General features: G+C 36.0%; 3 protein-coding genes across 3 annotated transcripts; 1 reads left to right on the plus strand and 2 right to left on the minus strand.

The window, feature by feature from the left end:
• Positions 1-1,151: 1,151 nt before the first annotated feature.
• Positions 1,152-4,424, minus strand: rpp25a (ribonuclease P and MRP subunit p25, a). Its single transcript, XM_052120252.1, has 2 exons — positions 4,367-4,424; positions 1,152-2,097 (listed from the first exon to the last, which is right to left on the minus strand). Exon 2 carries the CDS (start codon positions 1,995-1,997, stop codon positions 1,299-1,301), a length of 699 nt encoding a protein of 232 aa, XP_051976212.1. The 5' UTR covers positions 1,998-2,097; positions 4,367-4,424; the 3' UTR covers positions 1,152-1,298.
• A 5,814-nt stretch (positions 4,425-10,238) lies between these two features.
• On the minus strand, positions 10,239-24,913 carry parp6b (poly (ADP-ribose) polymerase family, member 6b). The gene is given in 23 exon segments (XM_052119939.1): positions 10,239-11,080; positions 11,172-11,256; positions 11,836-11,899; positions 12,158-12,237; positions 13,104-13,173; positions 13,292-13,364; positions 17,664-17,776; positions 17,871-17,919; positions 18,287-18,354; positions 18,454-18,519; positions 18,621-18,746; positions 18,984-19,076; positions 19,170-19,265; positions 20,589-20,720; positions 20,927-21,065; positions 21,222-21,371; positions 21,469-21,535; positions 21,719-21,809; positions 21,925-21,985; positions 22,211-22,305; positions 23,307-23,384; positions 24,188-24,373; positions 24,812-24,913. Coding segments are annotated over 22 exon segments (1,905 nt in total). The 5' UTR covers positions 24,200-24,373; positions 24,812-24,913; the 3' UTR covers positions 10,239-10,983.
• A 12,498-nt stretch (positions 24,914-37,411) lies between these two features.
• pkmb (pyruvate kinase M1/2b) lies at positions 37,412-50,375 on the plus strand. The gene is made up of 11 exons (XM_052119865.1): positions 37,412-37,466; positions 38,407-38,576; positions 39,582-39,673; positions 42,052-42,183; positions 42,342-42,528; positions 43,081-43,351; positions 43,941-44,091; positions 44,177-44,329; positions 46,211-46,377; positions 48,054-48,235; positions 49,726-50,375. Exons 2-11 carry the CDS (start codon positions 38,435-38,437, stop codon positions 49,830-49,832), a joined length of 1,584 nt encoding a protein of 527 aa, XP_051975825.1. The 5' UTR covers positions 37,412-37,466; positions 38,407-38,434; the 3' UTR covers positions 49,833-50,375.
• The last annotated feature ends 4,708 nt before the right edge of the window (positions 50,376-55,083 follow it).

The raw sequence follows: 55,083 nt of genomic DNA on the forward strand, positions 1-55,083 counted from the left end.
GTTACTTTTCTTGCACCTTGAATACAAGAGAGTGTACACAACTTAATAATTATAACCTATATAGTTTTCAAATACATTTTTCAAAGTATGTTTTTTAATAAATATCATACATTTGTGAGTCAAGAAGGTAGTTGTGTTTTGAGTAATTTTGTGCACGAATTCTTTAATTTTTATTAAATCTGGTCCATAAAATGAGCGTCAGATCATTGGCCCACATACAAAAACTTAATAGAAGAAACAATCATATTAATGATGAAGTATTGGGAATAATAACCTAATTTATTGAAAAGATAAAGGTAAAAGAATATGTAGTTGTGTTAGTAGTTTATTGTATTAACTAACTACAATAAAGCAACATTTATTTCTCCTGATTTCTTTGTTTCAAAGACAGTTTGCTCTCACCAGAAGGAGGCAGTATTGCATACGAACTCTGAAACTGGTCATCTAAACTGAAATTTGAGCCGATACAAATCTTTAGTAAGTTAACATGGAGCAGATAAGATAAAAGTAAGTGAGAGAGACACAGCAGTCAATAAATCCTTATTAGATTTCATATTATGGATGCAACTTAAATACAGAGTATCATGAGGTAATATTAACATTTTGCCCCGATAGAGGACAGGGCGGGAATTTTCTCTTGAACTAGTTTTGTATGCCCTCGCAATAAATGTACCATGGTTTTAATTTAGTAAACAAATTTTAACCTCAATATTCGTAGTAAAGAAATAATATCACTGGAAATGGAAACTATGATAATAAAAAAACATAATTATGGTTTTACTACAAATACCATGGTATATGTGTAGTAAAACCATAGTAACAACAAGAATTAGCATGGTTAATCTATGGTAAAACAATAACAAAACATGGTTAGCCTACAACAGTCATGGTTACTACAAAATGAATATAGAAAATTATTTCAGCCAAAAACTACTGTAGTCTACAGTATTACTATAGTAAAACCAGTTATGTGTAAAACCATAATAACTGAAAAAATTATTATTTTTATTAGCATAGATTTCATTTTCCAGTATTATCACTATGGTTTCACTATGGATATCACAGTAAAAATATGGTTACTGTAGTAAAACTATTATGAGTTATTGCAAGGGAATGCAAATCTATTTCAGGACAAAAATCCCGCTCTTTCCTTTAAGGAGCTCTGTACTATTAACTTCACATTTGTTGCAAAATAACAGTATATGACAGCTAAGCCTTTAGCATGTTATTTAAATCAATTTATACACAAAATATACATATAAATGAATTCCTCCCTCTTATATTATCTTTTTATCGCTCTATTCCAGAGTTGGAAATTTGTCCTGCCCCACAGCAGCTCTTTTTAGACTGGGCAGAATCACAGAGGGGCCAGGACTCATTGGTCTTTTTTCTGGGTTTCCAGACATCTGTGGTCCATCATCTCCTTTCCTTTCCTCTAAACGAGAGCCTATCTTTGCAGGAGGCTGGTAGCCCAGCTCCTGAGGGTCCAGCGGTTCTTTAGACAGAAGAATGCAGATGGATGGAACAGTTCTGTGTATCGTCATCTGAACCTGGCCACCCTCCTGGCTCTCCCACACCTCAGTCACTGTCCTGTATTGGACTTTTGACACCTGGTGTAAGCCCCGCACTTTACGTTTCATTATCTCCGCACAGGTGATGGTTTTAGTGACAGCCCGTCCCATCCCACTGAACAGAACCTGTGATGTCGCTGTCTCATGTCCATCCCCTTGCAAACGAGACATGGCGAAACCCAAAAGGTTCCTGATCTTGCTCCCCTCCTTTACACGCATTTCCAGAATCCCAGATCCCAGTCCTGGGATTGGCCATGGGCTGGGCTCTCCAGTGGAACAGACCTTCCTGTATCCACTTTGTTTTGGTTTGTTAGAAGATTCAGAGGGGTTTGTGGCATTGAATTCAGAGTGTTGGATATAAGAGGCAGAAGTGGTACATTTAGACTGATTATTTGCATCATGAAGGTCTGTGTTTGGCATAGGCATATTCACAGGTGGTTTTTTTTTATCTTCTTGAAGCAGAATTTAGTATCACTTAAGAATTTCTTCAGGAGCTCTTATGAGGGTATCCACGGTAATGGAAAATCTGGAATTAATAGGACATTTTAAAACAGTGATTACTTGGAAATAGAGATTAAAAAAATAATGGAAATTATAAGTCGATATAAAATTATAAAATAATTTTTTTAATTGTGCAAAAAAATTGCACAGCTGTGAAGGAAACAAAATTATCTTAACTCTGGTGTATTTTGGGGCTGCCATCTACAATTTTTAACCCTCATATTTAAAAGCTGATGATTCGCACATACTGTGGACTAATTGCAAAAAAATTGGTCTCATTTTTCAGAAATCCCCACAAATAATAAAAAAGACTCTAATTATTTCTAAAATATTAATAAATAATGTTGTATATGTTTATTAACTTATGATAAAGTTCTTTTTTTTTAAAACGTGTAATTCTGGTTCTGTTCACTCTACCTCACTTTGAAAAGTCTTATTACATTACCTCACTGTACACTTGCAAGTACTTGCATTTTTTCTCTCTATCACGTTCAATCACAATATACAGATCTAAAATGTGGTAGCTCTCTGATGCATTTTAGCCCTACAAGGTGTGCTCGTCCATAGACATTCAGTCTAATTTTAAGTTCATGCACCACCCCCAATGTTTCATTGAATATCTCGTCCTCTGAGTGGACTATAAGCTCAATCTAAGTGTCATTAGAAAGCTGAGATCATATATGAAATATAAAATGTTATCATCAATAGTTAAAACACATTTTTCTAATTATTTGTTTAGCATGCTTTTCCTGCTGGACCTCATATTTTGTTCTGGACATCTAAGATATAACATTGGATTATTCACACAAGCAAGATCACAAGAGAAGTAAAAAAAATGGCTCATTTGTCTAAGGTAAAAGAAGATATAATTTCTTTTAGCTATTTGTCTATTTTTAGCTATTACAGCAGCAGTGATTGGAGCATAAAAGAGGTGTTTGTATTTGCTGTCTTACAGAAATCATATTTAACTTTGTGATTCTTTTGAAAATATTTCGAACTGTGGTATTAGAATAACAAAATAAAATGTACAATTGAATTTCTGAGAATGAGAGCTTTCATTTGAGATATGACTTGTCCATTTGCTGCTATGGGAAGGACTTTTATTTGCATATGAATATTTCTACTCCATTAACTCTAGGGTGCGCTAATTTGCCACAAGAATGTTTTGAGGCCTTATTTAGCTATTTTATGTAACATAAAATACATAGAGTTATGTATATGGAGACTTTATCGTTTTAAGTGTAAACTCTTTTCTCGATGTAGTGCCCCCTTTGGAGTTTAAGAGGTTAACTGTTAATTTTCTTCTTATGCCCAGTGCTCTGAACAGAATGACAGGCTGTGAAATACTCTGTGGACATTGACATGAAGAAAATAACAAATCTGTTCTTTAAATCGAGCTAATTCATCAAAGAAAAAAGTGCTGAGTGTCAGCAAATTCTCAGTCCCAGTGCCTTTAAAGCATATTTCAGTCTCCATGAGACGGGAACTGTAACCACAAAGCAAAAAAGATGATGAATTCAGATACGGTACCTTCTTTTTTAGCCGACATGCTCAGATTGTTCTCAATGGAATATTAATTGATTGATTTGTTATTCAAACTTTACAATAAAGTTGTATTTGTTAATATCAGTTAATGCAATAGTTAACATGAACTTACACTGAATAATACTTTTACAGTATTTCTTAATCTTGGTAAATATTAGTTTCTACACATACCATCCATTTTATATGAAAAGTTATATATGTTAACATTAGTTAATTACTATTTTAATAATTTAAGGACTATTCTGGGTTAAATTCAAGCTCAATCAACAGCATTTGTGGTAAAATGTTGATTACCACAATTGTTTAAATTAAAAAGTAAAAAAGCAATAAGGTTGAGGTTACAGTGAGGTACTTACACGTTTTTGTGGTAATCAACAATATGCCACAAATGCTGTTGATTGAGCTTAATTTGTACTGAATTCTGAATATTCCTTTAACATGAACCAAGATTAATAAATGCTATAAAAATATGTGTTCATTATCCATGATACATAATGCACAGACTAATGTTAACTGGTACTCTAGAACCTCATTGTAAAGAGTAACTAAATATTCTATTCAAATGTTTCAACATGCCGTTTCTGGAATTAACCGAGGAAAAAAAATATCTAAATATATAATTACAAAAAAAGAAAAGAAAAACAACACAAAAAAAAAAAAAAAATACAGAAAGCAAGCATGCAAAGCAAAAGTTTATGAAATGTATTTAGTTCGAGGAGCTGATAAAGCCCTTTCAGTGATGTATTTACCTTTAGTTCCTTGTATTCTCACTACACTTCCAATGGATTCTGAAGTTCTCAAGTTCACTGCATGTCACACTTGATGCTTGATTATATTCCGAGACCTGTCGTATATTTACTCTTAAGTGGTGAATGCCACACTCCAAAATGCACTAAAGACACAATCTGAGTGGTTGAGAGGTAGAGGGAGGGGGACGAGGGGCAAAGGACCTCTTAAAGGAACAGCCACTATTTTCCTCCAACTAAGTGCTCGGTGTAATAATAATTACATCCTAGCTAGTGCTTTACTGTGTTCCCATTTAAATGTTCAGTGCTAATGGGGTCCTGTCAATCAGAGTGTCTGTGACTGTGGCTGATTAAAATGCGTGACTGATTAAGGCTGAAAGTTCAAAAACAGATCCTCCCAAGCATGACAGCACAATGCAGCCAGTAAACAATTATCTAAATAAACACAGCTGATTTAAGCCAGGCATCTGTTTTAAAATGTGCTTTTGGGGCAAATAATTAAGTTTAGCTATCACATTTACATGTAAAAACTGTTTAAGTTGAAACATGTTATGAGAAGGCACATAAACCAACTTTCATGAAACTTCCATTTGCAAAACAAAAATGCATGATGAACATTATTGTCCAAAGGTGCCTGTTTTGTAAGTTCAATTTCAGCATTCTCTCCCACTATGGCTGCTGTATGCTCTCGAAGTGTTAGAGCCCTGAGGCTATGATTTCAATCTGAGAAGAGGGCCACACAGTTCTGCTTGACAAAATACACAGTCTGTATCCTGAAGGGGAGCATCCAACATTCTAGAGACTGGGTTGACAGAAGGCAAGGCAGGCTTTCTGTTCTATGAGACGAAACGTGGAAGAAATAAGAAGCTAAATCACTGAACATATTCTTAAAGGGTTAGTTCACTCAAAAATTAACATTCGGTCGTAATTTACTCAGCCTCTATGTCAATACAAACCCATATAACAAACTGAGATACTTTGAGGAATGTTGACACTGCTCTTGCCCATTCAATGAAAGTGGATGGTGACTGAGCTTTTCATTATCTAGAATCCTAATATTTCACACAGGAAATTGTCATGTTGTTTCCAAATATTCATGCACCAACCTGAACTGGAACCAACCCCCATAAGACATTTTTACATTAATTCAAATGTGTTCACCTTTCCCCTTAGCTCTACTGATATTATGCTGTGCAAGCAATCACCAAGATACGGGTTCTGGTCCCATGGAAATCAGGAAGTAATGGCCTTCACATAAACAATGGTCAACGCGATTCATTTCATTGCATTTTTGCTCTAAAATGACATTTTTACTACACTGGCGGTTAGGTTTAGCATCCCAAGACCCAAGCGTGACTGCAATGTGCATTTTCCATTCCCCTTTTTGATTTGTAACTAGTAGCCCCTAATAAACAGGGATTTTATTTCTCTTTTATAGACCAAATAGTTTTCCTAAAAATCTATGTCCACATACTGTATATGGAAAGTGGGACTAAGTTGTGAAATTTTTAATTATACCAGCAATAGAAAGTCAGATTTTTTAAAATACATTTGTTTATTAGTTTATTACTGTTTCCCAGAGTGTTGGTTATTCTTTTTTTTTTTTTGAGGCATTACAGACATTGCATCATAAATTAGCAAAAGGAATTCTAATTCGAAGTAATGGCCAGCATTATCCAATCACTACTAACCATGTTAAAATAAAATTATCATAAATTCTGAATGTACTGACTATCATTGTCCCATGTCTGTCAAAAATGTTGAGTGGTCCAAACATCATCTGCAGCCTGAAACTGAACTCTTGACCGCATGTTAGCAGTGAATACACTTGGCTGCATAGGAAAGCTATAGGATGCTCCCTTGCTCCCTATTTAGCAAATTACTTAAATTACTCTAGTGTGCTGTCTGTCTGCACTGGTCTCAGAACAGTTTGAAAGGCAACATTTTCCAGCTTTTGGATGCATCCATTAATTCTCAATGTGATAATGCACAGGCTGATTTCAGGAAAATGAGCCTATAGTCCAGGTACATTGTGTTTAACAGCGTGCCATTTGCGATAAATCGAAGACATTTGAAAGTTGGCATATCGGATGAAACTAGAGACTCTATTCTTTGGATTCAAACAGGTTTTAATGTACAAATGTAATGAGGTTTCTGACCAGATTTTGTTTTGTTGCCATTTCTCCCATAGACCAACTCAGCTGAGATCAGTGCCATGTTGTTTTTTTGTCACATGACTCAGTGCGTCGAATGTTACATATATATAGTCTCTAGCGAAGCTGAAACGTAATGTCCACGCATGTGTACTCAGGGTTTGAGGAGGTAAGGGTAGTCTCAGTTTCAGACAGCAAGACCAAGGACCACCTACAGTCCGCAAACTAACTATCTGACACACATAGACAAAATTGGAAAATGCTCTCTCAAACCCCTCAGCGCAAATATGATTGGCTGGTTTAATGAAACTTCCGAGTAAAAGCACACAGGACTTTTCATCAGTCTGGAGACTCACGTGCCATTGTACAAATAATATCTTTCCCCATGAAAGGTCTTTAATTATTGAATGATATATCTCTGATAACCCCGCCCCTAAACAGAACGTGATGCCTTAACCAACTGTGATTGATTGCTTTTCCTGTCTAACTGGGCAGTTCTTGGCCAATGTAAACTGCTATACTGTAGATACCAGACCTTTGTCATTTTAGTCAAAGGTCTAGCTACGTGAGACAAAGTTTAGGGTTGGGATATGAGTTACGGTGAAGGGTTTATAAAATATCGAAAATACAACTCGCTTTTGGACATTTCGCCCAGAGACTGGAGCTCACACGAGCCAATACCTTTAAGAACACCTCCAACTTCGGCCACTGGGGGCAGTGGTTTCAAAATGTGGTAAGCACACATCGATTTCAGCAGCAGAACCTTCAACCTTGTGTTTCTGAAATTCATAGTGCAATCAGTCTGTGTTTCACAGAAGAAATGTAGTCACACAGGTTTGGAACCTGGATCTCTTTAAAATGATCTATCTGAATTGTGCCTGGATTATCCTTTCAGTGAGAACTTTAGAGACAGTTTGTTATATGACCAGCTATGCTGGTAAAACTTGGCCGTTCAAGTACATTGCCAGCCAGACAGTCTTATTTTAGAAGGCTCCCAGAACAGATAAAAGGAACATGTTGACAATTACTGTTTCAATTACTTTATCAATCTCCAAAGACGACACGTGCTCACAGCCGTTATCTGAGCAAAAACAGAAAGCCAGCCGCAGGGCCTCACTGCTGGATTTCTTTGGAAGTCTTACTAATTTAATTAAAGGGAAATTAGGTCTCAAAGAGGAGCACTGCAGATTGCAACACCCACAGGGAAATGAAGTCAGAATTGAGTTTGTTTAATGGTGCGAACAGACTGAGTGGGGCTTCAGTGAGAACTTTGGTTCTCTTACAAAGGCACATAACGAAAAGGGATGAATGAATTTTATTAGAATTCTGCAATGTGTTGGACAGTATAGAAGTACAGAATGTGTGGCAGACAAGTGTGTTTCAAAAACAAGTAAAATCAAGTTTCTCTGTCACTGTAGCGAGAAATATGCAAGCTTGAGAACTGCCTGGGTAATTTTCTCGCTGATGAAAAATTGGAAAAGTGCTCCTTCATGCCTCACTTCCATTTAGGAACTGTTATCCCTTACGGCGAGCAGTCCAAGTGGCCTTTGAACAAATTTTGCTGATCGTATCGGAACTACTGAAGGTTGATTTTATGTGTTCAGCCGTGATCTGCACTTGTAAAACATTTGTCAGGGTCAAAGCTTTCAAATGTTTCTAGGGAAAGATAATAGCCACACTCGTTGAAGGATCCTTTGTAATAGATAAGGGAATAGAAGCACTAACAGGATACAAAGGGGATCATTCAAAACACTGTTGAAACATTGTTGTGATTTGGTTGTGCCACCTCAGTGGTGATATCTTCCTTAATATGATTTCTGGAAAGATGTGATCCGTGATCCATTAGTTTTTGGAAATATCCACTTTGAAATAATAGAATGTTCTTAATAATAATGTACCTTTATTTTATCAAAATTGTGACATTATCACCCACTTCCCCCATAACTACCTGTCCTCAGCTGTCAACACCATCGTTTTCCAACTTTAGTGTCAATACATTCATTAATTGAGTTGAATGCTAGATTTGTCAATATTTATGACAATTTTTGTATCTGGCCCATATTGAATAATATAAAGGAAGATATGATTAACATTTTACTTTTCCTAAATTTGCTCTCTTCCTAAAAGCAAACTGATTTATTTGAACAACATGTTAGAGTAAATGAAGTGGTGTGCTCATTATCACACAAGGCAGTTCTGTTAATTCTGAAGGTCAAAACAACATAGAAAAAGTGGCAATTATGTCATAAGTGGATAATTATGACAAATTACGGCAGATTTAAAGGGATAGTTCACCAAAAAAATTTAATTCATCACTTACTCACCCTCATGCCTTCCCAGATGTGTATGACTTTATTTCTTCTGCAGAACACAAACAAAGATTTTTAGAGGAATATTTCAGATCTGTTGGTCCATACAATGCACGTGAATGGTGGCCAGAACTTTGAAAGTCCAAATAGCATGTGAAGGCAGCATAAAAGTGATCCATTTGACTCCAGTGGTTTAATCCATATCTTCAGAAGCGATATGATAGGTGTGCGTGAGAAACAGATAAAAATGTAAGTACATTTTCTTCTCCCTGCCCAGTACGTGGCGATATACACAAAGAACGCAAATCGCCAGAAACAAAAGAAGAAGAACGTGAAAGTGAAAGTTAAGATTGATAGTAAAAAATGACCTATTATTGACCTGTTTTTCACCCACACCTATTATATCGCTTCTGAAGATATGGATTTAACCACTGGAGTCTTATGGATTACGTTTATGCTGCCTTTTTTGTGCATTTTGGAACTTCACTTTCAAGCTTCAAAATGTTGGTACCCATTCACTTGCATTGTGAGGAACTATTGCTTTAACCTAAATATGCTTCATGTGGTAACAACTTTATCAAAAGATTAAATTCAAATTAAAAAATATTATTTAACATCAATGAATCAACTATATTCAGTAACACATTTTTAAAGGTTAGATACTTTAGATCAAGTACAAAGTAGAACCATCCTGTAACAATTGCATGTTACCACATTTCATCATTTATGGTGAAGGCAAAACGAAATTGTAACCCATCATGGCACATTAATACATATTTGTATGTATAAAAATTATATATAATATAATTTTAATGTTAACTAAGTAAATTCATATGTAATGCAACAACAACCCGCATATTTTTTGCTTAATCATTTATGTACTTAAAAATGGCTTTTAAATGTAATGCTAAACAGGGAAAGAATCCAATATGAAGCACAACCTGACAAGGGAGTAAGAAGAAAATATTTTGATCTGACAGAGGGGGTGGGGGTTCAGAGCAGATGTAGGTCTCATGTGGATGAAGTGCACTGAATGATAATGTGTTTCTGCTTCAGATGAGAACAGACCCACAAGCTAAACTGAGACGTTTAAATGTCCTTAGGGACATGATAACATATTATATACATTTTCTTTAGGGGTTGAGACAGATAACAGTGAAATAACACATACACAAGGGCCGTAACCACCATAGACATTGAAAAAAAAAATTCTGATCAATCAATGTGGGGTTTTCAATGACAGATTCTTATAATTTGGCCTTTGGTCCCCACTAGTCTTGAATATTGGATTTCACCCTTGACAAGCACACACACAGACCCATGGCATGCACATTAATACACTATAACAGTCACTCCCTTTCTTCTTTTACAATAAAAACACATTAGTCACATGCTGTAAATTTATTGAAAAAAGTGCTGATTTACAAATGTGGGCTACATTAAACTGCAACGTTGCCTCTGCTTCAGATATACATTACATAAATGAGAGTTAAAGACAGAATCGTAAATGTCTTCGTGTTCTTGTATCACCAATAACATAATTTCTGTGTCATTTATTGGCAGCTGTAAACTCTCTTAGAGTGCACAAGAGCACTATGTCCACCTCTTGTTAACTTTCATGTTATAAGGTTTCAATCCATTACAGATGACTGACATCACAACATTCTCATGAAAATAAAAAGCATACTAATGTGATGTGTGTGGACAGGCTGCATTACACTAGAGTATACAGACAACAGGCAGGGATTGATAACGCTGAATGTTGAATCATCCATAACTGCAGATGTAAACGCATCGTTTTTTCCTGATGCGTAGCTTGGGAAATAGTGCCCCCCAATGGACATAAACGGCAATGAGACATTTCTCCAATTACAGCGTCTGTAAAATTAGCGCTAATTCAATAACAGCACTTTCCATGACGTAGAAAACGTAAAACTGCAAACATAACATAAATAACGACTAAATGAGAAATAAGTTAATAAAATGTTTATAAAAAAATTTACACAACTTTTATTTTCTCACTTCTTTCCATGTAGACAAACATGACAGGAGGCTAACACACTCAAAATACTTTGTTAGAGGTAATGCCATCCCTTTATCCAGTTTATATGCTTCTTTCTTAAAATGTTTCAAAGTATCACACTAGTGAACAGGTCAGTCAGGTCGACTGCCCCCCAATCGTCCGCAATATCTCTTTCTGTATCTGGACGGCCTGTGTGTTGATATTAGCATCTCCTACCTGACCATCTTCATACCTGTGTGAGACACAATAGATAACAGGGTACAATTACACATTGTGGATATTTGTAATGGGATGAGTAATACTAAAGCATCTTAAATACTCACACGAAAAAGAACCGTGTGCAGACGTGATCAGAAATCGGGCAAACCCAAATATTACCATGTTTCTGGAGATCTTTGGATGTTATTACTGTTGAAAGAAATAGAAAATAGAATTAATATGAAACTTAAATAGTACAAGGAATAGTTCACCCAATAAATTCTGTCATTTTTTATTCGACTCAATGTCAAGCTCCAAAAAGCACCTTTAAAGTAGTCAATAAAATGTATGCGCTGCATTCAAAGTCTTCTGACCCCATATGATAACTTTATGTGAAAAACAGATGAAATTGTTTTGTTATTTGCTGAAAATACCCTCCACTGTAGCTCTCAAATCTCATATACTCTTGTATACATTCAAAATACTGTAGCTTGTTTGTATGGCTTGGCTTAATGTGGACATATTTTATGGTACTTTATATGTTTTTGGCCATTTTTGGAACTCAACAGCCCATCCCCATTCACTTTCATTTAGTTGAAAAAGAGCAGCCAGGACGTTCTGCTAAATTTCCTTTTACAAAGGTTTAGAATGACATGAGGGTGAGGAAATCATGACTGAATTTAAATTTTTGGGTGAACTACTCATTTAGTAGTGAAACAAGTAAAACAAAAGGTAACTGCTATTTTAATTTGGCTGTCATAATTCGAATCAGGTATTATTAATTCGTACCCTCACACAGAGCAACACAGTTCAGATTCCGACTCTGAAGAAACCGTGATTGTGTGGGCCGACACTGCAAATAAAATAAAATAAAAATATGCATTCAGCAGAGGTGAATAAAAAAAATAAAAAAAAGAGCTCTGAAATTGTATATAGCTGTCAAACTATTAGTGTCACAGCAGTCACAAATGCCTGCAAATATCTATGATAGCCTCAATATACCTCTGACTTGATTCCACCTATAATCTTTCCAACCAAGGATTGACTTACCTGCTCAAAGTAACTACATGGAATGAATCTATATAAGGCCAATGTCAGATAGAGTTAATACCTGTAAGACAGTGTTGACCCGGTTGTAGCGTTGTACTAATTCCTCTTTAGTAGGCATATGGTGCTGTCCCTTTCCCATTCCTGCACACAAACACTGTCAGTCAGCAGAGAGAACACCAATATATGGCTCTAATATATCATCAAACACTACACATACACCTTATCATATTATCAACAACAAGCACTACAGTAAAACATTAGAAATGCTTAATGTCAAAGTCCCTTCTTCAAGACTCATTTTGTAGTCCCTTACAAACAGTACTGTGGGGGTACCATAAGTGCAGTAATGCTATCAGATGTTAATACCATGGTACTTTGATCCTTACTGTACCATTCATTTTACTAATCGATTCATTTAACATAGCATTTATATAGTTATTCTAAGATAATGTCCCCCAAAAATATTATATATTCTCAAAAACATGACATTATCTTAGTACAATGTCCACAAAAACATGGTAATACCATGATACTTTGATCTATACCATCCATAAATGGTTACCATATTCATTTACATGGAATTTATAGGCATTCCAATGTAATGTTCCCCTAAAAACATGGTATTTCCACGGTACATGCTCAAAAGAATATTAATACTATTGTACTTTGTTATATGGTGTACTATGATACTGAATTATTGCCATATTCATACAACAGGGTATTTACATGCTATTCCAAATTAATGTCCAAAAAAAGACATCGCATTACCATGGTATATGTTCCAAAACATGGTACAATCATGGTAACATGTACACAAAACACACGATAATACCATAGTACTTTGATATCTACCATGATAGTGAATGAATATGGTTTTGTAATAGTACATGCACTAAAAGCATTGTATTATTATGGTATCATGGCCAGTAAAACAAACATTTGTAATAACATGGTAGACTTTTTTAAATACGGTTTTGTACTTTGTAGATGTGCCCAAACGTTCCTACCTGAGTACCCAAATGAGATGCTGGAAATGGGGCTGAGGTAGATGCCCTTCCCATAGGCCGCCCCATGAAGCTTATTTCAAAGAGAACAGAAATAAACCTTGGCTTAGATACACAATATACTAAACAAGAAAACTGTATATGTGAAAAACACATGATAAATTCACCATTTAGAATAAATGCAGAGGTACCTGCAGTTTTGTGTAGGAGGCATTGACAAGTCCATTTCGTAGAATAGAGTGCCAGTTTTCTATATGAGAACCACTGAGAAAGATAGACCTTGATTAGCCATACAATTATTAGAAGATTGACCTTGTCATGACTACAGTGATATAAGCAGTGGCGGGCCATGCATTTAAAGTCTAGGCCTTCAGTGTGATTCATGCCATTCACAATGAATAAGACACACTATGCCTTTGGGCATCATACATTATGTTGTAGCTAATTAATAATACCAATTTACATTTTAAAAACATAGGTTAAACCAAACTTCTTGGATAAGGGGACATTAAAAAAAAGATGATCGATTGACTCAGGATTGTTTTTACAAAAATTACCATTCAAATCATCATTACCAAATTTAGATGTGTTATCGTTAGTAGGGTATATTTTATGTACATTTTTTAGGTGTATTTCTCTAACTTTGTTGGGGATACAAAATGTATATGCTAAGAGCCATGCTTTTTTCCAATTAATAGTGAATTCCAAAAAATTTCCCCTGGGGGTGATTCATTTCCTTGAGAGAAAAACCATTTCTTATAATTGTATTACGTAATATAAAGGACTCTACCAGGAAAAGATAAATCTCTTTGAAACCAATTGTTAAATCTTAGTTTTGCTTCTTTAAGTCTACGTAAAAAATAAATGTCTTGCCTTACAGAGTTTTTCTTAGAAATATGGATGCCAAGGTACTTCACACTATCTTTAAGGGGTATGCTATTCATTGAGGTTTCTAGGGTATCATATAAACAAAGGATTTCACATTTAGGAATATTTAATTTTAGGTCAGATGCATCTGAAAAAGCATTAATAATTTTTGAGACATTTGAGTTGTTATTATGTCCATAAACATTGCATATAATACATCTCGTATGATCTATGTTTAAGATTATTATAATCCATCTTTCTACACCAGAATAAACTGTTAATACTATATCTCATATACATTTATTGAAGAGAACTGCGACCCCTGCTGCATAGTTTGTGCCATGACAGAAAAATGCAGAATCACCCCATTGAGATTGACAAAACTTTGACTCAGTGTCACAAGAATGCATTTCTTGAAGAATAAAAAAAGAATATATATATATATTATTTGAGCCTCCTAGTAAAAAGAAAAGTGCCTTCCTATTATCAATATCCCTTAGACCACTGGCATTAAGAGAAATAAACTGTAGTTTCCCAAAATTGTCATCCAAAAAAAAGAACAATAAGAACCAAAGAATGTAAACTTCCAAAGCTAGTTAAAGTGCAGAACAAATTGACCCATCTGGATCTTACACATGCAACAAGATATCAACAGAATTCTTACAAAACTGTAATATGAAACCTTAGAGTTTTAGAATTATCGACAGACAACTTCAACTGTAAATATCAGCGTGTGTCCATATTCTCTCAGTATGTACTAAGCGTCAATATGAACCCTTTTACCTTCGATGTAAGCAAAGGCACCACTGAATAATGTTTTTTTGCCTTCTTATCTGGCTTTCATACCCAAAGGCCACGCTTTGGCCCGAGCCGCTCTTTTGTCTGGTGACAGGTGTTTAAGCGTAAATGGGCTTCCTCAAGGAATTTTGAACCTCTTGCATCTCTCCAGATGATATCACGAAAGTAACGCATGCTGAACTGGATGATTATAACATCTTTTCTCTTTCCAATTCTTTGCACCGAGTCCACCACCTCTGGTATTTTTCAGCAATCTTCGGGGAGATCTTGCCAAGAAATTTGATGACCAGATCCCGGGTGTTCTCCTGTTGATCTTTCTCCTCCATCCCGTGCAGCCTAAGCCCCCATCTTCGTCGATAGATATTCGCCTCCAAAAGTTGAAGTTTCAGTTCATTGTTTTCTTCTTTCAGGCCTACGGTGTTCTTTTCTAGAGCAACAATCCTCTCGTTGTGATTCACGTTATCTTTAAGCTGTTTCTCCATTGTATCACTTAAAGTAATGGCTTGATCTGTATTTCTCACAGTTGTCTTCATAGCTATAACCTTTTCAAATATTACTTCACATTTTGTGGAGAGAGACTGGATAGCGGCAAGAATCTTGTTTAGGTCGGTATCGGGGGATATCACATTCCCCTCTTTGGTGCTGTGCTCTTAGCTGGAGTGCAAGGTAGAGACCTCAGCAAAGAACACTCTGTATCTATGGTGTCTACATTTGCAGTGGTTAAATCTGTTAGCAATGCATCATTATGTTGTGGAGCAAAGAGTTGTGATGGAACAACACTTCAGTTTTTGTCCATGTTGACCACCTCAGAGTGATGTTTTGCTTTGCATTTGCCCATATTAACTAATTTCCAAACAAAATTGGTATCAGTCACCAGGATTAAATGTCATTGATATAAAATAAATAAAAAACGTTCTCGTCATCAAAATTTCGCACTCTTCACTTTCAAATTACGTTACGTAAAACGTGATTGCATCACTCAAGGCCAGCTAGAAGGCCTCGACCAGGACATATCCTAAAGATCACACCCACTAAGAACAAATAAATAAATCTGATTGGCTGATGAATCTGGCAAACTGACTTTAGTTGCCCATTCATTTGCACTTTTGAGGGATTCTGTGTAAATTCTAAAGGCCTGAGGGGGTGGAGCTCAAATTCATGCGCTGCGTCGGCTAATGAGCTAGGCATTGGGCATGTGATTGGTGAAACAGTTGTCACATTTCACTTGTAAGCATCAAGGAATAATTTCTGACTGGATAAACTTTTCATTTGTCTCTATTTGTTTGTAGATTAATTAAGAGTGGAAAGCAATTAAAAATACATAGGCAAAAAACATGATTGAGAATGAAAGGATGAAAAATATGTATTTATTTGGCATGTTAGGTCAGCAGAGAAGGCTTTGCTGGCCCTGAGAATTTGCCACTGAATATAAGACACACGATAAACATATGGAAATGCTCATAGCCCTTCTGGAAAGGCCAGTTTACAATTTCCAATGCTAGTCAAGGCTGGTTTATGCTGTTTAAAGGTGCTGGTCTAGCTGTTGAATGAGCTAGCCATGCTGTTCAGCAGCAAAACTGGTGAACCTGGTAAAACAGCATCCTCTCTGTGGTGTCTGTTGATTGAATAAGGAAGTCCTGCTTGTTAAGATCCCATGAAATAGCTTGATGAGCACAGTGTTAAGCATTTCCTATTGAAACAGGAAGTTTGGGCAGGCCAAACAGAAGAGCTTGTCCCTGTAGTTTTTTAAATAGCCAATAGACCTTATTCACGGTAGCACCATCTTTGATTTTTAATGGGAATGACAACAAGGCTGTGTGGGATAGACTTATCATCTCTTCAATGGCACCCATGGCATAAAGCCATAAAAAGCTCCTAGATCCCATCTAAGTTTACACAAATCATGTCAGGAGATTTTTTTAAAAATTTTGTCTACTGAATATTCTTGAAAATATGTTTTTTCAATGTTTTATCCACGGAACGATCCAAAACACTTTAAACTGCAGAACAACCAATTGAAGAGACTGTACATCAATTCCTTACAGCCTCGTTGTCATTCCCGTCAAAAATGGTGCTGCTGTGAATAAAGTCTATAGGCTTTAGTTATGTGTCATTGTAGAGAGCATTTGATTGGACAAATTATATTATTGTATTATTTTTGGTACATTTTTTCAGAAATATAACTGAAATTTAAATGTATATATCTGCTAAAAGCTAATTTTGTTGATGTTTAGGACTACACTAGCACATAGACAATTAAAGGAATATTTCTGGGTTCAATTCAAGTTAAGCTCAATCGACAGCATTTGTGACAATATGTAGATTAACAAAAATAAATAAATAAATACAATTTCGACTCGTCCCTTTTTTCTTAAAAAAGCAAAAGTGGTGCAAGGTACAATAATGCACTTACAATGGAAGAGAAAGGGGCCCATTTTTGGAGGGTTTAAAGGCAGAAATGTTAAGCTTATAATCTTATAAAAGCACTTGCATTAAATCTTCTGCTAAAACTCCTGTATTATTTGAGCTGTAAATTTGTTTAAATTATCATCTTATGGTTTTAGGGGTTTGGCAAGTTTGGGGGGGCGGCATCCGATTGGGTGCACCCCCCATTTCACCTGTGCCCAGAAACGGCGCTGCGTCTTGTGGCTATACTTTTGAAACAGTGAGATTTTTTTAATGTTTACGGATTTGCCCCATTGACTTCCATTGTAATTGCCTCTCTGTCACCCATATTTGTTGCTTTTTTTTTTAAGTAAAGGAGGGCCAAGTCAAAATTTATGTTAGTGGTATTTAACATTATGCCACAAACGCAATCGACTGAGCTTGTATTGAACCTAGAATATTCTTTTAAATACGATGGCAAGCTAAAACAATGCGATGAGTGGAAAAACTCACTGAAAAGCAAAAGTGCTGCCATGGAGTTTCCTGGCGGTGCGGAATCAGGCCTCTTTAGTGGGAGGACTGCTGAGTAGCAGGAACTGATGGGAGGTGTGCATGAACTTGAGTTGCTGTTAGTACAGAAAGAATAAGTGAAACAAAGAAAAAAAATAGACATTAAGCCACACATGTTATTTCACAGCTAATGAGATCATACTCCCTTACCCTACTCGAGGGGAGTTTGACAATGTGAGACCTGTTGCTGGATATAATCCTGTGAAGAAAATAACAATTTCAAAAGCAGAGATAAAGGGTCAATATTTTGACAGGAAAATGAAGAAAATATTGGGATGAAAGCAATCATAATCTGCTTAAAAAGGCAGCATTTATTTGGCAAATTAAATGATCTTGCACATAAATAGCTGTAATTTAGTTTTAACATGACATATACAATTTAGATTTTTAGAATTCTCTCACCCAGAATTATTCAGATTATTTTTGCTACTGTACATTGAAGACTTCTATATGTAAATAATATCCTTAGAATATGTGTACATAGTACATCAAACCCTTTTCATATTTAAAAGAGCAAGGAAAGTTCAATTTTACATAATAATAATAGTCCAATGTTTCTAACTCACCACTGCAGTAGAGGATGTGCAAGTGGGTCCATTTTATCCATCTGTTTCTTTATTTCGACATAAGGGCCCTGTAAAATGTCAATGATGATGTTACTCATTTCTTTTACCAGGACTACTATAAAATCCAATTATTCTATTTAATTGCTGCTATTCTCCAAATTGCTCACTTGTGAAATTTCACGAATTGATGTGATGCTGTCCAAAGCTCTCTGTAGCCGCTCATAACTTCTTTTCTAACAGAAAGAATGGAAAAACTTGACAATCAGAGGTTAGAAAGATGAAACCTGATGAAACAAGATAGAAACATGAAAGTAATCTCATTAAATTAATTTACCTTTGGGTTGAAGGCCAAAGTCTTGGGGTCATGAGGGTCAACGACAGAGGGGTAGGGGTCAAAGATGATGCTTTTACGAGCAGATTCAAGAGCAGCACGACACATTGCCACCAGCAGGTCCACTAACTGTACAAAAACCATCTATCTTAGTCACTTCCAATTGGATGAGACTTATATGCTTGTGTGTATACGTACTTATCTATAGCCAAAATTGTCCCCAAAAGAGAGCCAAATCTGGCAAAACTTTTTGTGGACATCCTCATTTGAAGAAAAAAAAAAAAGAAAAACGATTCATATACAAATGAATTGTTTATTGTTCTAAAAATGTAACGATTCCTTGAAGGGTTAGGGTAGTGGTGCTACCTCAGCTCCTGTGGCAACATCCTCCGCAGCCCCTGACATCACACCCAGAGTGTTGAAGGAGAACACACACAGCTCTCTCGTACAAACAGCTGGCTGAAAACACACACGCACAGAATAGAAGCTGTGATGATAATAATATGAACATAACAGTATAAATTAAAGGAGTTTCCCCAGTTTTGGCTGTACCTTGAGCATGGAGCCATTTTGAAAGACATGCTGTTCATCACAGACCAAACAATAATCATTCAGAGTGGGGATTCTCTGTTCTGAGTACTTCATAACCTGGAGGAAAAAGAAGAAAGAAGGAAGGAGAATAAGAAAAAAAATCCAAAGCTAGATTTGCACTTCAATTAAAAACATTTAAGTATGCCAAAAGTCATAAGCGCAAAGTCAATGGGCATGAAGTTTTGGTATTTTCGTGCAAGTATGCACTAAGTCTAGGTGCAAGGGTTTGGCAAAATTGGGCACACAAAGCACTAATGGGCTGGGTCAAGTGAATTTTTATTCAGAGGTTTTTCTCCAGTTATTTTAGCGTCTGCATCCTATTATATAGTCCATTCCAGCTTCATGGTTGGGATGGTGTTCTTCACCCTTTTTCCTCCAAACATATCAATGGTCATTATGGCCAAACAGTAAAATTTTTGTTTCATTAGACCAGAGGACATTTCTCCAAAAATAAAATCTTTGTCCCCATGAGCACTTGCAAAGTGTAGTCTGGCTTTTGTATGGCAGTTTTGGAGCAGTGGCCTCTTCCTTGCTGAGCAGCCTTTCAGGTTATGTTAATATGGGACTTGTTTTACTGTGGATATAGATACTTGTCTACATGTTTCCTCCAGCATCTTCACAAGGACCATTGCTGTTGTTCTGGATTGATTTGCACTTTTCGCACCAAACTACGTTCATCACTAGGAGACAGAATGCGTTTCCTTCCTGAGCGGTATGATGGCTGCATTGTCCCAAGGTGTTTATACTACATAATACTAATACATGATGTACTATTGTTTGTTCAGATGAACGTGGTACCTTAAACCGTTTGGAAATTGCTCCCAAGGATAAACCAGACACGTGGAGGTCCACAATTAGTTTTTCTGAGGTCTTGGCTGATTTCTTTTGATTTTCCCATGATGTAAAGCAGAGGCACTGAGTTTGAAGGTAGGCCTTAAAATACATCCACAGGTACACCTCCTACCAGAAGCTAATTGGCTAATTGTCTAAAGGCTTGATATAGTTTTCTGGAATTTTCAAAGCTGCTTAAAAGCACAGTTAACTTAGTGTATGTAAACTTCTGACCCACTGGAATTGTGATATAGTCAATTAAAAGTGACAACAATCTGTGTGTAGCAATTGTTGGAAACATTACTCGTGTCATGCACAAAGTAGGTGTCCTAAACGATATATTCTTCATATTGTCATTATATTACACAAATTATTAACAAGTTGAAACCTAAAAATGAAGGAGAATTACACTGGCACGCAAATTGCACATAGAATTTGCGCTCTCACGAAAATTGGACAGAATGTTGAGCACGGTTCTAGCGCATAGCGATGCGCTTTGCGCACTCATGAAAATAGAGCCCTAAGAAAATGATTACAACTGAGGTTTACCTGTACAAGGAAGCCATACTCCAGGGTTGGGGTGCTCTTGCAGTGGATGAGAGCTTGTGAGGAGAAGAACAGCTGGATGAGCTGTCTGGTTGTGATGTGCACGGTGGATTTTGAGCCCGGGACAGACACACTCTGCTAAAACAGCACTGCATCAATCACTCAGCTCTAAGGCAATGCCAGTCATGTTTAGACCTGCATGGGCTTGTACAGGCCTTTGTCAAAAGTAAATGGTAAAAACATTAACCTTAGTCAAGGTTAACTGATGTTCGACTGTTTTAATGTGATGCAAACTTATTATAATGACATCTGCAAATTTAGACCAGTATATCTGGACACACCTGTCCGATCGGGCTGGGGGTGTGCAGCTCTCCTTTGGTACAGGACACAGAGCGACTCATCAAACGGGTCACTCTCATTTCCTGGCCATTTGACCTTCCCCTCATCCCAGGACCCTGGATCAGAGGAACACTGGAGCACCTGGGAAACAGAGTCCATACTTCATGTCTTCATCAATATTTCATATAAAGATGGTCCTGTGCCAAATGTAAAGAATTAATTTAACAAATATCCTGACAAACCAAGTTTTTTGCAAACCAAAAGGAACATTCATGCTGTAGAAGTTTTGGACCTTACTTGGTTATTGGTGAGAAGATGCTGAGTCCAGCTCGAAACTTCTTGATGGTTCCTCCAGCTTTGAACCAACTGTGTCTCTTCCTCTGTTGTGCATTCAAGAACTCGTTACTGAGATGCTTCCATTGATTTGATATAAACGTGCAGATAATTCTGAGGGAAAAGTCAATGTTAGCTGGTGAAATGATTCTTGCTGTGATTGATATATTGGCATATCTCAAAGAAAACAGAACAGAATAGAATAGCTTACCTTTTAAGCTGTACACCAAGACTGAAGCCATCTTTACAAGTTGGTTGGAATACCTCCACTGTTGGTTCTGAAAGGGGTTAAGATGCATATTTATCAAATTTGTAGGTGTTATGTTATGCAGAGCTGCATCTCATCCATAAAATAACACTTCATTGACAATTACATTAGTGTCTTACATTGCCTTACATGCATACACAGTCAACCTCCCACATTCTTAATTTATGCCATCCAATAATTATTTATTGCTCACCTGGTCCATCCAAATACTGGGACAGTGAGAACCGAAGGCGTAAAATGATTGGCTCTGTTCTGTTGACCTTCCATGCTGAGGCCACTTCCTCCTACAGAATGATAACATACATAACATCAAAAGCATTATGATAATAAAATACAGAATACATATGAACATTTCTTCCAGAATATAATTTAGGTAAACGTTATTTTGTCATAACTCACTTCCAGGAAACTGATATTAATGTGTAGGTCGACATCCACATCATCAATGGTCTCATACTCCCTGAAATAAAAATCAGTTTACATTGATAAAATATTATGTGATAGACTTACAATGGAGGTAATTAATATGTAGTAATATTGCAATAAATCAATAATTACATGAACAATGACCACAAACACAAATGTAAGCTTAATTTCTTTTTTTCACTGTTTTTATATTATTTAATGATGCTTTTAGGAGCTTCATGGGTCGAAAATTTAGATTTTGAGTGTGATAATGGAGTACCTTACAGAAACAGCACTTTCAGAATAGATGTCTTTCACTGCGCCAACATCTATGTCCAGCTGAGGGTGTCGACTCAGGTCAGTGGCATAATGACTCTGCAGAAAACATCAAAAATAGCATAAACTATAATCAGGCTGCACCATTGTCTGAATCTATATAGTAGCTCAATCAAGCAAAGGGACATCCTAAATCATTCACTCATTTGTTATTCATTAAATAAAGACAAATAGCCTCTGTTTGGCGGTGAGATCTAAAGTAGTTACAGGTAATCTTAAAAAGAAAAAAAAAAATATTAGCCATCTGCCTCTCCTCGTAATAGGTTCTGCCACCCTTAAACCTACATTAATCCACTGAAAACCCCTTTGGTGACCCCACTGCCTTAATACATTAAGTAACTATTATCCTATTATAGAAACTTCCACATGTAGATATGTAGATGTGGAATTTAATCATGAATCTTAACATAAATGAATTAAGTTGGCTTCAAAGTAAGTGTTTAAAGGGTGTTTAAAGTAAATAATTTGATGTAAAATTACTATTGATTATCACACAACCTCTTCATATACAGTTCTACAGAGCTATTTAAACATCCGAAAAACAGAAGTTCTGAAAAAGTAATTGGCTGCAATCGTCCATCCTTTGCTGAACTCTATATTCAGATCTGATATTCAGAACAACACCACTCTATGATAATACAAATCTGCTCTCCTGTTGTACTATACTCTCTACCTTATTTTTAACTTCATACAGTATTGTAAATACATGGATAATTAGGTATAGATACTTGCAATAAGTACATTTAAATACCTCTGTTAGGATATGTGACATATAAACTTGAAGCAAATGTATAAAGTATACATTGTAGGTTATAGGTAAATGTATTTATACAGTATAATGTAGTGTAATGTGTATATTGTATTGCATTATGTATATGTAATGTGTACACAATACACATCTCATTGTATTTACTGTAACTGTGATTATTGTTGCAGGTTGAGCAGATATCCAACCTGACCAAATACAATTTCGGTACTTTGCATACAGTATACTTGCGTATAAACGAGATTCTGATTTTGAAAATATTTGTAACAATAACCTGGACGCTGTAGAAGAATTCCTCACTATCGCTGTCCCCATCTGAGTCCTCATCAGTCCAGAATTGCTCACCGACGCTCTAAAACACAAATAATAATTGCCAATCACACTTGCAATTTTCTCTGTGATCCACTAATTCATTACACCATCCCCCATTCATTAGATACTGAGTAGTCCTTATCATTCAGTCTCTAATCTACTCAGCGAGGTGACTGTGTCAGTAGAACAGCCTACATGTATATCTCAAAACATCAACTTGGAATACACTACACTGTCCATTAAGACACCTTATTTGCTTGCGTTGCATTGCAAAGCAACAAACAATGGGTCAATCAAACGTTAAAGGGACAGTTTACTCAAAAATACAAATTCTGTCATCAGAGTTCACTCACCCGTCTTGTTCCAAGCATTTATGACTTTCTTTTCTACATGGAACATAAAAGGAAGTTTATCAGAATGTCTGCACTGCTCTTTTCAATACAGTGAATGTGGATGGTGACCAGGGGGTGAAAAGCTCCAAAAAGGACAAAAAAGTATGTATAAATCATCTTAAAAGTCGTCCATACAATGCTATATTCCAAGTCTTTTGAAACCAACTATAGCTTTGAAAGAGGAAAGGAGAAAAATGTAAGTTGTAATTCGCTGCAAATCTGTTTTGACGGCCACAGTCACCATTCACTTTCATTGTATGGAAAAGAGCAGCTTGGACATTCTGCTATAAATAAATCCTTTTGTGTTCCATGGAATAAAGAAAGTAATACAGGTTTCAAAAACATGAGGGTGAGTAAATGATGAGAGAAATTTCATTTTTGGGTGAACTATTCCTTTAACAGCACAATAGTTCATGAACAGGTTATGGTTAGTAAAGTATGACTGCCATACCATGCTGTTCATAGATACTGTTCTCTTGCTCGAGAATTGTCACTGCCACATTCATCCATTCCAGCTTGGTGTGGTTTGGGAAAAATAGGCAGATTTGTTATGAAATTCAAGACCAGTTGAACAAAGCTGACAGAAATGCTGCGCTCATTTTCTGGGGTCCATTAGAAAAGTCATCTCCATTGAAACCTGTGACAACATAATGCAAGAGCGGCAATTCATTAACTGTCCACTTAACAGTTCATATGTGAACCCATACATTGATTCAGCACGTGTGCCGCATGTTGATACTTTTCTTTCAAAAACACTTTAGATTTACTAATTGCATGTGTGTTTGTGTTTGCATGTGCATAGTGCATTTTAATTGTTGATTGTGTTAAAAATAAGTTAATAATACTATTTAACCTGGTTAAAATTTTGACACTATAGACAACCATTGTTCTCTGTTTTTAACATATATGTCTATTGTTAATTATACTGTACACCTCTTGGATGTTCTGATGCATGTTCTCTTTAAAAAAATTGTTTTACGTAATGTGATTACTCTAAATAATACAGTAGAAAACTAGATATATAATAGGTAGATATGCTTTAGTTTCGCACAATAAGAGGAAATTCTAGTCTTACCTCCTGAAGACAAGGCAGATGCTTTAAATGAGGTCTGTGATACCCTACACCAAGAAGCATACATACAAATGAGTCAACAGACCAATGGAGTCATAATTAGAAATGGGTACCCTTATTGTTTCTCATCTGGCTTTGAAAGTGGATCTCACGGGTTGCTTTTCGCTCTCTCCACTGTCTGCTTTCTCCCTGACAACACACAACAGCTCGGGCATGCTCAGTGTGTATTGTCCGGGTCCTGAGACCGGCAGCTGACAGCTAGTGTGCTCATAGCAGGAGGGGAGGAGGGGTTGAGGAGAGATGGCATGCCTGGTAGACAGTGTTGGGCAAGCAACTCAAAAATGTAGCTAGCTAAACTACCAACTAATCAACAGAAAAATTAGTTAGAAAAAGTAGCAAATCACACTACAAACTACATGGCAAAAGTAGCTTGCTACATTTAAGCTAGTTCATTTTTTTCAACCGCAGATGCACAGAGCATACTGTCATAGACAAAGCACATAAAAGACAAATTCACATGATGTTTATCAAAGCCATGGTACAGTATATTACAGTTTAGTTCAATTCAGTATACAAGTATGCAGTAGTCATTTTATTTTTTATATATATACTACTACCTCTACAAGCTCACACATTTCTGTATAAAAACTTGGTGTACATACTGTATACTATTCATCTTATCCTTTAATTCTGTGTCTAGCTGTTGTATTTCTGTATGTACTGGAAGCTTTTGATAAGAAGCCAAATTATGTGTGTGTATGTGTTTGTGTGTGTGTGTGTGTGTGTGTGTGTGTGTGAGAGAGAGAGAGAGAGAGAGAGAGAGACATCTGGGCAATAACAATGTGATTATACTATATACTATAGTATTTGGTACTTCAAGGTAATTAAAAAAAATACCATGGTACTTCGCTATATTACCACATTAATATACCCGTGTATTAACATGGTGCTCCCAGGTAATGGTACCTGTACAAAAAACATTGTAATGTCATAGAATTGTTTGATACTCTTTTGGTTGGAAAATGTCTTTACCTGCAGAAGTCGTTTACAAGCTGCACGCGTATTGAACTTAACAAAGACTTTCTTCATCACTGGCAAACAATAGGATGTCTTTGCAGGTTTGGTTTCCAATGATTGTGGATCCACTGCAACCAGCTCTATCTTTATTTGCCGTATTAAAAATATCCCATGAGCTTGTTGACTAGTGAGAGCGCGCCAAATGATTCAACAGCACGAGCGCAAGCTTTCTGAGTCATTCAGAATGAATCGCGAACTGATTCAGATAGCTTTCCTACAATATGTGACCAATTAATTGTGTAGAACCGACTCAAATGAGCAATTCGTTTGTGATCGGACATCATAGTTATGATTCAAAACTGGCATTAGTAAACAAAAGGTACAACACATGATGTAGCGTTGTAGCTTTTGTCAACGCTACGCCGCTACCTAGTCAAAAATATTGCATCGCTAATGAAAAGTTATTTGATTTATAACTAGTGCAACTCAGAAATGTCGTTAAGATAATAGCTTCGCTATTTTATTCAATACACCGCCTATAGTGTGTGTGTGTGTGTGTGTGTGTGTGTGTGTGTGTGTGTGTGTGTGTGTGTGTGTGTGTGTGTGTGTGTGTGTGTGTGTGTGTGTGTGTGTGTGTGTGTGTGTTTCATTGATTAAAAAAAGGGTGGATTTCTTCTCTTGATCTTTTATGGCAAACTACTGCATGGTGTTACACTAAAGCTGTAATATTCTATTGTATTCTATTCTATTGAGTTGAATCTATCTTTTATGGCAAACGTCTGGGAACTGGGGTTGCACTTGAAGTTCTATTCTGTTTTATTGTATTTAGATTCTATTCTAAACGTTTAATGACAAACTGCTGGGCTCTGGTGTTATTATAAAAATTCAAAAAAATTAAATTCTAGTCTGTTGCAAAGTTTGATTCTATTATTTATATTTAACGGAGAACTACTGATCTCTGGGGTTATACTTAGATTAAATCTATTCTATTTTGTTTAATTCAAACATATTTAAGTATTTTCTGTCTTTTATTGCAAACTACTGGGAACTGACAATTTCAATTCTAATCTATTCTATTTTATTATAGGTTCCGTATGTAAGATTCAGAAACCCTTGTTATTAATGACACCTGTGGCCATTAATTGAACTGCAGCCAGCTGCCTGTCGCTCGTGCACACACTCCATAGGGACACGAGCGAGCGAGCGAGCATCAGCTAAAATAATGACGTAATGTACAAAGAGGTTGAACGTGATTCACTGGCATCACGCTGACTGATGAGGTAGCATAATTAAAATTACAGTTATGATTGTTTTACTACAAACTTTGAGACTAAACTAAAACAACATCAGCTAACATAGCACTGATACACACATGAAGCTACATACTATCAAATTATACCAGACAGTTTACTGTTGCACTGCACTGTTATGTTGCACTATTGTACGTTTTGTATGTCATATGTACTATGATCAAGAAACCAGTGTATTTGCTTAAATTTATCCTGTATACCTGACTTTTAGTATAAAGAGAAAATCGTTGAAATTATTTTAAAGTTACAAAGCAAGGTAGCTTGCAATTCGTCAGCATTAGCAGACAAGATCAAGGTAGCTAAAGTTACAAAGATCAATCCTTATGGCACTTTGCATTTATGTAAGCTAACCTGTCCTATAAGAAGAACGCCAATTCAGGATTGGTTTTGTCCCTCCAGGAATCAAATGCCCTGCCGATGTTCAATCTAGTTTTCGCTCGACCACGATCACGGTCCCGCTTAGCCAGATGGGATTCAGTGGAAGGCTTTCGGGGGCAAGCATAAATGTCACATCCTTTGGATTTTCCCGGCAAAACCGACCTGCTCCATTCTCATGAAAATCTGTCTACAGGATTTAATAGGAAACATAAGTCCAGGAAGGGCTCAATTCGCACATTGGCAAAAAAAGGTGAATATTACATGAAAATTGTTACATATCGCACTTTTAAATTAAATTCAATTTGATAATTTTCTGTATTTTATGGTAAACTGCTGGGATCTGGCATTTTCTATTCTTTTCTTTTGTAAAATACTGGGCACTTGCACATTCTGTTACATTATATTCTACAGTTTTCTATTCATCATTCTATTATTTATTCTGTATCTTTAATGGTGAACTACTGATCTCCAGTGTTATACTTAAATTAATTATATTCTATTATATTAGTTTCTGTTCAGTTCTATTCTATTTTGTTTAAACTACAGGGGCACTGGCATATTGTATTCTAATCTATAAAAAAATATATTTTATTAAATTAAATTGGATTATTTTCTGTATTTTATGGCAAACTACTGTGTACTGGAACATTCTATTCCATTCTATTCTGTATTTAATGCAATCTACTAGGAACCAGAGATACACTTATAGTTTATTATATTCTATTCTATTGCAAACGACTGGGTACTGGAAAATACTGTTCCATTCTATTCTGTTGTGTTCTGTGGAGTTTGATTCTATTCTATGTCTTTAATAGCAAGCTACTGGACACTGGTGTTACACTTAAAATGAATTCTATTCTATTCCATTCCATTCCTTTCTATTCTGTTCTGTTTTATTGAATTGTATTTGACTTGTTTTCATTCTTTTATGGCAAACTACTGGTCACTGGCACTTTCTATTTTATTCTATTCATTTTAATAAATTAAATTTATGTTTTTTATGGAAAACTACTGGGCACTGACATCTTTTTCATTCAATTTTTTCTATTCTATTCTGTTCTATTATATTTTATGAAAAACTACTGAGAACTGGTTTTACACTTAAAATTATATTCTATCCTACTCTGTTGTGTTTAGTGGAATTTGATTCTATTCTATGTAAGCGCAGCGTAGTTCTAGTGGGAAGACTAGCAGCTGTACATCATCGCACCATTAGCTGGGTAATTCCCAGCCAATCACATGTAAGCATTGCTTTATAAGTCTGCTCACAATCTATCACATTGCTGTTTCAGTGTGCTAACATGGCAACCTCCACCACCCCACCACCACCAGTTGAGTCCCATCCTGCATGGGGGTAGGCTCCTCGCCCCTGCCTCCTATCTCCGGCAGGATATGACGGTTCCGAATACAACTACGCCAAAGAGAGACATTATTTTCTGTTTTATATTCATCAAATAAGTTTAATCTTAAATCTCACTCAAGTCTGCAAGTCTTCCTGATAGAAGTATCTTTATTTCTGTATCTAATGGGCTCTGGTATTATTTGTAAAATTCTATTCTATTCTGTTGAATTGAGTTGTATTTGATCTTTTAAATTTTTTATTGAAAACTACTGGGCACTTGCTCTTACAATTATATTCTCTTTATTATATATTAATAGAATAGAACTAATGGGAACTGGTGTTTCATTTCTATTCTATTCTATTGTGTTCTGTTGAGTTTGATTCTGTTCTATATCTTTAATGGCAAACTAGTAGGCACTGGTGTTATAATGCCAAAATTATCTATATGGACTACAGATATATCTTACATTTTTTGAAGACTGGAGATTTTTGTTAAATATTCAGTTCAATTGTCTTTGCAAGTCTCAGTCCTCAACAGAAAATATCTTCCTGTACCTGGCACATTAAACAGAACAAAAGTGATTTTCATAATTTATCATTTTAACAAGATTTTCTGTGTCTAAAAATAGGTATCTCTGTGACAATACCTTCTAATTTAATCATTCCAGTGAGAGGAGAAAGACACTGTTGAATTGAGAGATGGATGGCAATGTAGAAGGAGAGATGCCAGTACAGCTGTCAGAGGGCAGTAAAGAGCCGAGGACAAGGTCATAAACACATACAACATACGCCTGTCAACAACATACGTTGTGTTCACATTTCAACAAGATTGTGTTCTAATTGCACGTCATCAAACTTTACATACAGCGGTGGACCTACGGATCAGGCAAGCTGGCGGCCCCCGAGGGTGGCAATAACAGAAGATCACAATACACTTGAAACCAATGACTGGCAATGCTTATCAGACTAGAATGAATTTTTTTGTTTTATGATATACATTTTACAGTAAGAGTAAATCCATAAGTTATATTTGCACATCTGACATGCAAAATCAAAATGAGAGTTACAGACATAAACATAAATAAATACACAAATGTCTATTAAAGCGAGTAAGCTCTCGTCTTTTTGTCAACAACGTCCATTAGAAGTAGTAGTCCAAATATTTGCATTTAGAGACAATTTTATAGATTCTCATATGTTTATTTAACAAGTTAACATTTGTTTAGAAAACGTTGGGCTGTCATTCAATTTTACTCTAAATTATGCAATTCTCATTGTGTGTTATGTGCAGAAAGAGAGGGGCACATATAGAAGAGAGTTACTAAATCAGTTTATATTTTCTGTTGAGTTTAGATAAGCAACTTCTACTTATGGACTAGATCATTTATTTTGTGAGATGGCATTGTATAACATGTGTTACAAAAATAAATGCTTGCTTGTAAAAGATAGTTGCATAAATACTCCATTCTTTCTTTTCTCTCTTTAAGAGCATTACTGAAGTATTTACAACACCCCAGACAAGCACATACTGAATGTGAATTCAATGTATCTCAGTGTGGTATTATTCAGTGGTGTAGTAGTGTCTGAAGAGATGAGCATACTGTGAATTTATGAATCTATGAAAATTGTTAATACTTTATCATTACTCTAATTAATAAACGTACATACACAATACGCAATAAATTGTTAAGAATTGTATAGCTAGTGTAGTAATGCTTACGTAATATCAAGACGTAATCTTGAATTACCTATGTAAGATTTAATGGCTATTTGTTTTATTTGTGTACTACAATTTGCTTTTCTGTGTATAGTGAAATGGTTTTACGTAGAAATATAAATTAAAATGATCTGATATCACGAGAAAAAGGCACCACTGACAGCAGTATAAGGCAAACAAAACGACAGCAAAATATAGTTGCAAACAGCAACTAGACATTAGACAGTCTTTTTGCAACTAAAACAATGCTAAAGTGCCTTACATTCCGAAACATCAGGTTAGGTAGCAAAGAGATATGGCATTTTTACATTTCTGACTGTTATAGCGCCACCAAGAGGCAGAAGTACCCAATTTTACACAAGTGTTTTCAATTTGGTGATGAAATCTCATTCCATTCAAGAGTTTTAACAATTTAAGTGAAAGTGGCACCCATACTTTGTGCGTTTTACCGTACTGTTGCAACGGTACATTGGAATTTCAAACTTTTTATATATATAATTATTAAGATTGGGACTCCAGATTAACTTTCTGCACTGATTTGGGTTCCGATCAGGTGAACGACAGGACTAGTTCATAGCTGTTAAAAGATGATTGGTCGACGGCGACCTTGTTTTTAGAGATATGGGAATCTCTTTAAAGACCTCGATGGCACCTTGGAAAAAGACACATCATGCAACATTTCAGACAATTCAAAATAGCGGGAAAACGAGGGGGTTGAGCCAAAATTGTCTGGAGTTTAAACGATTCGCAATGACGGGTTATATGTTTATATTTACGTTAAGCAGGGCAATAAAATTACAGCACACATTTTTTTTTGTGCCAAGGGCCCCCAGAGTCCCTCTGTTTACATACATCTGTAAATGGGTAGTTTACGCATGACCATGGACTTTAAATCAACATAAAAATTTCAGGTTAAAATTTATATTAATGTCTATAGGTATATATAGGTAGTTTATATAGGTATTTTATTTCGTTGTGTAGTCTCATGTGGTCCTATGTTGGTCCTTTGTTGTTTTTATGTAGCACCATGGTCCTGGAGGAACGTTGTCTCGTTTTGCTGTGTACTGTACTAACTGTATATGGTTGAAACGACAATAAAAACCACTTGACTTGACTTGACTAATGGCAAGTGCATTTGTAGTATCATTGTATGTAGTATGTTTTTCATCATTTTAAACACATTGCCTTCACTAGCTCATTTTATATGTGCCTGCAGTGCGACAAAATAATTTCAAAAAGTATTTCCTGTGGTTATTCTCTTATTAAACTAGTCACATGAATGTTGCATGCTTAATAGTTATAAATGAACAGTTAGTACATTGTAATTTATAGGGTTTTAATGTTTAAGGAATGATTGACAAATTTGTATATATTTTCTAAAGACTGTTTTTGGACTCATGATAGATATGAAAGTGATTCACTGAGTTTTCAATACAAAGCTCAGTAATGGTGACACTCGGCAAACACCATTAAATAAAATATGGGCTATTAACATCACCACACAACTATTAACTAACAGTAATAACATAAACAACAAAAACAGCACAAATAAAGTCCACAAATTTAAAATACATCAGCCTACAACACTAACCTCATTATTTATTCATGCTGCAATGCATGCTGGGAGCTGGCAAAACTTTGCTTTTCAGTCAACTTTCTTAAGTATGTTGAAATGGCAAATATGATTATTAATCCAACTTAAGTTAATATATATATTAAAAAAATTAAGTTGGCATGAAATTTAGCTAGTTGATACAACTAAACCTTAAAGTTCAGTGATTCCCATGTGTCTGTTTCTTGTTTTGTCTTAGATGACATTTAAAACAAATTTGATCCAATATTCACTTTTATTTTATACATTTTATTACATTATCCACAATGGAATTTTGAAGTAGTAACACTAACTGTTTCAGGCAATTGTACCCAAAGAACAGTGCAACTAGATACCTAAACATGCAAAAAGAATTCCACTCATGAGCATTTGTTTCATATCAAGATTTCATTCTCCTGCTAAATAACTAAATGTGAATGTGCATGTGAATGAATGAAATTGCACATGTGTGTCTGTGCCTGCAAAAGAGACAGCTGGATGATATCTCCATTACAAGCAAATGTATCTAAATTTAGCACTCCAAAATATTTCTCTCCATTCCATATAAATATAAATGTACAAATTAGTTAGTAATCTTTCATTAAAGGAATATTCTGTGTTTAATTCAAATTAAGATGAATCGACAGCATTTGAGGCATAATGTTGATTACCACAAAATTTAATTTCGAATCATCCCTCCTTTTCTTTAAAAAAGCAAAAATCGAGGTTACAGTTAAACACTTATAATGAAAATGAATGGGGCACATTTTTGGAGGGTTTAAAGGCAGAAATGTGAAGCTTATAATTTTATACATGTGCCTACATACATTTTTCTGTTAGACTTGTGTATTATTTGAGCTGCAAAGTTGTTTAAATGGTAATTTTTACAGTCGTTTAAGGGTTTTAAAGTTTGTTGACATTACATCATCATGACAACAAAGATGTAAAATTGTCTATAACTTTACACAGAAAAGGTTTGTAAGTGATTTTATCACACCAACATCACGTGAACACATATATTGTATATTTCTTGTGGCTATACTTTTGAAACATTGAGTATTTTAACATTTACTGATTGACCCAATTCACTTCCATTAGAAATGCCTCACTGTAACCCAGATTTTTACTGTTTTTAAAGAAAACGTTACATTTACATTTATGCATTTGGCAGACGCTTTTATACAAAGCAACTTACATTGCACTTATTACAGAGACAATCCCCCCCGGAGCAACCAGGATTTAAGTGCCTTGCTCAAGGACACAATGGTGGTGGCTGTGGGGATCAAACCAGCGACCTTCTGATTAACAGTTATGTGCTTTAGCCCACAACGCCACTACGCCACCACTACTCCAAAAGGAGGAGCAAGCTCAATTTCTATTGAACCTAGAACGTTCCTTTAACCTGAGGCTTAGTGACATAAGTGCTGAAGTTTTCACACAACTGTGTCTTGATCTTCAAATGGGCCTGTGGAAGTCGGCTTTATAGTCAGGAGTCATCTGTCTGAAGATATGAAAGAATAGAGGATCTGAATGTAGAAACTGAGAGAAGAGGGAGAAAACAATTCAGCATATGACTGCAGCAAATGTAGAATGAAAGTGGGATGTGTTGAAATATGACCTCTGCATACAGAGACAGACAGTATAAACTTTCAAGCTGGTTGCCTTGCTGTAAATAAGATGATCGACCAATTAGTTCAGCAGGACGATGCAGTTTAGAACATGGTATGCTATTGGAGTATTTCAGTTATACTTATGTTCTTAGCATTTGTTTTCTTACCAAAGTGACTTACAATACAGTGCACAAATCACAAAACAAATTCCAGTACAAGCAGCCAAGAATGCATGATGCTTTCTAAGTTGGACATAATAACCTGGAAAATGCTACAAAATAATAATATGCAAACTAAATTGAAATATAGCTAGTATGAAAGTAAATTCACTCATTTAAATACATACAAATTCAAAATCCTTAGGATCCTGCAGAAGACAAATGTTGTACAGGGTGTCAAAATAGGTGATACCATATATCTCTTGGTACATTTAAATACGAAACAATTATAATAATTAAACGATTCAGTCTTTATGCACAAGAAGAATTGAGGAGAACTGAATACTATTTGTAAAAACTTGGATTTTGCTAGGTTGCACCCAGAAAAGAAACAAAACAAAAAAACAATACATATGAAACTCCTCATCAAATTTGACTGTTGACTAATGATGTGCAAAACTCACCCTAATTATGGGTGATAATAAAACAAATCCTTATATGGTGTTTGTTGCTGGTGTTTCCTTTGGTATTTTAGCTTAGTTGGTGCATCTTCCAGAGAAATCTATATGGCCGGAGGTTTTCTCTCATATGATATATGAAGAACATGCTGTACCAGTGGACAGAATTGGGCAGACTGTGCGGTTGGTCTTGGTCATCCAAACTGTACTATGTTTAGAATGTTAGATGGGCTTGAAGCTGGTTTAAGCCCCAAACACATAGAGCTAATTTGTGATTTTGCTAATTTGCTCATTTTCCCTACATTCAAATTTTCTGACGTGCTAATTATTTCCTGTGGTTGCCCATGCATGTGAAAGAATTGTCATGCAAACTGCATATAGCCTAAATGCATGTGTTTGTATGAAGAAACATATTTATGAACTTATACTCCTTTAAGCAGCAATTATTAAAATCAACTTTGAAATAGATTATAAAAAAGATTGGTTTCATATTTAAAACCATGATTGTTGATTTATGCATGTATCCTTGCAAAGAGACAGACACTTTAGCAATCTGTCAGTTTTACGGTGGTGGAGTCATCAATCATCTGCACATGTCTGTGACATACGAGTCAATTTTCAGTGCAACATGAGTAACAGGCTAAAGTAATAAACAATGACTTTCTGGTGGCAAAGCTAATGGCAGACTAATAATGAAAATAAAACTAATATATAGTTATTGTATACTGACAAAATTCTTCGGATATACTGTCCAGTAGGGTTCAGAACTCAGTTGAAAGCATTTAAAAATAAAATTAAAACACAAAAACCTTTTGGCACAGATTCTGCACTGGTCACATGCAAGCAAAATTGTGACATGTTATCTCTTTTGTACAAAAGATTGAAATTTCCTTGCTTCAGTTGAAGCACACAGGATGCTCTACATTGTTAAATTATGCTGGAATTAGTGACACACATGAATGGCGTTTGTGTGCAGAAATTACTAGAGTAAAACCACTTTGTGCACAAATGTGCCCATGGGCACCTGCCACTATCCCATAAGAAATGCATGTTCAATTTAAACGTATTTGAGTCTGTTATCGATGGAGGGCCTAGAGCTCATTCACAGGGGAAAACATGCAGCTCCCTTTATATTTTTACACCATGTTAATACATTTGCAATTCATGCTTCTGAATTTGAGACAAATGCATAACTCAAATGATTCGACCATGCCTTCATATAATTCATAATTATTCAAGTAACTAAACACAGCTGATGTATAGCTGTGAAATATAATGTCTAGTCCCAGTTAGACACTTACAATTAAAATTAATGGGGCAAAATTTTGGCTGGTTTAAAAGCAGAAATGTGAAGTTGATAATTTTATAAAAGCACTATTAATTATTCTGTTAAAACTTGTCATTTCAGCTGCAAAGTTGTGTAAATCATTGTTTTTTACGATCGTTTTAGGGTTTTTAAGGCGTTATGACATCATGGCAACAAAGTTGTAAAATTGGCTATAACTTCACGAAGAGAAATTAAAGGCTAGTAAGTGATTTTATCACACTTAAATCATGTTAACATACATTTTATTTACACCTTGTGGCTATACTTTTGAAAGATTAAGTGTTTTAATGTTTACAGATTGGCCTCATTCGTTTCCATTGTAGTGCCACACTGGAACCAAGATTTGAGTTTTGTTTTTAAAGAAATGGATGAATGTGTCGAAATTAACTTTTGTAGTAATCAACATTATACCTCAAATGCTGTCGACTGAGCTTAATTGGTATTGAACCCAGAATATTCCTTTAAATGTATGTGCAACATTGTCGAAATGGATGTAGTTTGTTGGACTCAAATGCAGATAACGTCAAATAAATAATTTCGGTCAGAGGTAATCCAAAAAATCACATTGGATTACCCAAAAACATAATCTAAGAGATTACGTTACTGATTGCAATTTTAATCATGTAATTTGTAATCAGCACTGGATTACAATTCAGAAATGATCTACCCAGCATTGGCTGGAATAACATGGAGTACATGGCAGTTCATGTGCATGCTGCCATTCAAGCAAAACGTGAACTCAACAATTACTAATTCAAATATGAACAGAGAAAGCAATTCTGAAATTCATGTACATTTTTACATGTTTTGTTTTGTCTCGCAGAACATTTTCAATTTATAGCTCAAATGTTTTATTGTTTTACTGATAATATAAATTGGTAAAAAACACACACAAAAAAACCTGTAGCTTTAAAATCTGAAAAATGCAAACAAGAAGAATTTACATAAGGGGACGTTTTAAAACTCCATTGTATATGCATAACTTCAGATGGGCTGATGTATCCTGAGACATACAGCATGGGCAGCATATCAAAACAGGCAAGCAAGTTGGCTGTAAGCCTTGAGCTATTATTAGTAGCCTACTCCAGATGCCTGTATTGGCTGGTATTTCCCTGTGTATGAAACGACATGGGGTTGTGTCAGAGGACATTCATATGTAGTGTTCTCTTTTCATTTCAGTTAACAGTGCAGTGAGAAACAGAATCATACAATACTTCCAATAGCACCAAAAATCAATACATTTCAAAATAAAATCTTACACAATATGGGAAGGCCACCTGAGTTTATTGTATATATAAGATAACGTTTGTAACATGTTTCTTATCCACTAAATTGCAAAATGAAAAGACCACTTACGGTACAATATTTTTACTTTGATTCCACATAAACTCTTTTCAGAAGACGTCTGCAATAAAGTCGTTATAATCCTTCAGGTGGTTTCTGATTGGTTGAAGTGTAGACCTTAGAATGCATTGCCATAACAGACTACTCCCAAGTTCTCTCACATAAATATAATATTGATTAACTCTTAAATAATGTGTATATTTTTATTATATGTATAATTCATGTAATTACTTGCCCGCAGTTATATACAAAATATAGTCTATACAAGAGAAGCACGTCAGATTATTGCAGACGCTGACTCGGATGGACACGCTGTGGAAAGTAGTCCCGGTTAGTTCAGACTGGATAAATTGTGACAGTGGCGGTGGAAGACCTCAGAAGTTTCTGCAAGCGTTCATTGCGTGAGGTAAGTGGCAGACTTTGTAAAAGATTATTTAAACGGGGCAGATCAAACCAAAGAACTTCGATCAAACTTTTTTGTTTGAACTGTCAGCATGCTTTTGAATTTCGGATACTTTATTCGTGCATATCTTGCCACTAAGTGCACTTTAAAATGTTATCATGTGATTTATAAATTCACCAAAAAAATAAAATAAAATATATATATTTTTACTAAATTTAAATATTATTACAGAATTAAATCATGATTCAATTTTGAATAGTTTGCTGTTTATTGAAACTATATCTATGAATTATTATTACATAATTAAATCATGATTCAATTTTGAATGGTTTGCTGTTTATTTATATAAAATATAAATTGTATATAAAAATCTATTTTGCTTATTTATCTATATTGTAACTTAATAATTATTTATGATATCTAATTATTTTAATATTTTTTTATATTTGACCTTTACCCCTCTTTATTACAGTATTATAGTATTTGAGCACTCAAATTCTATAGTCAATAGAATAGTCAATTCTATATTCAATAAGTGAAATTCACTTGCACTGTCAAGTGTTTACATCGCTGTTTGCTGGAATGTGTCTGATGTGTGTAAGAGTGTGTGCAGTCATGCAAACTCTTCCTTTCTGGATCAGACAGAGCTGCCAGTGGAACTCAAACTTCATCTTACTTAGGGGTTGAAATTTCTAAAGTCTTACATTGCTCATTTTCATGGGGACAAAATAAGAGTTGTACTAAATTCAAAAGAATTTGGATTACAGCTGGTTGCAACAGCGTAGTTTCTAAATTCAGGTAATTAAAACTTAATGAAAGGCTTTTCAAACTTTCACAAGTAACAGCACTAATGTTGATTAAAAATGAAATACAAATGCTAAGAAAAAATAATTTGGATGCTACAAATTGGTTGTAACCTAAAAAACATTTGATTGTCCTTCAGGATATTTCTAGCAGACACAGCTCCAGCCATGTCTCAGACAAAGACTAAGGATATCCAGGCACAGCAGATGCATGCTGCAATGGCAGACACCCTCCTGGAGCACCTGTGTCTGCTGGACATCGACTCTGAGCCTACAGTGACCCGCAACACAGGCATTGTCTGCACTATCGGTCAGTGGATCACCTCTACAACTTTAATATTACACTTACAGTTGCATGAACGTTCTGCCAACATCTAATCTATGTATGAAGTTCCTATTATTATTATTATTATTATTATTGCTGCCTTCATACCAGTGAACTGTATACCTTACGCAATTATAGCTGAAGTATGTATTTTCTGCGACACTAGCACCACCAAATGGAATTGCAAAATTAAACAATGTTTTCAAAACAGCTTTCTGAATACAGCCCAAAGTCTTTCTAGCATCTTTGGAACGCTCTCGGGAGGCTATTTCCAGTCATAACAGTGCAGCTCTTGAATTCGGAAAGACCGAAATCTCCTAAACGATTTGTCAAGATTATGATCAAAGAACATATTTCAAATCAGCAGTAAAATCTGACAACACTGGTATAATAAATTGTCTTTATTTACCTCAGATTACACTAAAAAATGCACGTTGTCGAGTTGATTGAGAGGCAGTGTCTGTATGATAGAGTCTTTTACCTGTAAGGCAGGACTTTTCAGCATCCATTGACCGCTGGCTGCTGTTGCGTTCCAATTTCTCCCATTAATTTTAATAGAAGTGGCCCATCTCTGCTAAATAATCTCTGATATGCCCCTCATCTGCCATTGATGGAACAAACAAATAGCCCCGCCCCAAACCAATGCTATTGGCTGAGTAATGGCTGAGTAATGCTGGTCTAAATGGGTCATCAAAACAAACATAGGAATTTTTTATAGTCCCTCAGAGACACAATGTTGACAGTTTATTAACCAATTATTAACCAATTATAATATCATAAAATGAACAATCATAAAATTGTAAAACAACAATACATTTTTATTATTAATTGTATTATGTATATATCAGCGATATATTGACCATCGGTCACCCTGCTCTCTAGATAGCATTTAGAAAAATGGGTTTTTGAAAACCCAAAATCATTCGATACCTCAAGCTTTTATATATAAGTTGCCTTCATTTCACAATATTTTTTGTTATCCTAATGCAGGACCTGCCTCCTGCTCTGTGGAGACATTGAAGGAGATGATCAAGTCCGGCATGAACATTGCACGTTTAAACTTCTCCCATGGGTCTCACGAGGTAAACAACTTATACACTTGTTCATTCAGAACAGTACTCAGTTTACATGTTAACCTCTGCTGAATGTAGCCGGCATTTGCTTTTAAAGCAGCTGACACAATAAATTCACAAATGTTGCTTCACAAATTGTTACTGTATCTAATACGCAGTCTATTTCAGTTCAGCAGCTCACATAATTACATTTTCAGGAGCTTTAAAAGAACATCTCTAACCCTGCAGCTCTGATCAAGGTCATATAATAAGATTTCTTTGAAAAGCTTCTCAGTCGGTCACTTTACGTTGTCCACCACTGTAGACCCTCCATTATTATGGTATTCCCCTTGTGCCTCTAGAAATGTTAGAAGTTGTAAGCTAATCTTGCTAGCCACTCTGATCTGTCTGGGTGATACATTGGCTTGGCTTTCAAGTTCAGTTGAGTCATATTAGACTCAAGCCAATGTATGAGTTTAGACTCAGCTGACCTCTCCCCTTTAAAAGTCATGGCTTTTTACCTTTTTTTGCATGGCACCATTGCCATCTACGACGACTACTACTACTGCATACATAAAGCATAATATTAACATTCGATAGAGTAGATATTTCAGAACAAGGGCTTCAGAAGGTCAAAAGCTCAAGTTAGCTTGTAATAAAGTTACTCCTTTTATTACAGCTAAATAACAGCACACGCAGTTGATTTTAGATCTAACAAACATAATTTTAGTTCACTTTCAAAGTGAGCTCGTTCTCCAATTGTGCTCTGATGCTAAACAACCATTATTAACCATCTTCACATTGTTATAAAACAAGTTAACACATTTGTAAAACATTTCTTAACAGGTTAATCATTCTGAACAGTGTATTTGACATTTCATCCTCCTTAAAACTCATGACAATACTACACGACCTCTCTTATTTCTGCACTCTTTAGTGTATTTGTATACCACACCATGGTGGCAGCTACCAAGGTCATTGTTACATGTTTTGACATTGTTCTGGATTGACTGCGTTGCATTCTTTGCTTACATATCGGCAATGTAAAAATAAAATAAAAATGTTCTTTTGAAATGTATAACTCTAAAGCTGTCAGACCATTCATATGTATTCACTGAAGCAAGAAAGATTGGTTTGACATTTACATAGGTCAGAATCAGTAACTGTAAATGTCTCTGTGGGTCATTGGAAACATGACCTGTCTCACTGATTCTATATATATCGCCCTGTCTCTGTGAATGGACAGACAGAACAGAGACTATCAAGCCATATGAGCTGTTGACTTTACAGCTAAAGCATGATTGCTTTGTTTTGCTCCAACTTGTCCGGCAGAGTTTGATAGGTCTCAGAGCTCACATTGTCAATCAATAGAGCTTCTTTCTGAGATGTTACTTCTGAGTGCAGGGATCGATGGATGACAATTTGTCATCCACTTGAATTCTATTTCTGCTGTTTCATGCTGGGTAGCCTCGCCTGATTAGGGATGGGCGTTTCTGAGTAATTTTGTAGTCGGCTACTCTAACCCACAAAAAATGATTGATTTCTCAGAAATTTAAATTAAAGTTACAAATTAAAATTTAGTTTTATCCACAAACGTTACTAAAACGGTTTCAAAATAAGCAAACTTCAACAAACTATGCTTTTTTTTAATGAAATGGACAGCATTAATAAAAATGGGGAAAAAAGATTTAGAAACATTTGCACTCACCCAGACCTTACATAGAAACCAATACTTAAGACATTAGGGTAATGCAGATAAGTCTAGTCTACAAAAAGGCTATTACATTTTTATAATGTTATTATTCAGAAAAAACTAATGGTAAAAGTTGGCTTTATATAATATGAGCATGTTCAAAGATTTAATGCACATACACAAATACTCAGCTCATCAGTATTTGCATACTGATAAGCTGAGATGAGTTTCTCTTCCCTCTTCACATTTTCTTTTCACCAAAAACATCAGATCATTGTCCATTGGTAGACACCAAAAAGATCTGTATACCAATAGAGTATAACTCAATAATAATCAAAGAATTACAAATATTGCCACACATTTCGGAGGGAAAGTACAGTATAATTCAGCATTTCTCAAGGCAGACAAATGCTCAAAAGGAAAAACAATTTTAATAGTCGACTAGCAGAATGATTACTCGATTACTTGTGAACATTCCTAGTTCTGACTGGTTTATTGTGTCTCGTCACAGCAGTTTTGCATTTTGTGTGGATAGACAAATTACTTGTCGCTTCACGCCTAAATAGGACACGGTGTAAGACGGTTGTTCCACAGAGGACAGAGTTATTTGGTTAAGAAAATAGACAATGCAATCTTCATGCCTAAAATGTACATATTTTACTGTAAAGTTGACACTTGCTGCAAAATTTTGAATGTACATTACTTTTTTACACAGTACCATGCTGAAACCATCAAGAATGTCCGTGAAGCCACTGAGAGTTTTGGAGCTGGTAGCATTGAGTACCGACCTGTGGCCATTGCCCTAGATACCAAAGGACCAGAGATCAGGACTGGACTTATTAAGGGTGTATGTGTTTGCTTTAGCCATTAAAAGCTCTGTATCTTATGCTCAGACATTCTTCTTAACATTGGAGACTCTTCTGATTTGCCTATCAATATGTATTGAAATTGATTGGCTTTTCAACTTGTCATCACATATTCTCATGTGGTTTATTCTACCTTCAGAGTGGCACTGCGGAGGTTAAGCTTGTCAAAGGTGAGATGATCAAAGTAACTATGGACGACAAGTTCAAGGACATTTGCGATGAGAAGACACTGTGGCTGGACTACAAGAACATCACCAAGGTGGTGGAGAAGGGCAGCCATGTTTTCATTGACGATGGTCTTATTTCTCTTAACGTTAAGGAAATTGGTGAGTTCCTCTAACTCAGAACCAAGTCAAAGAGTTAAAGGAGGTTCTTAACTCCTTTCATAACCATAGTTGGGGGGACCCAATCAAATCTTATTAGCTTGGCTCATTAATTATGATAAGGTGATATAACTTTACAATAACACAAATCTATATCCAGTGTCATTTAAATACTGTGTCATTGATTTAGTACTGCCTGATTTTATTTATCCAATTTATTTTTTTGTAATTTACTGTTACAGCTGTTGTAATTTTCTGCCATGATATAGAGCTCACTGTGTCTTTTGTCTGCTTTGATGTATGGTAAATGTTGCACTGTAGTTTCCTGAAGGAATGTCATTTAGTTTTGTTCATCGTTTTGTAACAATGACAATAAACCTGATTCTGAACTTAGACATATCTATAAGTGAGAGGGACATGTTCCCCCAAGTTATAATGGTTGCAATGCCCCTGCATATATAATTTTTGAATGCTTTAAAACCTAATCTACAAGACGCATTCTAGTCGACTGTCAAAATCCACGTGTGAACTCATGCGCAACATTCAATCATCCAGGTTCTGATTTCTTAAACTGCGAGATTGAGAACGGTGGCATGTTGGGCAGCAAGAAAGGCGTGAACCTGCCCGGTGCTCACGTCGACCTGCCCGCTGTTTCTGAGAAGGACATTCAGGACCTTCAGTTTGGTGTGGGGCAGGGTGTGGACATGGTGTTTGCCTCCTTCATCCGCAAGGCTGCCGATGTGCAGGCTGTGAGGAAGGTGCTCGGAGATAAAGGAAAGGACATCAAAATCATCAGCAAACTGGAGAACCACGAGGGTGTGCGCAAGTGAGTGATTATGTCTGATATCTTTCACAGCATCAGTCCATTGGCTTTCTTAAAGGTGCGCTCTGTAATTTTTTCTTTATGTGTGCTGGTCGGTATGACAATCGTCTTGGACTCATACTGACATCTAACGGTGTGGATGCAACATCATGGAAAAGTTTTCGGTTACCAATGACATTGTAGAAATATCCATATTCAGTGCTACGATTTCTCCTATTCATAAATATACCAGTGACCCGCATGGTGTCTGCGAGTGACCCATCTCCCCTATACTGTCTCTGGTAGTAATTGCCTGGTCATATAATCTGAACTTGTCAGCCCACATGTGGGAGCCCAGCTCCTTGTAAATTAAAACAGCTTTTATAAAGATACTAATTAGAAGTCTTGTAAGTGTACACAATAAACATATTTTTCAGATGTACTATACATTTTTCTAGGGGTAAAACCTTTATTATTAAGGAAGAAATTGCTGAGTGCACCTTCAATGTCAACACTAATATGTTATTAGCTGAGAAGGTGTGAGCTACATAATTTAATAGCTGTTTTTGTTGATGTGCATAGGTTGAGAATGTTTATCATGTTTATTTACTAGGTTTGATGAGATCCTAGAAGTTAGTGATGGTATCATGGTTGCCCGTGGAGATCTGGGTATTGAGATTCCCACTGAGAAGGTTTTCTTGGCTCAGAAGATGATGATTGGTCGTTGCAACAGGATTGGCAAACCAATCATCTGCGCCACACAGGTTAGGACATATACTGTTATGGCACATACAGTATAGCTGACTTGTCGTAAATGTTGTACTCAACTTTTGTATCTGTGATTGACAGATGCTGGAGAGCATGGTAAAGAAGCCCCGCCCCACTCGTGCTGAGAGCAGTGATGTGGCCAATGCTGTGCTTGATGGAGCGGATTGTATCATGCTGAGTGGAGAGACTGCCAAGGGAGACTATCCACTGGAGTCTGTGCGCACACAGCACCAGGTACGAGCAACAGCGCTCCCTTCTGACTTTGCCCTGACTTGGGCCTGACTAATGCTTATCTTGAAAGTTAAGTATACTAAGCAGAGCTCTTAGTGTAGTTTACAGCATCACTTTGCTTGTTGTGAAGCACTACAAACCTATGAACCACACTTTTTATTCTTAACTCCAGATTCTGGAATGGCACAGCTTGCAAAGAGCCTGATCAAATGCTAATGATGTTGTTGTAACTGCATGTGATGACCACATTTGCCATTAAGTATTAAACCCGCTCAAGTCTTGTTCTCTAACGTGTGTGCTCTGATTTTTTCTGTGGCGTTTACAATCAAGATTACCTATTGGGTTGATGTGCCACTGATCTCTTGCATGATTTGGAGGAGCTGCTACACAACATGCTACACAGATATATAGAGTTATCATGGCATAGAGTAAGTACAATAGAACATGATATTAGTATGTCATTGCAAAAATGCTCAAGGTTGACTTAAAGAGATAGTTCACCCAAAAATTTTAATTCTGACTTTTTTTCTTCTGTGGAACACAAGAAGAAAAAAGAAGTTTGGCAGAATGTTAGCTTTAGGCGTGGTCACATTTACCTTTGCACAGCAAAATTCCGCATCCACAATGGTCTTCCCCTTGCAGATTTCACATGGAGTTCAAGTTTGGTGAACTTTGACAGGCGAATTTGCCGTGTTTGGCAGTGATCTCTATGTGGGCGGGGCTTCATACAAAGTTACACTGAATATTCACAATGGACATGGATTTTAGTGGAGAGTATCTCTTACAACTTCACTCTCCAAGATTATAAAGTGCAGCATTAAAAAGAGGCTGCTTGGCAATTTATTTTTTGTTGGTTTCACACACCAACAAGCTCAACAAGCCACGTGATAAGATGCGCGGATTGACTGTTTCATACACGGAAGCAACTGAGATTCGTCCTCCGCCACCTGAAATGAGGCGAGTCACTACGCCACCACGAGGACTAAGAGCGCATTGGGAATTGGGCATTCAAATTAGAGAGAAAAAAAAAGCTAGATTTCTTGTAAGTCCTTGCTAAATAATTCAGTATCAGTTGTTGTGCAATAAAACCTTTTTTGATACAACGGAAGTACTTTTATTCTCCATATATATATTAGAGGTCGACCGATAGTCAATTTTGCGATACCGATAACTAAGTTGGTGGAAAAGACTGACAATCGGCTAACAGTTCTAAATCGATTTCTAGAGTGAGAAAAAGTATTTTGTTACTGTAAAGGGTAAAGATATAGAGGCTACAAGAGTACAAAATTTATAAAATGAAAAAAATCCCAGATGCATGTTTATTATTCAACAAAAATCCCAAGAATAAAACCCCCAAAATAAATTATGGTGCATTATAACGTTGGACTTTTAAATATAAACAAGCCCAACACACACAAGGGACACTTATTTAATAGCCTATAAACAGTATTCATCTGATGAAGTGAAATGAGCAATAAGGTTAATTGTTATTCGCAATATTTGAAGCTGGAGACATGATGTATGTGCTAACGGGGCACATTTCCATATCTAATGAAGTGAGGATAAAAACATGGATGAATATTGTCAGTAGTATATGATTCAGATATAGCAAATTCCCATGTGATTGTTTATATTTCACCTCTAGAGGCCACTGTTATACTGTAAAACAAAACTGTTCTATCTGTAGAATCCTCCAGCGCTGGCCACATTGAAACACGAAGGAATAAAAAAAAAAAAAACGATTGGCAACTATTGGCATAGATTTTAGCCGATAACCGATAGTACCAAAAAGCAACTATCAGCACTGATTCATCTGTAAAAACTGATATACTGGTCTACCTCTAAAATATATTCTCTTGTCTCTCTGGTGTTGGGGCTCTTCAGATCGCCCGTGAAGCTGAGGCTGCTATGTTCCACAGGCAAGTTTTCGATGATCTTCGCCGTACCTCTCATCTGACCCGTGACCCCACTGAGTCTGTGGCCATTGGTGCAGTGGAGTCCTCCTTCAAGTGCTTCGCCAGCGCCATCATTGTGCTTACCAAGACTGGCAGGTCAGAGACACACGTTCACACATACACCCACAACGACCCTTGAGGCTTACTGTGCATGAACACACACCACACTTGGTTCTAATATTAGGTACAGGGACCTGAACTCAACCGGGCTCACATGAACAAGAGATTGTAAACATTATGAATGCATTGTGAGAATTTCTCCTCCCCTATATAAAAATACCTTTATTTCAGCAGTTGTGAACAGTTAGTTAGCTGAATTAGCCCTAACTATCTCTCTTGCTCTATCTCTGTCTCTTTTTCACTCTTACATTTCCTTTTTGCCCTGTGGCTGATCGAAATGCATCTCGTTGTGCTGAGGGAGACAGTCTGACCTTTGCAGAACCTGAACCTTGACATTTTGTAGGCTAATTTAAACTCCTTATTTAGTTGTCCCAGAGAAGGTTGCATGCATAAGTTCATGGTCACTGGAGCTCATATACAGTATAAGGGAATATGCATGTCAGGGTGACACCAACTAGAAGAGATATGATTTCAAGCAAGCACATACATTGTCTAATATATGTTAAGTTTAAAATTACCTCAAAGTTTTAGTCTCTTACACTAAAACTAAGGCAAAAGTTTGAAAACACCTAATTATTCTTTATACTATTTTCCACATGTTAGAATAATAGTAAAATCATTGAAACTATGAAGTAACACAAACGGAAGTATGGGAATTATGTCGTGACTATTATAAAAATAAAAATTCAACTTTATTGTCACTGTGCAGTGCCAATGAAATGCAGTTGTTTTTGCATATCCCAACTAAGCTGAGGTCAGAGCACAAGGTCAGCCATGAAATAGCACCCCTGGAGCAGATAGGGTTAAGGGTCTTTCTCAAGGGCCCAACAGTGGTATCTTGAACCCCCAACCTTTTGGTCAGTAACCCAGAGCCTTAACCTCTGAGCTACCACTGGCCCACAGGCAAGGTTAAACAAATGTAACCTTAGATGTTACCAAAGCAATTTACACTGTGACACACACACACACACACACACACACACACACACACACACACCAATGGCGACAGAGCTGCCATGCAAGGTGCTAGACTGTCATTGGGAGCAACTTGGGGGTTCAGTGTCTTGCCCAAGGACACTTCAGCATGTGGGCCAGGAATCGAACCGCCAACCCTGCGATTAGCGGCTGACCCGCTCTACCACCTGAGCCACAGCCACACATATAATATATATATTATTTATATAATTATTTTATTTATTTCATTATTATTTTAATAATAATGAAACCCATATATAAATGTGTATAATTTAAAATATGTTGTTTAAATTATGCATTATATTATCTTTTATCAAAATAATGTTATTATTAAAATGATATAAAAATTTATTTTTATTATTATCATCATTATTATTATATTAAAATATTATTTTATTATTATTATAATAATTGTAATTGAAATAATAATAAACCCTAATAGTATCATTATATTATATATAATATGTTATATAGTTTAAACTATAGTATATAGTATATTTTATTATATTATTAGTAATATTTTAATGATATATCATAAATTATTTATATTTTAGATCATCATAACACAACTTATGAAATTAAACATTAATGCTTGCCTAAAAATATCCTGTTATTGAAACTGTCCTGTATATTTTGGAAGATCTGTGTTAAACATCGCCCATCCTGTGTCTCCTCAGGTCCGCTCAGCTGCTGTCTAGGTACAGGCCACGTGCTCCTATCATTGCAGTGACCCGTAATGGCCAGACAGCCCGCCAGCTGCACCTGTATCGGGGCATTATCCCCATCTTTTACAACAAGCCTGCCAATGATGTATGGGCTGAGGATGTGGATCTGCGTGTCAGCTTCACCCTTGAGATGGGTAAGGAGACATCTAATTCTTTCAGCTAGTGTGACACTATCAGGTACTCATTGATTTAATCATTAGCTACTCACTGAGACAATTACTAGGTTAAAGCTGAAATGAAGAGATGATGGCAGCAGCAACAGAAAATCACTTGATCACCTTGGTCGTTCTTTTTGGTTGGTCATGGTGACTATGGGATGCTAAGGGAAAAAGCATAGGTATTTCCATCCAGACTTTACATAGTTGATGGGTAGACATCTACAATATGGGTGTATTTCCTATTGAAACTGTAAATTGTTGCAGGACATACAGTATTTAACAGCCAACTGGTCTTAGTTATGTCACAGCTTTTGAAAGTCAGTGGCAGGTAATATTGGGGGAGGGACATTCATGTTCTATCATATATGAATATATGACCCCTATTTTTAGATGCGTTTTCCAGGAAGAGGAACACTGTACATTTTATATCTGTTTATTACACAGCTCTCTGGAATACTTCTGATTGGTCAATGGCACCATCCAGCAGTCAGATATTTCTGAACAGTGAGCACACATTCAGGGTTAAAATGATATCTTACTGGCCATTTGGGTATTCCGAGTCATCATTCCTACTACTCATATCACTCTGCGATCTCTACTAGTAAGCTAATAAAATAATTAAAAACCAATATCTCATGTCCATTTATTTATTTACTTGGCAAGTAGTCGTGCAATAAGCATGATAATGAGCAGTCAGACGGTCATTTTCGCATGATTAACACCGTAAAAAACTCTGACATAGGTGGAATTTAGCTGTTTCTGGAGACTCTGTTGTCTCTTTCTACTCACATAATAACTTAATTTCAACTCAAATCATTTCATGCCCATTTTAGTTATTTATTTGGTAAGTAGCCATGTAATAATGGGATAATCTACAGTCAGTAAGTTATTATTGCACACTAATCCTCTTCAGGGTGATAGAAGAACCCTTTGCACTGCATCAGGGTCCTGATCACTGAACACTGTGTCAGGGTTTATTTTGTAATAATGACTGGCTGTAGACAATCCCTTACATATCTGATGCTACGTCCACATTAATCCGGTTACATAGAGGTAGACGGTGTTTTCATTTTAGAAATGCTCTCCATCCACACTGCTGTTTTCAAGTGTTTTCACAAGTTGCTCGTCCACACTGAAACGTGTGAAAATGCTTAAACCCCCTTAATGCGCATTCAAAAAATCGCCGTTCCATGTACGAGCTGAAATGCAACTAACCTCATGTTTCATCATCGGACAGCAATTCCAAGTAAACTTTGCGTGGCCTTTAAAGGAATGCATTGTACAAAGTTACATTTGTCTTTAACAATGCTCTTAAAGTAAATAACTTATTATTATAAATTATATAATGTCAACATTTGCCTGAGTGATCTCATTTTTTAAAGAGTTGCATATTTAGATGTTGGACATGAAAACCTGCTTCCATTTGTTTTTGAGTCCTTGTTTACACTCTCTATTTTGTTTTTCAGGCAAGGCCCGCAAGTACTTCAAGTCTGGCGATGTTCTGATCGTTGTCACAGGTTGGCGCCCAGGATCTGGCTACACCAACACCATGCGTATTGTTGTGGTGCCTTAAGCGCAACCCCATGGACTGAATTTCTATCCCCAGCCCCCGTTTATTACCACATACAAACCTTTTTGTTAGTGTTTCTTCCTCCAATCAAGAAATCAAGTCACAAAAATAGCATTGTGGACATTTACATTTTTCATCAAACTCATGTGGCGTCACGCTGCGTCCTGCAGTCACAGAGCTCCTTTAACCATTTCTATCCCACTGTACTGTAAGTATCTTACAGTCGTACATTTTGTTACCTGAAGAATCATGGAATACCATCGTTTGTTCCTGTATGTTTGTTTTTTTTTTAAAAAAAAAGATTAAACAGATCATTTGAGAGTAGGTGTGTTTGAGCTTGCTGACAATGGTTGAGTGGAAGGAGGCTGTATTGTATTTTTACTGTGTAACACCCCCCTTTCATCCAAAATAAGTCTCACCGTTATGTTTTCATTGGTTGTCAATGTTGGCTTTTCATATATATAGGATATACTGTATTGTCAAGATGATATTAAAAAGTAACTCCACCCTGTGGCCAAAATTTTAAATACACAGTGTTGACAATTAGGTCAGTCCAATGTCATTTCTGTTTGCTAATGTGTTTATACATCTAAATTGCTCCTGATGATAAGGAAGGTCAGTTGAATATTTTAAGAGAACTTATGTTGAATTGTACATGCATACAGTAGTTATACACATCCATAGTTAATAGTTTTAAAGGTCTGGATAAGAATGTTTCCTTATGATGTTTAACCATAACATTTGCTATTAAGGACTACACAATAAGCTATAATACTGAAAATTACCCCTCAGAAGCAGTTGCAAAAGCAATTGAATTTGTTTAGGCTATGAGCAATGAACACTAGGGGGCAGTGTACAATTGGACATCAACGCGACCGCATTGCACATTATTAAAAAAACAAAATGCATGATGAATGCATTCATCATTTATTATTATTATTGTAGTTATGCGTGTTATACCACATTGAAAAAAGATACAACTTAAACAAAATCTTAAAAAAAGGACCTAAAATGTTTTAGTAGCTCTTTACAATAAGGGTCCATTCATTAGCATTAGTTAATGCATTGGTATCATGAACTAACAATAATAAAAAAAAATGTTTTACAGCATTTGTTAATCTTTGTTGAATTAACTTTATCCAAGATTAATAAATGCTGTAAAAGTATTGTTCATGTTAACTAATGTTGTTTACTAATGTAAACAAATGAAAACTTATTATAAAATGTTATGAACTTCTCTCATCATTTGAGCAGCTAGGAACAGTTTGAACGCAGAATGAGTGAGCAGTCCTGATTCATATTTAAATTTCAAAGCATGCTGTAAACTTTTCAAAATTTGGACCCACAATAATCAATGGAAACATATTTTTTCAAAGCATAATTTTTTTCATTCCAAGATATGGCCCAGACTAGGGATCTGTTTGGCATTAATATAACGGGATCATGCTGTAATTAGTGGGGCTTGCAGTCTGGGAGGACCTTGGCTGCATTATTAGATTGACAGGGATCAGCTGGTCAATTTGTATGCAAATAAAGTAAGGCTTAGCCAACCTTTGATTCGCCAGCAGGACTCGCTGACAGCTTGCTGCTGTGAGTGGAATTCTGACTAAGCATCATAACCACAGCAGGGGCAAGGTATAATAGCTGAAATAAACATAATTTCAGCCCTTGGCTTGTTCTGACAGCATTGATCATCCATGAATCAGTTCTTAACAAGGTATATCTGCTTTGTTCCACTCTAGAAAGTATATGGGAGACCGGGAGTAGTTGTCACTCTTTACTCCAGTAAAATATTTCTCAATTTCTTTGACAAATGGCTGCAAATAACTGCTGAACATTTTAACCGTTAGCATGTTGTCACAGTATAAGGAAGCTGACACAATGGAACCTGCCATTGAACAGTTAATTATTGGCCTTCCTGCACAATGTAAACAGTAAAAAGGTGAAAGGTAATGTACAAAACCATAAAAATATGTTCTGTCTACAAATATGGTATTTAATAAACGATACATTTATAACATTTAAAACACATTTGTGAACCTGCTCAAATAAAAATGCGACAATTTGTGTTGTTTTATCAGAACCCCTCTACCAAGGCAGAGCCTCGAAGGTTAGCCAAACATAGCGTAAAGGCCGAAACCTACTTCACGCAAGTAGACGCGAGGGATTGCTAACGCATGGCAAACGCGTGGTCATGTTGTACATATGTATACATTGCGTTGCTCTGGCGGTTACAAACCTCACAGCACAATGGGGCGATTTGAGTTTTTTAGGCGCCACAATGTGTGTGATGTTAAAGGATGAGGGGAGGCTGAGGGGGCAGGTTGTGGCTGTGGTGGTGGTTGCTTCTGGGCATCAGACTGTAGTTAGGGGTAATTTTGACAGCTATGCTAGGGGTATTCATTTAAGTTTGCTTTTAATAACAGTAATAAAACATTCTTATGACCAGTCACATTCAAACAACATTTCGAATCACGAAAATTTGACTCTGTGGTCCAGTGTTTTATGAAGTTAAAAAGCCACCCCAACATGTCCAAAATTACTGGATATCCATAGATGGTTGTAGCATCTCCGCTGCGGACGCCATTCCATTTCTTCCTGGCTCGGACAAATAGGTTTCTAAATGACGATTAGCATTGATTGGGGTTCCAGAACACAAGAGACGTTTCCACGACCCTAAAGTGGAAAATTCTGCTTATATGTCAGCAATGTCACACACACGGGGCATGGCGTCAAGCACCACCTGCCAATTAAAATTGACATGATTTTATGGGGTTTCAGGAGCTCCCATAGCATCAGCTACTGCTTTGTCACGTCCCTAGTGGCCGACTTGTAAGGAAACTTATATTTATTGAGATACAGTCCTTGTGACAACAAGCCTCAGTTTCCCTATTTTTCTGGTGTGCACTAAATCTGAATGAAACCTAGTTTAGATGCTCTATTTTGTGATACTACTGATACGGGTTAAACAGTCAAGTGTGTCAGCTTGTGAGCTTTGCAGTGGGGGATGGAAAGTCATACAGTGGGAGATTGATCCACTACTGTCTCGGGGAAATGGACGATGTTATCTCTGTCCCCCACTGAAACTACGTCAGGTGACAGAAGCTCTGGAATCTAGGTTTAAAGGCTCAATAACTGGAGGAACAGTGCATTGGATTCTCAAGGACATGACTTTGTGATTTCTCTCTTATTCTGTAGCAGCATTACAGAAGCTAAGTGGTTGAGAGAGATGATATAGGAATGCTAGAAATTCTAAAATGAAATTTTGATGAAACAGAACCCAGAAATGTGGGAAGGATTTTCACTCACCTGGACAGGAAGAAAGAAAGATAGAAAACAGCACAGAATTAACAAAGAAAAACAATACATTTTTAATTTTTACAATTATTTATCGATTGACATATAGTTCAAATGAAATATCTTCTAGCTATACTCATGAATGATCATATATGATTATGCAGTATTCATGATACATACTATATTTTAAATTTGTTGCATGTTAGTCATATTAAATATCGTTACCATTATTATCAATATAATAATCATGATACAGTGAAACACTGACAAAATATGCCAAGTGTAGTCAACTTCCAAATAAAAAACAATTAAAAAAAACCAACATCTTTAATTGACATGATCAAATTTGACATTTTCCACTTGTGAATATTGCACTTGTATACTTCTGATTTCTGAAGGGGCATATTTTCAGGCATTAAAAGGAGGAAGCTCTTTATGATGGAAGAACAATTTCAGTTTCTTGATGAATTAAAAGTGCACTGTAGAACGATGCATAATGATCTCATGTCATAACTCATCCTTCATGGATATGGCATATAGTTTAACCATATTGCCTTACAGTGACCATAAATAACTTAATGTTTTGGAGTATCATACAACCTACACTACAATTTCATGAAAAATCATAATCCTTTGTGACCTCATAGCCCACCAATACCTCTTTATGAAGTCGGGCTGTTGGTAATGATGTGGTTGTGGGTTAAAACTGCTACTGTATAACAATCATTAATGATACCTCACTTTGGTTATGATAAACAGTGAATGCACAGAATATTTTAAAATGCTACAATAAAAAATATGCACATTAAAACACATACTCAAGCACACATACAGACCTGAAAAATAAATGTTTCAAAGACAAATATTACAGTGTAAAGCATCACATGCTTTGTAATACTAACAAAAAGGTTTTTGATGCTTTGATATTTAAATAATACATTTTCAACATTACATACACCACTCTCATTTTCATTTAGTCTTGGAATTTAACCAATGCAGGGAACAAATTAAAATGAATAAAAATGGAGGGGCGAATCTGAATAATTTTTGTGGTAAACAACATTATGCCACAAATGCTCTCGATTGAACTTAACTTGTATTGTACCCGGAATAGTCCTTTAATGTAGTCTGAAAATTTAAATAATAATATGATAATCAAATGCATAGTGCAAGAATGAAACAGAAAGACAGTGGAAAGCCAGAGTGATGCTTAATGACAGTAGTAGCGGGTTGATAATGACGGTATATAGATTAAATTATGACTATATAGATTAACAAAACAAATAAACACATACACAGTAAGTATATATATACATAGACGTATATTAAAATTATATAAAACCATACTATATTAACTTGGAACAAAGAAGGGAATTTTTGTCATCAACCTGTGTAAGCTTTGCTTAAAAGGAAGGAGACTTAGAAAAATACTATTCCTCTTTTTACCACCGGCCACATCTGGCATATCATAGCAGGTGCTAGCCTAAATATTGCGTAAGAAAAGAGCTTTTGTCTGTTTTGCATTTGCAGTTAGTCTGTATAAAATGATTACATTTCAATAACATTTTGTCCTCTGATTGTTGTAATACATCTCAAATGGCCAAAACTGTTCATCTTTACAGTTATGAAATATAATACATATGAATCTAAACATATATTTCACAACCAGAAAGCATATACAGTACAACCTAAAAACATGTACAACCTCACGCAGATTGTGTGGTATAGGCCTACTGCATTTTTCAAAATGTGCATTTCAAAATGTCTGAACAGATGCAAAATGGAAATTAAAACATACAAACCAAATCCAAATATGACTTTGTAATTACAGTTCATGAGTCATAAGCTTTGGTAACTGCAGTGGGCTTGTTTTATAACTGCATCATATTAGTAGTACTGTCATTGCCATTGTCATAATCATCCAGGATCTTCTGTTTGACAGGAAGAAAGCTGCAAT

This window comes from Xyrauchen texanus, chromosome 46 (assembly GCF_025860055.1).
Source record: "Xyrauchen texanus isolate HMW12.3.18 chromosome 46, RBS_HiC_50CHRs, whole genome shotgun sequence".
NCBI lineage: Eukaryota > Metazoa > Chordata > Actinopteri > Cypriniformes > Catostomidae > Xyrauchen > Xyrauchen texanus.

Coding starts and splice junctions, on each gene's coding strand:
- rpp25a (XM_052120252.1), bottom strand. CDS start 1,997: ATGCCTATGCCAAACACAGACCTTCATGATGCAAATAATCAGTCTAAA.
- pkmb (XM_052119865.1), top strand. CDS start 38,435: ATGTCTCAGACAAAGACTAAGGATATCCAGGCACAGCAGATGCATGCT. Junction 39,674..42,051: donor TCTCCCATGGGTCTCACGAG/GTAAACAACTTA, acceptor TTTTTTACACAG/TACCATGCTGAAACCATCAA. Junction 48,236..49,725: donor CAGCTTCACCCTTGAGATGG/GTAAGGAGACAT, acceptor TTTGTTTTTCAG/GCAAGGCCCGCAAGTACTTC.